This window comes from Oncorhynchus kisutch, linkage group LG14 (assembly GCF_002021735.2).
Source record: "Oncorhynchus kisutch isolate 150728-3 linkage group LG14, Okis_V2, whole genome shotgun sequence".
Lineage (NCBI taxonomy): Eukaryota > Metazoa > Chordata > Actinopteri > Salmoniformes > Salmonidae > Oncorhynchus > Oncorhynchus kisutch.
Window position 1 is genome coordinate 41,822,644 of NC_034187.2, and position 60,948 is coordinate 41,883,591.

Here is a 60,948-nt window from a genome sequence, read left to right on the forward strand (position 1 = left end):
CTGACTCAGTTACACCAGCTCTGTCAGGAGGAATGGGCCAAAATTCACACAGCTTATTTTGGGAAGCTTGCAGAAGGCTACCTGAAACATTTGACCCAAGTTAAACAATTTAAAGCTACAAAATACTAATTGAGTCTATGTAAACTTCTGTGATGAAAGAAATAAAAGCTGTTATTCTGACATTTCACATTCTTAAAATAAAGTGGTGATCGTAACTGACCTAAGACAGGGAATTTTTTACTAGGATTAAATGGCAGGAATTGTGAAACTGAGTTTAATGTATTTGGCTACGGTGTAATTTTAGTGTAATTTAAATGTAATGTATTCGACTTCAACTGTAATATCTTTGTTGCTTCCAGTCCCTGTTTAAATCTCTGGTACATTGATTCTTTCTCATCTGTAAGAACTCACATCCCAATCCCAGCCTTTCTCCTACTTACCAGCGAGACAACATTCTAGAGTCAGTCACACACCCCCCTTTCTTCTCCACACACACACACACACACACACACACACACGTGGCATGTGTGGGCTAGTCTGCCACTGTAATCAGGTACTGTAGGGCTCTGTAGTCGGAGCAAGACGTGCCATAGCTTTATCAAATGCTCTTAAGAACTTCTGGGACTGCAAAGAGCTTTTCCCCCCCAGCTGCATTAGCAAAGGGAAAAACCTAGTGACACACTTTCTTTATCTGAATTATATTTCCGTGACCTACTCTCAGCAAAAATGGAAAGGACTTAGATTATTTTTTTGTAACGCTTCCTAATTCTACCTAGAAGTTATGGCGGCCCAGTCTTTCCTCCCCGTCGTTATGAAGTGATAGCCTCATGGTAGTTCTTTATTTTACAGCCCAATTTCAGCTGGTACTTACCTGATATTTACATAGAAACTGTGTGAATAATGTCTAGTGCTTACCTCAAAGAATTCAACACAATTGGTAACTACCAGTCCCAAATGGTACATAGAATAGAAAATAATAAAATAGAGAATAGAATACATTAAGTAAGCAGTGAACTGTAAAACAAAGCTCTACCCAACTCGTTTATTTAGTTTGTATTTTATATTAATTGCCCTCGATTTGCTGCACTTGTTATTACACCGATTATAAATGTCTGTCGAAGGAAGGTCACGCATGATGAGGCTATGCTGATGAGGGGTGTGTGAGGGATTTTTTGGGTTAGTAATGAGAGACAAGAATGGGAGGGGTGGTGGTGGAGGGGAGGAGGTAAAGGTCAGTGAGGCTATTAAGACTTCTCATTTCTTATACAGTCCATGCCAGCAGCCTAATCAGCCTACCGCAAGGTTTTCAGAGGCTCTCAGTGCGGCTGACAGGAACGATACTAGTAGGTCACTTTCACTACCTATCATTTCACCTTTATTTAACCAGGTAAGCTAGTTGAGAACAAGTTCTCATTTGCAACAGCGACCTGGCCAAGATAAAGCATAGCAGTTCGACACATACAACAACACAGAGTTACACATGGAATGAACAAAACATACAGTCAATAATACAGTAGAACAAAAAGAAAACAAAGTCTATATACAGTGAGTGCAAATAAGGGAGTTAAGGCAATAAATAGGCCATGGTGGCGAAGTAAAGACAATATGGCAATTAAACACTTGAATGGTAGATGTGCAAAAGATGGATGTGCAAGTAGAGATACTGTGGTGTAAAATGAATAAATACAGTATGGGAATGAGGTAGATAGATGGGCTGTATAAAGATGGGCTATGAACAGGTGCAGTGATCTGTGAGCTGCTCTGACAGCTGGTTCTTAAAGCTAGTGAGGGAGATGGAAATCTCCAGCTTCAGTGATTTTTGCAGTTCGTTCCAGTCAATGGCAGTAGAGAACTGGAAGGAAAGGCGACCAAAGGAGGAATTGGCTTTGGGGGTGACCAGTGAGATATACAGTGCCTTGCGAAAGTATTCGGCCCCCTTGAACTTTGCGACCTTTTGCCACATTTCAGGCTTCAAACATAAAGATATAAAACAGTTTTTTTTTTGTGAAGAATCAACAACAAGTGGGACACAATCATGAAGTGGAACGACATTTATTGGATATTTCAAACTTTTTTAACAAATCAAAAACTGAAAAATTGGGCGTGCAAAATTATTCAGCCCCCTTAAATTAATACTTTGTAGCGCCACCTTTTGGAATTTAATGACTGCGCTTACAAAAAAAAAACTTAAATTGCAGTTTCACATGGGAAATTTCAATAAATGCTACCTTGTTGAAGTTCGATAACCAAAGTTTTATGTAGGTTGTTGTTTTTGAAGGAGGGGATGACATTTAAAGTATACTGTTATTGTGTCCTTTGGAAAGGACATCGTCTTGTTCTTTGCTTATGCATTTTGCCACTGCAATTTGCCTGGCAGGGAGGCTTGCTGGAGGATGAAAAATCTATGTATTACACTCTCTGTTCCTCTCTTTTTCTATCTCCCCCAATGTCTCTTTCTCTCTACTTATCCCTGTCTTTATCCACCTCTCTTGCCCTTAATTACTCTCCATCACTCTTTTATCCCTTCTCTCTCAAGTTCTATTTATTCCTCTCCTGTCATTTATATCTCTCTCTAAAGGTACAGTCTATTTTTATTTCCCTGGCATGTTAGCTACAGTTGAAGTCGGAAGTTTACATAAACTAAGGTTGGAGTCATTAAAACTAGTTTTTCAAACACTCCACAAATTTCTTGTTAACAAACTATAGTTTTGGCAAGTCTGTTAGAACATCTACTTTGTGCAGGACACAAGTCATTTTTTTCAACAATTGTTTACAGACAGATTATTTCACTTATGATTTGCTGTATCAACAATTCCACTAAATTGACTGTGCCTTTAAACAGCCTGGAAAATTCCAGAACATGATGTCATGGCTTTAGAAGCTTCTGATAGGCTAATTGACATCATTTGAGTCAATTGGAGGTGTACCTGTGGATGTACAGTGTAGCGAAAAAGTATTTAGTCAGCCACCAATTGTGCAAGTTCTCCCACTTAAAAAGATGAGGCCTGTAATTTTCATCATAGGTACACTTCAACTATGACAGACAAAATGAGAAAAAAAATCCTGAAAATCACATTGTAGGATTTTTAATGAATTTATTTGCAAATTATGGTGGAAAATAAGTATTTGGTCAATAACAAAAGTTTCTCAATACTTTGTTATATATCCTTTGTTGGCAATGACAGAGGTCAAACGTTTTCTGTAAGTCTTCACAAGGTTTTCACACACACTTGCTGGTATTTTGGCCCATTCCTCCATGCAGATCTCCTCTAGAGCAGTGATGTTTTGGGGCTGTTGCTGGGCAACACAGACTTTCAACTCCCTCCAAAGATATTCTATTTGGTTTAGATCTGGAGACTGGCTAGGCCACTCCAGGACCTTGAAATGCTTCTTACGAAGCCACTCCTTCGTTGCCCGGGCGGTGTGTTTGGGATCATTGTCATGCTGAAAGACACCAGCCATGTTTCATCTTCAATGCCCTTGCTGATGGAAGGAGGTTTTCACTCAAAATCTCACGATACATGGCCCCATTCATTCTTTCCTTTACACGGATCAGTCGTCCTTGTCCCTTTGCAGAAAAACAGCCCTAAAGCATGATGTTTCCACCCCATGCTTCACAGTAGGTATGGTGTTCAATGCCCTTGCTGATGGAAGGAGGTTTTCACTCAAAATCTCGGTTGGATGCAACTCAGCATTCTTTGTCCTCCAAACATGACGAGTTGAGTTTTTACCAAAAAGTTATATTTTGGTTTCATCTGACCATAAGACATTCTCCCAATCTTCTTCTGGATCATCCAAATGCTCTCTAGCAAACTTCCGACGGGCCTGGACATGTACTGGCTTAAGCAGGTGGACACGTCTAGCACTGCAGGATTTGAGTCCCTGTCGGCGTAGTGTGTTACTGATGGTAGGCTTTGTTACTTTGGTCCCAGCTCTCTGCAGGTCATTCACTAGGTCCCCCCGTGTGGTTCTGGGATTTTTTCTCACCGTTCTTGTGATCATTTTGACCCCACGGGGTGAGATCTTGTGTGGAGCCCCAGATCGAGGGAGATTATCAGTGGTCTTGTATGTCTTCCATTTCCTAATAATTGCTCCCACAGTTGATTTCTTCAAACCAAGCTGCTTACCTATTGCAGATTCAGTCTTCCCAGCCTGGTGCAGGTCTACAATTTTGTTTCTGGTGTCCTTTGACAGCTCTTTGGTCTTGGCCATAGTGGAGTTTGGAGTGTGATTGTTTGAGGTTGTGGACAGGTGTCTTTTATACTGATAACAAGTTCAAACAGGTGCCATTAATACAGGTAACGAGTAGAGGACAGAGGAACCTCTGAGAGCCAGAAATCTTGCTTGCTTGTAGGTGACCAAATACTTTTCCACCATAATTTGCAAATAAATTCATAAACAATCCTACAATGTGATTTTCTGGATTTTTTTCTTCTCATTTTGTCTGTCATAGTTGAAGTGTACCTATGATGAAAATTACAGGCCTCTCATCTTTTTAAGTGGGAGAACTTGCAAAATTGGTGGCTGACTAAATACTTTTTTGCCCCACTGTATGTCAAGGCCGACCTTCAAACTTTGTGTCTCTTTGCTTGACATCATGGGAAAATCCCAAAAAATCAAGAAAAGACCTCAGAAGAAAATGGTAGACCTCCACAAGTCTGGTTCATCCTTAAGACTAATTTCCAAACACCTGTAGGTACCTCGTTCATCTGTACAAACAATAGAACGAAGTATAAACACCATGGGACTGGGCAGCCTTCATACCGCTCAGGAAGGAGACGCGTTCTGTCTCCTAGACATGAACGTACTTGTGCAAATCAATCCTAGGACAATAGCAAAGGACCTTATGAAGATGCTGGAGGAAACAGGTAAAAAAGTTTCTATATCCACAGTAAAACGAGTCCTATATCGACATAACCTGAAAGGCCGCTCAGCAAGGAAGAAGCCACTGCTCCAACACCACCATTAAAAAAGCCATACTACGGTTTGCAACTGCATATGGGGACAAAGATCCTGCTTTATGGAGAAATGTCCTCTGGTCTGATGAAACAAAAATAGAACTGTTTGGCCATAATGACCATTGTTATGTTTGGAGGAAAAAGGTGGATGCTTGCAAGCCGAAGAACACCATACCAACCATGAAGCACGGGGGTGGCAGCATAATGTTGTGGGGGTGCTTTGCTATAGGAGGGACTGGTGCACTTCATAGAAAAGATGGCATCATGAGGTAAGAAAATTATGTGGATATATTGAAGCAACATCTCAAGACATCAGTATGTTAAAGCTTGGTCGCAAATTGGTCTTCCAAATGGACAATGACCCTAAGCATACTTCCAGAGTTGTGACAAAATGGCTTAGGGACAACAAAGTCAAGGTATTGGAATGACCATCACAAAGCCCTGACTTCAATCCTATAGAAAATTAGTGGGCAGAACTGAAAAAGCGTGTGCGAGCACGGAGGCCTACGGACCTGACACCAGCTCTGTCAGGAGGAATGGGCCAAAATTCACACAACTTATTGTGGGAAGCTTGTGGAAGGCTACCTGAAACGTTTGACCCAAGTTTAACCATTTAAAGGCAATACACTCAATTGATTTTTGATAGCATGTAAACTTCTGACCCACTGGGAATGTGATGGAAGAAATTAAAGCTGAAGTATATGATTCTCTCTACTATTATTCTATTATTTCACATTCTTAAAATAAAGTGGTGATCCTAACTGACCTAAAACAGGGATTTCTTTCCTCTGATTAAATGTCAGGATTGATGAAAAACTGAGTTTAAAAGTATTTGGCTAAGGTATATGTAAACTTCCGACTTCAACTGTAGATCTCGTAACGGCATTGTAAAAACAGGAGAGAGACTCAAAAGGAATGGGAACACATTCTATCCTTAAGCAAAGTTCCATCCCTTGCATTTATGAGCCTGTGGGTTTCGTAAATAACAATGCTACTTCTCTCTGTCTGCTTGCCTCGTGGAAATGACACACTTAAGTCTTGGAACACTGTGCTGTCTTCAACATTTGTTTATCCTCTTGTCTTTCCAGCTGCTGGCTATTCAGGCTGACATACAGCGCATTTGGAAAGTATACAGACGCCTTACAGACGTTACAGCCTTATTCTAAAATGGATTAAATAAATAAAAAATGTTTATCAATCTACACACAATACCCCATAATCACTAAGTAAAAACAGATTTTTAGACATTTCTGCAGATTTAGTCAAATAAACAGAAATGCCTTATTTACGTAACTATTCAGACCCTTTGCTATGAGACTCAAAATTGAGCTCGGGTGCATCCCGTTTCCAATGATCATCCTTGAGATGTTTCTACAACTTGAATGGAGTCCACCTGTGGTACATTCAATTGATTGAACATGATTTGGAAAGGTACACCTGTCTATATAAGGTCACACAGTTGACAGTGCATGTCAGAGAAAAAACCAAGCTACAGTATGAGGTCGAAGGAATTGTCCGCAGAGCTCCGAGACAGGATTGTGACGAGGCACAAATCTGGGGAAGGGTGCCAAGAATTTCTGCAGCATTGAAGGTCCCCAAGAACACAGTGGCCTCCATCATTCTTAAATGGAAGAAGTTTGGAAAAACCAAGACTCTTCCTAGAGCTGGCCGCCCGGCCAAACTGAGCAATCGGGGGAGAAGATGACCAAGAACTCCAGAGTTCCCCTGTGGAGATGGGAGAACCTTCCAGAAGGACAACCATCTCTACAGCACTCCACCAATCAGGCCTTTATGATAGAGCAGCTAGACAGAAGCCACTCCTCAGTAAAAGGCACTTGACAGCCCGCTTGGAGTTTGCCAAAAGGCACACAAGATTCTCTGGTCTGATGAAACCGAGATTGAACACTTTGGCCTGAATCCAAAGCGTCACGTCTGCAGGAAACCTGGTACCATCCCTACAGGATGTCCTTGAGAGGCACAGCCAGAGCCCGGACTTGAACCCGATCAAACATCTCTGGAGAGACCTGGAATAGCTGTGCATCGACGCTCCCCATCCAACCTGACAGCGCTTGAGAGGATCTGCAGAGAAGAATGGGAGAAACTCCAAGTACAGTTGTGCCAAGCTTGTAGCGTCATACCCAAGAAGACTCAAGGCTGTAATCGCTGCCAAAGGTGCTTCAACAATGTTCTGAATACTTATGTAAATGTGATTTTTTTCTTCTTTTTCTTCTTCTTCTTCTTATATATAGATATGCAAAAAATTCTAAACCTGTTTTGCTTTGTCATTATGGGGTATTCTGTGTGGATTGATGAGGGAGGGGGGGAACAATTGAATCCATTGTAGAATAAGGCTGTAACATAACAAAATGTGAAAGGGTTCTACATGGAACCCAAAAGGGTTTTTACCTGCAACCAAAAAGGGTACTTAAAAGGGTTCTCCTATGGGGACAACCGAATAGCACTTTAAGGTTCTAGATAGCACCTTTCTTTCTAATAGTGTACATCACACATTATAATGCATTTAAGGAATACTCTTCCTATCATTTGTTCAGTACTTTGTCCTCTGCACCTGGCTTCTCGCTATCTCTTTCTCGTTCTTGCTTTTTCCCTGTTCCCCATGACTCTTTCTCTCTTCCCCCTCCTTTCTCTGTTTCTCTCCCTTTCTCTCTCTTGTTCACTCTCCTCTCTTTAACGCTCTGTTCTTTCTCTCTCTGCTCTCTCCATTCACTCTTTCTTATTCCCTTACCCTCTCTCCCCACATGCTCCCTTTCTCTCTCGCTGTCTCCCCCTGGCTCCCTATGCCTGTACTTGGCTGCTTTGTTTTATTATTAGCTCGGCCTAAATTACGGCAGCTGCAGTGGCGCCAGGGGGTGGCTGAGCAGGGCCGAGTGAGGAAGTGTGGCACTGGCAGCCTCCATCGCTGCGAGGGCACAGTGATGGTATGTGTGTGTGTGGGGGGTACAGTGCTGTTTTTAGGCATTAGCGACATACGGGAGCCCCCAACCAAAAAAGGAAGTCAGTGGCACTGGCAGCCTCTCAACTTACTGTTAGTTAGGATAGTAGAATACACAACATTCAATTTTGAAATTTGGTAGCACATCCACAGTTTTCCTCTTGTTATGTCAGTCTCTGACTGTCATTCAATTAGCCCATGTCCGCAAACAATTTATAGATTGCTAGGTAAGCTATCCTAACCAGCTATCTAAACCTTGTAGTAATCATGTCCAAATTACTGACAGTGTTCCTGACCTCCAGGGGGCCCCCAAGTCACTCTCACTCAGATAACATATGAACATGGCAAAATGTGTAGAATTGCAGGAAATTAGCTTTAAAACTGACAATATTTTTCTCCATCCTATGGCGAAATGCAGGAAATTTGCTTTGAAACTGTGAAATGTTCTCGCCATCACATGGCCAAATGTGTAGAATTGCAAGACCAAAGAAACACCTCTGGGGGTCGTGTGTGTGTGTGTGACTCTGTACAGACAGACTTTACGATACGTTGCCGGTAAAAAATAAATAATCTGGCAACGTTTTTAGGAGCCCAGTTCATACAGTCTCATTTACCACGTTATTGCCAGGATAAGCCTATTATATCTCCAGTGCACATGCCTGCAAGTTTAGGAGTGGGAGTAAATATGGGCCGTTGTGGGTGGACATCTATTTGAATAAATCCATTGAATATACACCATAACAAAGAAAGCCATTATTAATTTGTTGTAGGCAGGTCATAGGAAATATTATAAGACTAATCAAATATATTTTCAAAAGAATAGAATGGCATATTTTGAGTTGAATGATGTTTCTGGTCTGTGCAGCCTATATTCTAAATGCACCATGCATATGAAATCAATAGTTAAACTATTCCGTTTATTAAACAGACAGGAATATAATGGAAAATAACAGAATAAAATACAAATAATATATTTTTCCCATGGAACCGCAGTCATACATTAATAAAGAAAAGGTGATATTTTGAAACGGAGCCCAAGCTTTTTTGATCCATGTTTCATCTCTTTCCTACCCTCACTCTGTTTTGTTAAGGAGCAGGCATAGGGTCTTACGTTGAGAGTAGGCTTATCTTCATCATGATACCAATAGAAAATAATAAGAATCTACACTACCGTTCAAAAGTTTGGGGTTAGTTAGAAATGTCCTTGTTTTTGAAAGAAAAGCACTTTTTTTTTGTCCATTAAAATAACTTAAAATTGATCAGAAATACAATGTAGGCATTATAAAATCCTTTTGCAATTACGTTAGCACAGCTGAAAATGTTGTTATGAATAAATAAGCAATAAAACTGGCCTTCTTTAGACTAGTTGAGTATCTGGAGCATCAGCATTTGTGGGTTGGATTCAGTGTAGACATTGTAAATGTCTTCCAGAGGACATCCTCCAACCTATCAGAGCTCTTGCAGCATGAACTGACATGTTGTCCATCCAATCAAAGAATCAGAGAATGAATCTAGTACTGAAAGCATAGGCCACAGCTAGCTAGCACTGCAGTGCATAAACTATGGTCAGTAGTTGACTCAGAGAGACCATACTTGGAACAGTTTAACAAATGTATTCAAAAATGAGAGATATTTTGTTCACTTTGACTTGACCTACTTAACTAGCGAATGCAGCTAGCTAGTTTATCCTACACCCTACACAAACACCCAGCTCAAACAGAGAGGGATGCAATGTTAGCTAGCTGGCTATGGCTATCCAACACTAGAAGTCTTCCAAGTCAAGGAAAAATTTGGTTTTATTCACTTATTGCCACTGTGGTGGCAACTGCTAAACTACTTGCTGCTGACCGTACACTGTATTGCATGATTGTAGCGGGTTTACTAACGAGTTAGTTCTAGTAGCTATGTTTAAAAAAAAAATGTTTATTGTTTTTTGAGGGAGTTCTTAAAATTGTAATGTCTTTATAATAATGATGGACTGTCATTTCTCTTTGCTTATTCGAGCTGTTCTTGCCATAATATGGACTTGGTCTTTGAACACAGAGCTATCTTCTGTATACCACCCCTACCTTGTCACATCACAACTGATTGGCTCAAACGCATTAAGAAGGAAAGAAATTCCACAAATGAACTTTTAACAAGGCACACCTATTTTGCAATCCATACGGCACAGCTGTAAATATTTTGGACCTTTTAAATTAAACTGGTATACTTTTTTATTTATCACAATTTTCTTCAACCAATGTTGGTCTATAACGCAGGGCCGACAGAAGCTCCTTACTATTTCCCCCTTGCATCTTCCATTTTTGGTAATGTTGCAATTAGTTGGTTACACTTTTGAGTAGAGCAGACATTTCCATATATTTTTGTTAGCTGCATGTGTGGCATAACTCCACCAGTCCTATTTAGGATATCATTTACAAAGATTATACCGTCCTAAAAAATGTAATTCCCATTAAAAATATATATATGTTCAATGAGTTTCTTTGAGTTTAACCATCATTTTTGTTGTATTATTCAAAGTATTTAGACCCCTTGACTTTTTGTTACGTTACAGCCTTATTCTAAAATGGTTTAAATTGTTTCCCCCCTCATCTACACACAATACCCCATAATGATGGAGCAAAAAGTTTTTTTAGAGATTTTTGCAAATGTATATAAAAAAACTGAAATTACATTTACATAAGTATTCATGACCCTTTACTTTGTTGAAGCAGTTGGTGGAGTGCTGTAGAGATGGTTGTCCTTCTGGAAGGTTCTCCCATCTCCACAGGGGAACTCTGGAGTTCTGTCAGAGTGACTATCAGATTCTTGGTCATCTTCTCCCCTGATTGCTCAGTTTGGCCGGGCGGCCAGCTCTAGTAAGAGTCTTGGTTTTTCCAAACTTCTTCCATTTAAGAATGATGGAGGCCACTGTGTTCTTGGGGACCTTCAACGCTGCAAAAAGATCTTGATACCCTTCCCCAGTACTTTGTTGAAGCACCAATCCTGTCTCGGAGCTCTACGGACAATTCCTTTGACCTCAAACTGTAGCTTCATTTTTGCTCTGACATGCACTGTCAACTGTGGGACCTTATATAGACAGCTGTGTGCCTTTCAAAATCATGTCCATTTGAATTTACCACAGGTGGACTCCAATCAAGTTGTAGAAACATCTCAAGGATGATCATTGGAAACAGGATGCACCTGAGCACAATTTCGAGTCTGCAAAGGGTCTGAACACTTATGTTAAGGCATTTTTGTTTTTTAATGCATTTGCCAAAATAAAAAAAATACTTTTTGCATTGTCATTATGGCTATTGTGTGTAGATTGATGAGGAACAATATTATTTAATACATTTTAGAATAAGGCTTTAAAGTAACAAAATGTGGAAAAAGTCAAGGGGTCTGAATACTTTCCAAATGCACTGTAGGTAAACTGGGTTATGACTAAAGAGTTAATCAGGGTGATTTTTCCAGACAGGTATTTTCCTTTCGGTGGTAGCAAGATCTTATCAATTCTTGCTCAATTTCTAATAAAATGTATTGCAGTGAGAATTTCTTTCCTACGGGATATGAAAACTGAGTATGTCCACATCACCACCAGACCATTTTTTTGGTAAACTACACAGTAATGTCAAAGTTGTATTTTTTTTGTGATCCAATACATAATATAGTACACGTATCATCATTTGGTTGTAATCCAAAGAGGTTACAAAAAGTATCTAGATCAACCTCAGGTCATGAACTGATCAACCTCAATTCATCTCTCAATCACCCACGTGGGTATAACCAATGAGGAGATGGCCCGTAGGTATCTGGTTCTATAAACCAATGAGGGGATGGGAGAGGCAAGACTTGCACTGCGTTCAGAGTCACAAATAGAACTAACTTCTATTTTAGCGGATGGCAACGCAGACGCTCAGTGGCGCTCGCGGGCAGTGTAGGTGCAATGATTGAATAACATGCATCTGTACATTTATTTTGCAACGCTCGAAAATGCGACACGAGCGGTGTGGTTAGCATGTCAGCCAAATACATAATCAATATTTCTATATTTTATTTGGACGGGCAAGGATGATAACCCTGGTACAGTCAACTTTAGGGACAGTTCTTTGTGTACTTCTGTGGTCTGAAGTAACCTTTTATGAGTGGATCATCTATTAGTGTGTGTAACGGCTTTCTTCCACTGAAGGAGAGGAGGACCAAAATGCAGCGTGGTTAGAGTTCAACATGTTTAATAAAGACCATACGAGAACACTACAAAATACAAAACAACAAATGTGACAACCGAAACAGTCCTATCTGGAGCAATGACACAAAGACAGAAGACAATCACCCACAAAATACCCAAAGAACATGGCTGCCTAAATATGGTTCCCAATCAGAGACAACGATAAACACCTGCCTCTAATTGAGAACCAATCTAGGCAATCATAGACTTCCATAAACACCTAGACTAGTGAACACCCCATAAACATACAAAACCCCTAGACCAGGGGTTTTAGGTCCCCTATTAATCAAGGATCTGGTGAGGGGAATGACGGTTGAATATCCAGGACACTCTCAAAATATATATAATTGCAATTCATAGAGTAAAAATATTCATTTGACAGATATATTTGCAAGGAGGATAAACCCCTCTGAGAACACTGGATTAATGAGGGTAGATGATGGTTTTATTCCAAATAGATTTTAAGATGAGTTTAGAAAATGCTGACTGAGATCATTTGAAATTAGTTAGAAAACTCTAAAGGGGAGCACATCCTCAATCTACTCATATTTTATAAGAATTGCATGATATTACTAATAGAAAGTAGTACTATGATAATGAATCAAAAAGTGTAACACCATCCCATTCGATTCTATTCCATTCTACTCTAGCAACATAGTGCTTCTTAGTCAATTCACACTAACAGCGGGGCCATAGCCTCAGGCCGGTCAGAACCAGATTGAGCCACCCCAGTTAACAGTGGATAATATCTGGTTCGCATGGTTGTCTGTCTCTGGACAATGTGCCCTGTGGTAAATTACATGACACACAGACAGACAGCCCACTCCCTCCAGCCTATTGCCTACTCATCATGGCTTATGACAACTTTTATTTTCTTAGCTAGTGAATGATGAAACTGAGAGCTGGTGCTGGAGTTGAGGAGTGTGAGGTAATGCAATACTGAAGTTTGGGTCAATCAGATGAAGTTGAGTGAGAATGCACATGTCACATGGCATCATTATAATGAGTAAGGGAGATATGACAATTGTGGTAAGTTATTGTACTACAAGGCTGCCTCTGCAAGGTCCACAACATATTAGCAGACTATACTGGATTTGTCTGGATTGTTCTGTATTTGCACCAGGCACTTTACGATCAAATGCATTGGGAACATTATAATGACAAAAGACTACTGAAGCATACAGACAGCCTACCCCATAAATACATATTCAATAGGGTCACTACACATGTTGTGGGAAAGGATGGGTATATAACATGAGCATGCATATCACTTTGAACTTGAGTAAACACAAACTGACTTATTTCATTTGATTGAGCATGGTGCGTCCCATGTCAGAGAGAAAGTAGCCTAGGCCTATTCTATGGAACCAAGACATTATCAAATTCAATTCCAGGCTATTTTTTGTGGACTGTGCTTATAGGCAGTCCTGATTATTATTGTTGGGAGAAGTAGGCCTAGGATACATCATTTCAGAGTTATTTTCGCAGTTAGGTTCATTGGCTAAACGAGAAGGAGAAATAAATAAAGGGAGGCAGTTAGAAACGCTCCGTGGGCTACAAGCTGCAGTGCCTCCTCCCTACAGCATCGCTAAACGAACAAATGAGGCATGACGTCAATGTTGTGCCTGAGCGCGCGCTGGTTGGTGCGCTCGCGAGCGCTTCTGACGGTCGTTCTGTATTGAAGCGGTGTAGGAGAGTGAGAGTTTACAGCTGCAGCATCACTTCCTATAGCGCACCCAAACTGCGAGGACACCACTTCATCCGAAGCAAACCCATTGGAGTGTACAATCACCTGCGAGGCTGTGACTGCACTTTCTCTGAAGCAGACAAGAACCCAACGAAATATTTTATTTATTTATTTATTAGCTACGAAAGGGAATGCCATCTATAAATATGAAACTGGAGATGGTGACCATTATCGCCTGCGAGGTAGATACCGACGTGTTTACGTCCGACAAAATGCAGGTAGGCCAACAGTTTCATAAAACCGTACGTTCAATATTTTGATTATATTTTTCGTTTTGTGCTCCGAATTACGCATGACCGGATTTTCTGCATGGCCCAAAGTGCCTGTCTTGATGACGTTTTACGGAGTAACCTTTTCACCATGGATATTTATCAATGAAACCGCAGTTCGTCAAGATGCACGTCTTGAATGCGCATAGTTGTCCTCGATGTCATAATTGATTGACGTTTGTGAGGTTGCAGAAGTGGGGACGGGAGGGCGGACCTCATGCAGTAGCCTATACTTTTTTCACTGTATGCGCTTCAGACCACATCTCACCACAGGTCAGTTTTGGTACGCAAGTTACATGGTTAAATGCGAAGGGGGGGGGGGGGGGGGTTATCGAATTGAACTTGAGGAGGAGCGCTGAACGAAATTCAGATTTCTTTTAGACGCAGTGTCGGAGTCGGACCCCCCTCAACCCTCCCTTTTTCAGCATTGCAGGGGCGCCAGATAGCTAGACTGCTACTTTAGGGAGCGCATCGATCGAATCCAACCGTCACGGGGCAGACGATGTCGGTACTTATATGCCCAAACGTTGTAGACTTGGAATAAGAAAGTGCTAATAATTAATTGAAATGCCGCACATATGTTGTTCAAATGGTTCATTGTGGATCAAGGCTGGCAATTGTATTGTCCATTGCAGAGAACACCGCGTGCCGTGAAAGAACAACAAGGTATTAGGCGACTAAGTCTTTCCTAAATACAGTTATGTAGTCTGAACAGAGGTCTTATGCTATGAAAAAGTAAACAGTAGCTCTGCCATGGCCTCAATAAACACAGACATTATGCATGTGTGCTCGTGCACACACTCACACACACACATCTCCGACTCCAAAAACAAAGCACCTTTATTTTTTTGACATTCAAACCTAAGCTCTACATATCCTAACTCTTCACCTCACTGACTCCCAAAACCCTACTACCACCTTTTGCCTGGGGATGCTCGTGAAATCATGCAATGCAGGGGAGCGCGCGCAGGCTCATGTTGGAATAGGATGGCACAAAGAACAGGACTAATCCGTGTTTCTGGCAGTCTGGGCACGAGAGGACAGGGGTTTGGGGGAAAAGATTAGCGGGGCATGCACGTGGTTGGGGAACACTGATTGAGATCATCTCTCCCAGGCAGCTTGCGGTTTGGTTCATTGTTTTCAAATATCATTCAAGGAGGCCTCATCTGTTGTCTGTGTGTTCTTTCTCTCTACCTTTATTCATCCAAAGCAGTGGTCAACAACCTTTCTGAGTCAAGATAATTTTCGCAGTCAAAAAGCAAGCTGAGATCTACTGCTCAGATTCGTACTTTTTACATTAACCTCACACAAACAGTTTTGTAGAAATGAGGTTTGGGCAGTAGGCCTAGTACATTATCACAGCATATTGGCTATATGATTGGCCTGCCAATATTGTTAATCAGACCATATTATATTTCAAAACTCGAGCTTTGATAACAAAATAGATCACAGTGAGTCACTGTGGAGCATGAATTGAAATGGCTTGCGAAAGTTTTCATCCCCTTTGGCATTTTTCCTATTTTGTTGCCTTACAACCTGGAATTAAAATGGATTTTGGGGGGGTTTGTATCATTTGATTTACACAACATGCCTACCACTTTGAAGACACAAAATATTTCTTTATTGTGAAACAAACAAGAAATAAGACAAAAAAACAAAACTTGAGCGTGAAATAACTATTCACCCCCCCAAAGTCAATACTTTGTAGAGCCACCTTTTGCAGAAATTACAGCTGCAAGTGTCTTGGGGTATGTCTCTATAAACTTGGCACATCTAGCCACTGGGATTTTTGCCCAAACTTCTCCAGCTCCAGCTCCTTCAAGTTGGATGGGTTCCGCAGGTGTACAGCAATCTTTAAATCATACCACAGATTCTCAATTGGATTGAGGTCTGGGCTTTGACTAGGCCATTCCAATACATTTAAATGTTTCCCCTTAAAGCACTCGAGTGTTGCTTTAGCAGTATTCTTAGGGTCATTGTCCTGCTGGAAGGTGAACCTCCGTCCCAGTGTCAAATCTCTGGAAGACCAAATACAGGTTTCCCTCAAGGATTTCCCTGTATTTAGCACCATCCATCATTCCTTCAATTCTGACCAGTTTCCCAGGCCCTACAGCATGATGATGCTGCCACCACCATTCTTCACTGTGGGGATGGTGTTCTCGGGGTGATGAGAGGTGTTGGGTTTGCGCCAGATATAGCATTGATGGCCAAAAAGCTACATTTGCCTAGAGTACCTCCTTCCATATGTATGTGGAGTCTTCCACATGCCTTTTGGAAAACAAATGCGTTTGCTTATTTTTTTCGTCCATTACATGAAATACAAATAAAAATAAATTAAAATGACAGGTTGTAATGCAACAAAATAGTAAAAACGCCAAGGGGGATGAATACTTTTCAAGGCACTGCACCTGCATCTGAATGTCAACAAGGTCAAATCACGACGTCGGTGATCTTCAGGTCGAAAAATCGGAGCTCTAGAAAGATGCCAGAGTTTCCGACTTGGAATTCCGAGTTGGATGACCGTTCAAAACTATTTTTCCCAACCGCCTCTCACGGTCCCTGCTCTCTCATTCCTTTCCTCTGGTGAGACTGATCAGAGAGGGGGGACGCCGTCTTCCACCTGATGGCGAAGCTCGAGTCTCACCGCATCTGCCTCATGCACGAAATCATGTTGTTCCTATGACCAGAGAAAGTGAAATATTCCTTAATATTAAAATCGTCATGACGAGCTGCAAATAATAACAATACAACGCAGGGCTGTCGATACTTGGCTACTCTTTCATTGCAGCTTCAGCCCGAGCGGAAGTACGGAGAAGCGTGTTTTGAATAAAACAGTGACAGTGCTGAATATAAACTTAAACATGAACTCACACATAAAAACAGCAGCTCTTTGCTGTATTCGTTGAGTCTCTCTGTGGTCATAGTTTTAAAAGTTATTAAATTACGTAGACTAGTAGCCTAAACTTGGCTATGGCCAGGGTCATGGAAGCTCTGTAGCCACGGTGATTTGAGCTATCCGATTGGGCAGCGCAGTAGGTGCACTCGATTTAGTCACAGATTTGCTGTTCCGCCGGGTAGGCAGAGTTTGTCTCATGGGAACACTTTACTTACTCGGTTGGAGACCACTGATTTAAAGTAACATAAATATTATAGCATGGAGTTTGAAGCTATAGCTGAGATATAAATGTTACCCAGCTAGCACAATCTAGAGGCGAAAGAAACGCACACCTATTTAGGCGAGGTGCTGGCTAGCGGAGTGGAACACTTAAAAAATAAATAAAGGCGAGTCGCACACTCTAGGAGCTCAGATGCAAAATGATTTATGTCCAACATTTCGACAGACAAGCTGTCTTCATCAACTCATTTAAATATATGTCAAAAAACACACACAGGTGTCTGTAATCATGGCCGGGTGTGGCCTGATATCGTTGGTTAATTCTCATATATTAAAATAGCATACAAAAAATATAAATGAGTAGAGTACGATCATAGATACAATTTGGCTACATGAGCCTACAAACATTTACAATAGCAAAATCACAATCATCAGAAGAATGGCTTCAGATCCAAGTTTATGTTGAGACGGCTAGCACAAAACATTCCTGTAACGTTTCCTAAAGGTTCTCCTTTGGTAATTCGAAAAACAACTTTCCCGTTACGTTCTGGGAACGAAAATGTGTTAGCCGGGTAGGCCATCTTGTTGAGGTGCTGGCTAGAGCCAAGGAGCCCGTGTAGGAATTCAGGGACAGTGTGTGATGATATTGTTGCTGGTTAATACTGATACAGTGTCTGGTTGTGTCTGGTTGTGTATGATACTATGCTGTCCATCTGGAAGTGTGGAAGTCTGGAAGTGTGGTTCATAGCCAACCTAGAACTGAGACTGTTCTGATTCTACCATGCAGACTATGAAATATTAAGGAATTGCTACCTACAATATCCTACTAAGAGTATATCTAGCTCTGGTCCAGGCAGGCGTTAATGTACATTCCTTTACTAACAGTGTTTGTAGAGGAATATGCAATAATGCCCCTGGATCATAGCTAGCTTTTAGCTTGCAGTCTGTTTTGAGATGATTATACTATGTTTTTCCGATTGCCACTGGTCTAGGATTAGTCAGTCAGAAGGACCGGTTGGGTCTTTTCTCAATAGTATAGGCTGAACCTGTGGCTTTAGGTTAGTAATGCCAATTGATAACCTGGTCCCTGATCTGTTTGTGCTGTATTGCCAACTCCTATGGTTATTGTCATGCCATCGCAAACAGATCTGGGACCACGCTAGTTAATTTAGTGCTGTGCCCGGTGTTTTTATGCGAGTGATGCTAACGGGTGCTTACAGGGTTAGTTTAAGTATATGGCTGGCCTTAGCAGTTGCTATAGGACTTGCGATAGCTGATGCATTAGTCTGTGTGGTGGTTTGTAACACTGTTACCTGGAGAATATAGAGCAACATCAGCAGATTAAATGTGAAGATCACAGGAATGAGCTACATGAACAGGCTCTCTCACATGTTAGACAGCATATACACTTACAAACATGCACACACGTGCGCACACAAATGAACATAGAAAGTACAAACACACAGACACATGCAGATGGGCAGTAATTCTGTTACAATGTATTTAAATGACTTCTGTGTATTTTGTAACTTGAATTACATTGGGCTGAAATACACTCCACGGTATTTTGTAACAAGATACCTTCGAGAGCTGTAATTTCTATACCATTTTCTTTTTTATAGCAGTTCACATTTTGTGGCTCACTTTCATGGTATCAAAGGTCTGATGACACTATGGTGTGATAAAAGGGTCTGCTAAATAAACTAAATATAAATGTACACTACCGTTCAAACGTTTGGGGTCACTTAAAAATGTCCTTGTTTTTTGAAAGAAAAGCAGATTTTTTTTGTCCATTAAAATAACATAAAATTGATCAGAAATACAGTGAAGACATTGTTAATGAAAAAAGGATTGTTGTCTATCAACAATGACAAGCCACCGGGGTATGACAATCTGGGTGGAAAATTACTGAGGATAATAGCGGACGATATTGACACTCTTATTTGCTTATTTTTCAATTTAAGTCTATTAGAAAGTGTGTGCACTCATGCCTGGATGGAAGCAAAAGTCATTCTGCTACCCAGGTATAGTAAAGCCCCCTTTACTGGCTCAAATAGCCGACCAATCAGCCTGTTACCAACCCTTAGTAAACTTCTGGAAAAAATAGGGTTTGACCAGATACAATGCTATTTTATAGTAAACAAAATTACAACAACACTCTCATTGAGAAGGACATTCAACAAGCACAGCACTTAAACAAATGCTTTGTTAGACTTCAGTGCAGCTTTTGACATTATCGATCATAGTCTGCTGCTGGAAAAAGTTGTGTTATGGCTTTACACCCCCTGCTATATTGTGGATAAAGATTTACTTGTCTTAACAGAACACAGAGGGTGTTCTTTAATGGAAGCCTCTCCAACATAATCCAAGTAGAATCATGAATTCCCCAGAGTAGCTGTTTAGGGTCCTTACTGTTTAGGCCCCTTACTAACAACTTTGAGTAAAGCCAGTGTGTATGCCAGTGTGGATGACTCAACACGATACACGTCAGTTACTACAGCAACTGAAATGACTGCAACACTTAACAAAGAGCTGCAGTTAGTTTCCGAATGGGTGGCAAGGTATAAGTTAGTCCTAAATATTTCCAAAACTAAAAGCATTGTATTTGGGACAAATCATTCACTAAACCCTAAACCTCAACTACATCTCGTAATAAATAATGTGGTAATGAGCATGTTGAGGTGACTAAACTGTTTGGAGTAACCCTGGATTGTAAACTGTCATGGTCAAAACATATTGATACAACAGTATCAATGGGGAGAAGTATGTCCATGATGAGGTGTTGCTCTAACTTCTTGACAGCACTGTCAACAGGGCAGGTCCTACAGGCCCTAGTTTTGTCGCCCCTGGACTACTGTTCAGTAGTGTGGTCAGGTGCCACAAAGAGGGACTTAGGAAAATTGCAGTTGGCCTCAGAACAGGGCAGCACGGCTGGCCCTTAAAAGTACACGGAGATCTAACACTAATGATATGCTTGTCAATCTCTCATGGCTAAAGTGGAAGAGCGATTGACGTCATCACTATTTGTTTTTGTAAGAAGTGTTGACAAGCTGAATGTACCAAGCTGTCTGTTTAAACTACTAGCACACATCTCGGACACCCATATGCATACCCCACAAGACATGGCACTAGAGGTCTCTTCACAGTCCGCAGGTCCAGAACAGACTATGGGAGGCGCACAGTACTACATAGAGCCATTACTGCATGGAACTCTATATGGAACTCTTTTCCACATCAGGTATCTGATGCAAGCAGTAGTATCAGATTTTTTTTAAACAGGTAAAAATATACCTTGTGGAACAGCAGGGACTGTGAAGAGACGCACACAAATGTACAGACACACGCATACATTGTAATATTGTTGTATGGTGGTATTATACATGTTGTATATGGCAGCAGCTAATGGGGATCCCTAATAAATACAAATACAGGAGAAGCATTTGAACATCTTTTTTCTTAATCAAAATGCTTTTTTTTTGTTGCAGTAATGCATTCTGGAACATGTGCACTTTCATGTGCCTTAATAGCTAACTTGTATTCCATCTGTAAATACAAATAACATTGTTACATTACGAGCCTAGTTGGTTTAGCCACGGAAAAAGTCAGGAACCTTTCCGCTAGTCGTGATTTACTGACACAATGGATGGGCTGGACATGCCAAGAGATGAGTGTGGATTAGTCTGCCATGTAGCATGCTTCTGTCTATAACCTGAGCTCCTCAGTATGTGTTGATAGTCCTTTCTACCGCAGCGTTTTTGAAAGATATAACGTTAGCCATCGTGAACTACAAAAGTTTTACTACTTTCTCAACAACATTGATGCCCTGTATTTAGCAGGCGCTATCGACCGATCAGTTGGAAAAAGTAGTGATGGGCTACTTTCTGCACACGCCACGGTCAGTGTGACCCGGAGTGACTTGACACAACGCTGGCCAAACAAGATGTAGCTTGAAAAAAAACAGAGATCAATGGCCGTGAAGCCATTTACATGGGTAAGAGTCTAGCTACATTTTCCGATATTATACGTTTCAAATTCTGTCAGGAAGTGGTTTTCATTTCAAGTTAAAGCGTACTGTTAGCTAGCAAACGTTAGCTTGCTGGCTCGCTAGCTAACATTACATGTATGATCTGTGTAGTAATATTATTCAAATCAGAAACAGTTTGCATTGATAGTTATAGCCTAATGTTAGTTAGCTAACATTGAACCTAGTTGGTTAGCTTGATCTACCTGCCAATTCATACTACAGCTATGACAATGTTTGTATTGGTAGTAGTATGAGTTGAGATTATTCCGGTTCATTGTTTAGCTAGCTAGCTAGCTACATGTCTAAACAAAAGACTCCACTTTACCAGATTATTACATGACCATCAAGTTAGCCAGGTGTGTCTGGGAGTGATTATGGCCATCTATTGTATTTCATGAACATGTGTACATGTCTAGACAATAATGACCCATCCATTTAGCTAGCTGTCGCTGGGGGATGGTTATAGCATTTCTTTCACATGACTCATCAATTTAGATAAGTATGTCTGGGTAAGCATCATCTAATAATGATAAAATGTTTATCAAATATTTTTTTCTGGACATTTTCTGTTTTTGATATTGATTCCTATAAAAGTAACCATTTCAATGTACTGTTTACACCTTCTGTATCCTGTGAATGTGAATTTGATATTATGTGTGTTTACCAGAAACGGTAATGTGAAGAAGAACATGGCCTGCACCAAAGTCAGATTAGGATATATGCTAAGGACTAGATAAAGTGTATTTTTTTACCTTATTTATAGGCTACTACTTTTAGTCTTGTTAACTACACTACTTACTCTGTTTAGCATATGGCCTCACATGTGAATCCTTAAAGAGATGGGGGGGGATAAGATTTAAGAGGGTGTGAACGATGCTGAATGGGTGGAGACAATGAAGAGCTCTGCAGTAGGTGTACCGGACCATTCAAGGGCCATTTTCTCAAAAGTGGGGTTATAGTTTATCAACTTTCAAAGCAGAATTATTTTCACATTGTTCCTCAACTGCAGTGCATGATATACTATTTTCTAGTCTTTACTTTTATCCAATGTAAAAAAATACCATAAAAAATGTTGCTACATAGGACTGAATCCAGGCAGAGGGTCACAAATAACTTCCCCTTATAGTGTGGCTCAGTTGGTAGAACATGGTGCTTGCAACTCCAGGGTTGTGGGTTTGATTCCCACGAGGGACCACTATAAAAATGTATGAACTCACTACTGTAGATTGCTCTGGACAAGAGTGTCTGCTAAATGACTAAAATATAAAACAAGTGAAAAAAAGAAACAACACATTATGTGACCTTCACACACATGCACAAACACACTCCACATATATTACAGTGCCTTGCGAAAGTATTCGGCCCCCTTGAACTTTGCGACCTTTTGCCACATTTCAGGCTTCAAACATACAGTTATATCTTTATTTTTTTGTGAAGAATCAACAACAAGTGGGACACAATCATGAAGTGGAACGACATTTATTGGATATTTCAAACTTTTTTAACAAATCAAAAACTGACAAATTGGGCGTGCAAAATTATTCAGCCCCTTTACTTTCAGTGCAGCAAACTCTCTCCAGAAGTTCAGTGAGGATCTCTGAATGATCCAATGTTGACCTAAATGACTAATGATGATAAATACAATCCACCTGTGTGTAATCAAGTCTCCGTATAAATGCACCTGCACTGTGATAGTCTCAGAGGTCCGTTAAAAGCGCAGAGAGCATCATGAAGAACAAGGAACACACCAGGCAGGTCCGAGATACTGGTCCGATATAGTTTGAAGCCGGATTTGGATACAAAAAGATTTCCCAAGCTTTAAACATCCCAAGGAACACTGTGCAGCGATAATATTGAAATGGAAGGAGTATCAGACCCCTGCAAATCTACCAAGACCTGGCCGTCCCTCTAAACTTTCAGCTCATACAAGGAGAAGACTGATCAGAGATGCAGCCAAGAGGCCCATGATCACTCTGGATGAACTGCAGAGATCTACAGCTGAGGTGGGAGACTCTGTCCATAGGACAACAATCAGTTGTATATTGCACAAATCTGGCCTTTATGGAAGAGTGGCAAGAAGAAAGCCATTTCTTAAAGATATCCATATAAAGTGTTGTTTAAAGTTTGCCACAAGCCACCTGGGAGACACACCAAACATGTGGAAGAAGGTGCTCTGGTCAGATGAAACCAAAATTGAACTTTTTGGCAACAATGCAAAACGTTATGTTTGGCGTAAAAGCAACACAGCTCATCACCCTGAACACACCATCCCCACTGTCAAACATGGTGGTGGCAGCATCATGGTTTGGGCCTGCTTTTCTTCAGCAGGGACAGGGAAGATGGTTAAAATTGATGGGAAGATGGATGGAGCCAAATACAGGACCATTCTGGAAGAAAACCTGATGGAGTCTGCAAAAGACCTGAGACTGGGACGGAGATTTGTCTTCCAACAAGACAATGATCCAAAACATAAAGCAAAATCTGCAATGGAATGGTTCAAAAATAAACATATCCAGGTGTTAGAATGGCCAAGTCAAAGTCCAGACCTGAATCCAATCGAGAATCTGTGGAAAGAACTGAAAACTGCTGTTCACAAATGCTCTCCATCCAACCTCACTGAGCTCGAGCTGTTTTGCAAGGAGGAATGGGAAAGAATTTCAGTCTCTCAATGTGCAAAACTGATAGAGACATACCCCAAGCGACTTACAGCTGTAATCGCAGCAAAAGGTGGCGCTACAAAGTATTAACTTAAGGGGGCTTAATAATTTTGCACGCCCAATTTTTCAGTTTTTGATTTGTTAAAAAAGTTTGAAATATCCAATAAATGTCGTTCCACTTCATGATTGTGTCCCACTTGTTGTTGATTCTTCACAAAAAAATACAGTTTTATATCTTTATGTTTGAAGCCTGCAATGTGGCAAAAGGTCGCAAAGTTCAAGGGGGCCGAATACTTTCGCAAGGCACTGTATATAAAATCACGTGCACATGCTCTCTCTCTTTCACCGTAGTGACGGGATGGAAAAAGGTAATTGTTGTATATTCCCTCTGTCAGCAAACCTCCATCCTTCCAGACTAAATCCCAGGCCTGTAGAACCCTACTTTCTTTCCATCAGCATTTGTGGTCTGCCTGTCTGTTCCCAAGCCTATCATCATAACAATGGCAGCCGTCTGTGTCACTTGTACCTCTGCCTACCGCCCTGGAAACTCAGGGGAGAGCTTTGAGGAGCCACATCTTTTTTTGATGCCTGTTTTGGTCTCTTGCCTATTTATCAAGCACGTACCAATGGTATATTCAATGTGGATGTGTCAAAACGTCACGTATGAAATTATATTTGATTGAAAACATGGAACATTTGGATTGCTGTTTGGCTTGCTTTAGTACGGTCATCGTATCATCTTCAAAAACCTGCATTGATAAAAAAAAATCTATCCATATTTCAAACAATCAGCAACCTATCTACAAGGTTGCACTCAGCAAGCCCTCACAAAGCGCAGGCACTTGCTCGATGATATAACTATTTTGATACAGCTCTGTAGAGGTTTGCATTGCTACAGTAGAGATATAACAAACGGCGTGTGTCAGTCAAACAGGTATAGCAGAAGGGGAAAGAGTGGAGGATGAAGCGGCTGGCCATATTATGTTCTGTCCAGGTGGGAAACCAGATCTGGCCCTGGCAGGTGGACAAGGCCTAGGCCCCTGGTCCACCTGTGTATAACTCTGATAGCCTAGTCCAGAGTAGGGGGCTCAGGTGTTCACCGCTCTCAGTCTGTGGATATGTCGATCTGGGCCACGGTCGTCTCACATTCCCCCGAAACCTTAGAGAGTCTCTGGGTCTCAGGTGTCACGTAAAAGTTTAGGACGATGTCCGCTGGAATGACGTAGAAGGAAAAAAAAACACAAAGAATAAGTCTTGTCTCCAACTCCGACTTCTATCGTTGGCGTTGCGTCGGGATACAAGAGCTTGTTGTGAGATGTTAAGGTGAAGGCTAAAGGAAAAAGCTTTTTATCCATTGAAGTGGAGATTTTTGGGGATCAATGGCAGGATGACATGAAGTCTAGTCACTTGATGTTTTATTCATGGCTACCACTTTGTTGCCATGTAAAAGCATCATCTGAAATGAACGTTTCAGAGCTTTCATTTGGATAAGGCATCAGTGCCTTTACATCACACAGTATGCCAATAGAACCAGCCCCATTTTTTAAAATGTAATTCAAGGAGCAAATTCTATTTATATTTATGAAAATTGTCATTTTTGAGTCTCTCCGCTAGCAAGGGCCATTGTAAGCTCAACGGAGTCATTCAATTTGTGTAGTTGGAGTCCTACCATCATGATTGGTGCAATACTTAATAAATAATATCACGTGAACGATGGCTTACAGTAGGCGTTAATGATGTGGCCGAGGATATGGATACTGGATATAGTCGTCTGTCAATCTGTCAGTCGGTCAGTCTGTCAGTTAAATAACCTCTACAGCGCTCCATAGTCCTGAATTTCCACGTTAATAAGAGACAGCACAAATCTTCAGACCAGGCCATTACTAGATCACAACCAAGGTGACACAAAGCGACACGCGAGGGAGAGAGCTTCATTACATTTGCTGCTGAGGCGTAAGGTGAGAGTGACCCACCATCACAGCATCTTCTGGAGGATGTTGTCAGGGTTATGTCAACCATTGGAAGTTTGGGAAGGATATTAATGATGAAGATTATGAAAGAAATTGTCTTCCAGAGTGAAATAACTAAATGACAGATTGGTAAAAGGATTCATTTCTCCCCACAGCTATAAACTGATTTCAATCTATGAAGTACAGAGCGAGTCATCAGAGGCCATTACGTCTCACCCGTCAATACCATCAGCGTTTCCAATTTAACAACTTTGTTTCTATATTTAGGGAGTTTTCATACCCCTCCAATTACTTTTATTGGTAAAGGATTCTATCGACAAAATGTAGCTACTTTTCAGGCTGCCTTTGGGGAGTTTTGACAGAGGCTTTCTACGGTTTTGATAGCATTTAGTGAATTTTCCCACTAAATTCTGCCTCAAACCAGAGTGGGAGAAGCTGTTTGTGCAACAGAAGTCACAGCAACGGCACACACAGGCAGAGAAGCACAAGGGGAGGGGGTGTGCAGCGGGAGAGGGGGGCGAAAACGGACTGCAGCAGCAAGGCAAATTGGTGCAGTGACGTTGTCGCGGCAACAGCTAAACGTAATCTAGCAATTTCTAGCGACAAAAATCAAGGGGCCAATAGCGGATCTCACTGAAAAAAATGGTTGGCAATACTGGATACTGTTCCCACTCCCATATTGATCCCATAGCAATTACATGGCCGGTTTTGGCTGCTTTTTAGTTGCCCGCTTTGCAGCGCTGAAGGCTAAGAGCATAGTGCAGCTAGGTCTGAAGCATTAGCATATGAGGCTCTAGTTAGCCTTACTGTCATTTGTCAAGAGTTGTTTTGCTGCATTGTTGTTTTGTAGCACTGAAGACTAGACTAACATGCTGACTACACTGGCCACACGCACCAGACGCGATCATGACACTCGGGTTAAAATACAAAAAACAACTGAACCAACTATATTAATTAGCTAGATTACTTGTTGGTTATTACTGCATTGTCGGAACTAGCATTTCGCTACACTCGCACTAACATCTGCTAACCATGTGTATGTGACAAATAAAATTTGATTTGATTTGATTTTTATTTTAGCGGCAGGTCGAAAAAAACACATGAAACATTCATGGACATTTAAGTAGCTAGCTATCTGTTGCTAGCTAGTTTGGCCTGGGAGATTCATATTGGTTTGTTATTTTTACCTGACATGCATATGGTCCTCTTTTTAGCTGGTTCTTTGTAGAATTTTGACTTGGAGTCATACAAAATCGTGGGGTTCTCTATGCCGACAATTAATACACACATATAAAAAAGAAAATCGAGTTCGTTTTTAGTTATTAATTAATCTTTCAAGAATCCACGTGGTTTGTATCTTCCTGATCCGTGTTCTATTTTAGCGCTTAGCTACACAGACGCTCTTTCACGTGTGTGGGTGAAATTATGGAATAACATGTATGTGCACATTTATTTTGCAACAGTCCAGACCAAATCTGAACCAATCATAGATGTCTATGTATCACAGGTTTGGACAGCACATTAGAGCACTGCAGAGTGCAGTACAGTTCAATACATTATAGTCATGTAGAGTATAGTACAGTACGTTACAGAGGACAGTAAAGTATAGTTCAGTACAGTACATTAGAGTAAAGTACAGCATATATTGTACTGTACTGTACCCTACTTTACTGTTCTGTTCTCTAATGTACTCTACTGAACTAAACTCTACTGTGCTGTACTGTAATGTGTTGCCCAAACTTGTGAAACAAATACTTCCGGTCTGGACTGACCAAATTTGGTCTTGTTTGGGGGCGGAGCTCATTCAAATAATAACCAGCTTGCTTTGCAAGTGTTGTTTTTTTACATGTATTTTTCTACATTTAATTTGACATTTTGTGCTTTTAGCAGATGTTATTTTTCAGAGTGACTTACAGTCAGTGGATAAACAACCACATATCACAGTCAGAGCAACAAAAGCCTTTCTGTAACTGTTACTGAGAATGTTACTGTAGTTGTGTGTTCTTTTTTATTTAAAAAATGTTGGTCTGAAAACTTAAATGATCATTGCTAGTTTTAAAGCTTTAAAAAAAGTTACATAAGTGCATGTGACAGATGGGAGGCAACTTTTCCTTTAAGCTGCGCGGGTGCGCCCACCTCCTCCTGGACTGCTGCACAGAATAAATGCCATGTTGCGCAGAGACGCAAGAGTTCGAACTTTACTGAGTTCACCCCATTAGCTTGCACTACATAGATCAACGTTTTTTTCTGTGATCGAATCAACATGATATCTGCCCCTTTTCAATGCAACAAACCAAGACAAAATCTAACTTTGCAAGATTGAGGATGTGATTTTGCTGTAGACAGAGCCAGAGCAACGGAGTAGAATTCTATTGACAGGGGTGGCCCCATGAGCTGTCTTTCAGTCACCCACGATTCAATGCGATTGAATTGTGCGTTTGCACATTTGTTGATATTATTTGCTCGTTAGTGAGTTATTAGCCCAGTTATAGATAAGTATTGGTCAGCAATGGGGAGTTACTGCTTCCTACAAGTGCAAGAGGTAAAAGGAGCAGTGTTGTGTTTTGAGAGAGAATATGCAAATAAGCTAATAGGTAGAGGGGTAGCCTACATGGTCTAATTCTCTGTATGGTAATAATAATTAATTGTCTTTTGTAAAGTGGTTTCTTTGCATCATGCAACACAATGCAATGTACAGTCACCTATTTGGCACATGGTGTTACAGACCAAGTAAAAAAATCATGAATTAATGTCAAGCCCTACATAATGTAAGAACGTTTTTAAAAGTCTCATGCAATCAGTGGCGACCAGTCATTCATGGCCCCACATTTTTTTGCCCCCCTCCCCCCGAAAAAAAAAAAAAAAAGAATTGGGGGGAGATTGCCTGTTTTGCATGTTATTTTGGTATTAATACGTGTCGCATATCAGTTTGCAAACAATGTAAAACTGATATATCTTGAGTTAATAAAGCCTCATACAAACATGGTCTCTTTTTTGTTTTCTTGAGTAAAGCAGCTCCAAAATGCAGGTGTTTCAGCCTAGCTCAGTGTGGTGGGGCAAGCCAGCAGAAAATACGGAGCGTTGCGACGTGATTGGCTCAGTGTTCTGTCGCTCATGGGGACACTACGTCACTGCCAAGTCTAAGGGTAGACCTCGAAAATTCTAGCCGCCTGGGGTGCTGCCATAGACTTATATTAGAAGTGTCCATCCAAGAAGGCTCAAGGTCATTGGCCACAGATAAAATGATGTCAAATCACGTTATATCTACAGTAGCTTTGATTGGACTGATCTTAGCTAGCAGTCATCATCATGAATCAGGTCAACAATCTACTGGCAAATCCTTTTTAATCCTTGTCATATGATGAGAAATAATTAAGAGAAATTATAGATAAAATGTATCGGTGCTCATCGGCCATTGGACATAAACATTATACAACAAGTTGGAAATCGTAAATTTAACAATGAGTGGCTTGGAAGGAGTTAGTGGCTAACTGATTTACATGCTAAAATCGCCACTCCATGCAATGTAGGCAGTGAACACCACATATAGGCTACTGTAGCCTGTATAGTAGAAATCAAAGCTGTTTCCATGTGAAAATGTTATTGGATTTGTTCCATTGGTTTAGTTGGTACGCCTATTATGCTTAAATAGCCACAATAGCCTATTGGCTACTGTCTAAAACTGTAAGGGTAAAGCCTCAGTGTTAACTGTAAACACGTGCCGGAAGTTGAAAAAAATTCTCACAACGTTCAAGTTTCCGCTCCCAAGACCAAACATTTGCTCGGTGCCCCAAAACATTACAGGGGAGGAATATAATGTTTTCTGCATTGACATGTAGAAATAAATGATTGTATGTACTGTTGAAATTTGGCCAAAGAAACAATGACCCAAAAAATACGTACTGTATTTTCAACGTCCGTAAAATACGTTCTTTAAAAGTCGGGAAGAGATGTATTTTCAACTTTCAATCAGAACCAAAAAATAAACGTGATTTTAACGTTTGGAAAAGACGTAAAAAAAAGTTTTTTTAACTTAATTTTGCTCACTGGGTAAAGCTTAAGTGCTGCTAGGCTAAGGTGTGTTTTTGGTTTGTTATAGTCTGTTACATTAGCATATGAGGGAAAAGCTATCCACTCTGAGGTAAATGCTCATTATAGCGTCTGTTGGAGTTATCCAGACTAGTCTGTGGTTAGTGGTTCCCAGAGGCGCCAACCTCAGGCCTCACCCAGTGTGTCAATCTTCCCACTGGAAGACTCAGACAGTAAACAAGCATTAGTCTGGGCACTAACACCCTCCTCCCTGCTCTACAAGCCAGTACCAGGGGATAACATTGTGCTAACACCAAACAAACACTCCCATCATTCATTATGACATGCATTATTTTCCAACTGTGAAATTCTAATCTAGACTCTTTCAAAGCTACCCTTTCCTACCAACTGCCACCTTATTGTCTGGTAGGTGAGATTAGAGATGTCTCCTCTGACTTGAGGAAGTGTAGTTTGTATGCGTGCGTGAGAGTGTGTGTGTGTGTGTGTGTGTGTGTGTGTCCACACACAAAAAGATAACAGGTGAATCACTCAACTGCTCCCATCACATCCCCTGACCTGCTTTGATTGGCTCCAGCTCAGCCGACAGGGGGACTGTAATTAAAAAAGATTGTTGGCACACTTAAGAGATAGATTTCCTTAATTATTTCAGCACACTCTATTTTTAGTTTAAAGTCCTTCCTGAATCCCTCCGGGCGGCATGGCCTAGATTGTTGGTTTTCACCCAAATCTCCCGCAGTGGATGAGAGTCTCTTCAGTTTGTCCTTAAATAAAGCCCTGCCTCAAGGGAACGCTCTGATTACCAGCTGACTTGGCGGATATCGGTGTTTGGCTAGCCATCCAGGGTCATATTAGGGCACACTGTAGAAAAATGTTTTGCAACTGAAAACTAAAAACGAGTGTTTCTTATTGGACATGTTCAGGTAGGCCCTCACTGTTTCAGTCCGCTTTCTTCCATTTGGTGCTTAATGAAAACAACCCGGGCTATAAACAAGTTCCAAACTGGTAGACTACAACCAGCGACTGCTCTCTCCACTCTCTTGCTATTGAACGCTCCCCTGCCTGCTGATTTAACTCCATTATGTAACGTGTCAGCCGATGGAGTGTGCAGCCGCGGAAGGGTTTTACGATGTCTCACATTGTGTGATCTATAAAATGACAGTAGGCCCATTAGTCGAGAGGGCTTTTCTTTGGATGAGTGTCGCTCATGCATTTATCAGACATGGAGGATCAAGGCAATGTTATGGTGAGATGACAACCATCAGTTTATTTCCACCGATAAAGCATGTTCAAGGCTTATGTCATCAGAAAACATTTCGTCAACATTATGTTGACCTTGCAAATATTAAATGTCTGAGGCTTTAATACAGATGATATTTTATATATTTTTTATATATATATTCAAGCAGTAGGGATAATTACTGCTTGAACTTTGCTATATACTTCTATGTTTACAGAATCCAGTGCAGCCCTGCAGTTTCTGTATTATCCTGGTTTGGCTGCTGCATCTGTGTGTGTGTGTGTGTGTGTGTGTGTGTGTGTGTGTGTGTGTGTGTGTGTGTGTGTGTGTGTGTGTGTGTGTGTGTGTGTGTGTGTGTGTGTGTGTGTGTGTGTGTGTGTGTGTGTTTCACTATCCTTGTGGGGATCAGAAGTCCTCACAAGGATATTAAAACAAAGAAAATTCAGACAAGTGGGAACATTTCGCCTGTCCCCACAAGAAAAAAAAGGCTATTTTAGGTTTAGGGCTTAGGGTTACAAATATGGTTAGGGTTAGAGTTAGGAGTTAAGAGTTAGGGGTTAAGGTTAGGTTTAGGGTTAGGGTTAGGGTTAGAGAAAATAGGATTTTGAATGGGAATCAATTGTTTGGTCCACACAAGGATAGTAAAACAAACGTGTGTGTGTGTGTGTGTTTACTCGGCTAGCAAAGCAGTATGGGCCCGGCTAATCGTCACTGAGCCATATGCTAATCTAAACAAACTCACTCATACTTTTACATAACACAACATACAGCCACATAGTGAGTGTATGTGTGTTCCTCTCTCATCCACACTAACCGTAGAGACCGCTAATTTAAATTCAATTTCTAACTAATTTCCTGTCTTCCTATCTGTGTCATCTTGGTGCTGATGAATGTGAGTCAAGGCAGTGTCCCGTTGTTACAGCCGTGACAGCTTTTCCATTACCATCAGGAAAATGACCGTCTCATTACCCACAGGGCAATCTGCTAAAAGATGGGATTGTGTCACTCGCCTCTGTCTGTCTCTCGCTCTCTCTCTTGGCTAATTTGGACCAGCTCATTGGCCAGCCAAAGTAACCTGGAGTGTTTCATAAAGGTGACATGGGGAGGTAGTGGAGGAGCATGGGTAATGCGGTAATGGCCATCTTTTCTCTTGGAGCTCTTGAGGAGCTAGACTTTGGCCACGTTTCAATGTCCAATGTCCATACTACCATAGGCTACTACTTAGAATGGATGCCAAATGGATTGCTTCATTCTAAGTGTTATATTCTAGTGTGGCTATTGGCTATTGGCTATTGTAACAGAGCCTTTTGTCTGTCTCTGACTTGGCTTTTTCTGGGGCTATTCCCCCTCCATTATAGAGTAGGAGACCCAACTCATTACTCATTGACCTTGTGGTCTGAGTGTCCACGCTGAGACTGGAAGGTTGGGAGTTTGATCCTCATCCGAGTCATACCAATGACTTGTAAAAATGGGGACCTGGTGAGTTTCTGCTTGGCACTCAGCAGTAAAGATCTAGATTGGGGGTAAGGCCCTGCGATAGACTAGCGTCCTGTACTTGTACATCAAACTGGCCGCACTCTACAGCACATGTCGAACTCATTCGACGGAGGGTGGAGTGTCTGAGGGTTTTCGCTCATCCCGTGTAATTGATTGATGAAATAAGGTCACTAATTAGTAAGGAACTCGGCTCACCTGCTGTCAGAAATCAGCAGACACTAGGCCCTCCATGGAACGGGTTTGACACCCCTGCCCTACAGAAACAGGCTCCTACTCCTAAAAGACGTTTCGGCTCGCTTAAGCCAAGCCTTGTACAGGACTACTTACTTATTTATGTACAGTACAGACATATGACCTGAACAGTCATTCAGCCTTACTTGTTTTGTCCCGTTACTTCATCTAGTGACAAAAAAATGTACCCCAATTTCCTGCACAAACATTACCTCCCTGAATTTAGAGGAACAGGGTCCACAGCGGCCATCTCTGATAAAAAGTCACCTTTGAGAGAGTCAAAAACAAGAACAGCTTGTTCTGGTTTCCTCATACTCATCCTTTGTCCACCATGTCTTCATGCTTCTCTCTTACTGTGGATAGCAGGTTCAGTGCGATGTGTGTGCGTGTGCGTGCATGCTTGAGCGAGTGAGTGAGTGGTTTTGTGTGTACCTATGTGTTAGCGTGTGTGTGTGTTTTACACCTTGGATTAAAAAAGCCCGGGTCAGTCTTCCTTTACAGGCCCCACGGTCGTCCGTCAGCTCCAATTGGGTTTGAGGTGCATTAGCTGTCACATTATTTTGCCCGTGCCCACATGCGGACATGACCCCTTATTTACGAGAGAACAAATCCTCAGGTTACATCGGAGCCCAGATGAGAAACGAAGTTATCAGTACAGGCACCACCGCTGCTCTGGAGCATCAAAATGACACTTGTCAAATAATCACAGCATGAGCCTGGTCTAATATGCAAGTCCTCTTTAGCTCAGTTGGTAGAGCATGGCCCTTCGGTTCAATTCCCGGGACCACCCGTACGTAAAATGTATGCTTGCATGCCGGTAAGTCGCTTTTGATAAAAGTGTCTGCTATATGGCATATTGCCCTTCGTAACGCAAGGATAGTGGGTTCAATTCCCGTCACCACACTTATGTAAAATGGATGCCCACATGACTGTAAGTCTGCTAAATGGCATACATATATTATTATATTTTAAGTTGCTCTGGATAAGATTGCCTTTGACTGTAATAAGGCGCTCTGAAGAAGAGAGTCTGCTAAATGACTAAGACGCAAATGTAAAATGTATGTTTGAGTACCAGTCTGATCATGCCAACTCCTTGTCACTCGTTTTCATGCCAAACTATTTTGTCTTGACAATGACAGCCTACAGCAATGGAGTTGGCAAGAGCACAGACATATCTGGGACCAGGCTACTCAGACTTAACACAGAGCCATTGATTCCATAAGTGTGTTGTAATACATCACTAAGATATTAAGCTTGATGAACCCTGTGACATTGGCGAATAGGTGGCTCGTAGTACTATTACAGTGCACATGCACAGTACAGCCCTGGGTCTCGTCCACAGTTACAAAGGGGTTTAGACTGCAGTTTGCTATGAAGCCACCCATTTTCAACGGAATTCTGGATTCAGTAGCAAGTGATGACTTGGCTCGCACATTTGTTTTTACCTGTCACCCCCTGACCATAGAGAACCTTTTTATTCTCTATTTTGGTTAGGTCGGGTGTGACTAGGGTGGGTAATCTAGGTTGTTTTATTTCTATGTTGGCCTGGTATGGTTCCCAATCAGAGGCAGCTGTTTATCGTTGTCTCTGATTGGGGATCATATTTAGGCAGCCATTTCCCCACTGTTTTGTGGGATCTTGTTTATGTGTAGTTGCCTGTGAGCACTCCATAGCTTGACGTATCGGTTGCCTTTTTTTTCTTAAATGTTTTGTGCGTTTCACTAATAAAAAGATGTGGAACCCATATCACGCTGCGCCTTGGTCCGACTGTTATTTTGACAATCGTGACAGAAGATCCCACCACACCAGGACCAAGCAGCGTGCCCAGGAGGAGAAGGTATCCTGGGCTTGGGAGGAATTCAAGGAGGAGAAGATATCCTGGACTTAGGAGGAAATAATGGGAGGACACGAAAGCCTTCCTTGGAAGCAGACGCAAGGAGAGAAGGGAAGACAGCGACGACGCCGGGGTTCGTGGCCACAACGAAAGCCCAAAGAACAGCCCCATTTTCTTGGGGGGGGGGCATGGGGGGGCATGGGGTGGTCGGCGGAGCCGAGGAGTGAACCAGAGCCAATCTGGGGGGGATGGAGAAATTGGAGGAGAGTGAACGGAGAGAGTCAGAGACCGTCAGTGAGTTGAGTTGATGGAGAAATTGGAGGAGAGAGAAATGATGCACGACATTCGCCCTAAAGAGCATGTCATCAGTTTGATGCCACCATACTCGTCCTGAGGAGAGTGCTAGCATGCGGCTCCATGCACCAGGTCTCCAGTACGCCTTCACAGCCCAGTACGTCCTGTGCCAGCTCCCCGCACTCGCCGTGCGAAGTGTGTCATCGTTCCGGTACAATTTGTGCCGGCTCTACCCACTAGGTCTCCAGTACGCCTACACAGCCCAGTACATCCTGTATAAGCTCCTCGCACTTGCCCTGAAGTGTGTGTCACCAGTCCGGTACCACCTGTGCCGGCTCCACGCACCAGGCCTCCAGTGTGCTTTCCCAGCCCGGTACGTCCTGTGTCTCCTCCTCGCACTCTCCCTGAAGTGCGTGTTCCCAGTCCGGTACATCCTGTGCCTGCTCCTCGCACTCGCCCCGAAGTATGTGTCACCAGTCCGGTACCACCTGTGCCGGCTCCACGCACCAGGCCTCCAGTGTGCTTTCCCAGCCCGGTACGTCCTGTGTCTCCTCCTCGCACCCGCCCTGAAGTGCGTGTCACCAGTCCGGTGCCACCTGTGCCGGCTCCAAGCACCAGGCTTCTGGCGACGGTCCCCAGTCCGGAGCTTCCGGCGACGGTCCCCAGTCCGGAGCTTCCGGCGACGGTCCCCAGTCCGGAATCTCCTGCGACGGTCCACAGTCCGGGACCTCCTGCGACGGTCCACAGTCCGGGACCTCCTGCGACGGTCCACAGTCCGGGACCTCCTGCGATGGTCCACAGTCCGGAACCTCCTACGACGGTCAACGGTCCGAAACCGGTCCCCAGTCCGGAGCTTCCGGCGACGTTTCACAGTCCGGAGCTTCCGGCGACGGTTCACATTCCGGAGATTCCGACGACGGTCCACAGTCCGGAGATTCCGACGACGGTCCACAGTCCGGAGATTCCGACGGCGGTCCACAGTCCAGAACCTCCTGCGACAGTCCACAGTCCGGGACCTCCTACGACGGTCCACAGTCCGGGACCTCCTACGACGGTCCACAGTCCGGGACCTCCTACGACGGTCCACAGTCCGGAACCTCCTACGACGGTCAACGGTCCGAAACCTCCTGCGACGAATCCCACATTGAGACATGGGAACGGGTATTTGAAAGAGAACCCAAGGTGACTTGTGTAACCCCAATTCTCTGAGAATATGAGTGAGATGCTCGCAAGAGCGCAAGGAAAAGAGAGACATGCTTGAGAATGACCAGAGGGTATATTGAGTGGCGCCTTATAAAGAGGGAGGGGATCACCTCATTCGACACTCAACCTGTCCGTCTCCGACAGAAGTTGTGTGATTGGTTCTTCTGTAGTGATCCGCCTATCCAGCGATACCATAGTGAGATACCACATCTCAATCATATTCTCAGAGAACCGGGGTAACTTTGAGTTTCGTCTCAAACAGTGCCAAGGAATCAGGTTTAGTGGATTCAAGTCCCACATTGAGTGGCAGTTTTGTCGAGTCGCCTGCCAAGTGACTATCCTCTTGCCAACATCACATATATTTTGTAGGAGATGTGTTTTGTTACTGGAAGGATGTATCAAAATCTGTGTGGTCCAGGATGTAGAATTGAAATGAGTGTTGTCATTGGCTGGAAGGATGTATAAAATTTGCGTGGTCCAGGAAGTGTAATTGAAATTAGCATTGTCATTGGTTAAAGTGCTGCCCACGCAAACACACAATTCCTGGCCCACTCTACCATGACAGCTTTTGAGTGGCACTGCATTATGCAATATTTAGCTTGAGTTTCATCTATTTATATTTGACTACCACTGGGAGAGATTGACTCACAGGCACAGCCATAACAATATTATGTGATCACCAGTCTTACAGTGAGGTAAGATGGAACTGTGAACTGAGGAGTTGAACACCGTTGTTGGGTCGTAGATGGGGTAATGTGTGTCACTGTTTTCTGTCAGGGTAGTGGTTGCCTATGCTAGTTATCAAGTGTGGCTGACAGTCTGCGATTTATATTTATTGAAATTGAAAGTGGATTAAGCTGGTAAAGTCAAACACCACAACACTTTCTAAACCACTCGGGCGACAAAAAAGTTTTTCTTTGTCGCCATTCGTCCACATGGCTGCTGGCTTTGCTATCACCAGAAATATTGTGAAGATTGCCAATTAGGACCCCAAAAACAGAGATAGTAGGGGAACCTATTCAAGTAAGTAAATCCATTTGTTCTATGTAAAACAAACCCTTTATTATTAGCTAGCTAGCAGGCTACAGTAGGCCACTTTGTAGACTGACTCAACTGAGCTGCTAACTTAAAACACACTGTTCAGCTAAATTAATTAAATATAATTAGCTAGCTATCTAGCTGTCTTGATGTAATCATTGTAAATTAAAAACACCATCTTCAAATGCATTTGTAGATAACAGCCATGGAAGAGGCTGAAATTGCACCTCCAGCTGTCAGTAAAGCGAGAGTGTAGGCTACTGGATAGTGCAGGTAATTTTGTGGGAGGACATTATGAAAAGATACCCATGATTTTGGAATGAGATGTTTGACGAGCAGGTATCCACGTACTTTTGGTCTTGTAGTGTAGCTAGTAGCTAGCTAGTTATACCTAGGTAGCTTACAAGGTTAGCTGACTTCTCAAAACGAACCTCGTTGTGGCTAGCTACTTCTTGTCCCTCATGCTAGCCTTTACAGGCAAATATCACTTCAGAAACATCAACATGTTAAAATATTGATATGGCCAGCATTGAAGACCATTTCTCCCCTTTTCCTTGAGCTTTAGCTAATCTCGAAATGACAGAGAAATATTGTGAAAACTAGTGTGCTGCAAACATTCTAAAATGGTTTGTCACCAGGGCTTGTTATGTTGACATTTTCTGTCCTCACACACTGGTGCTCCTACGGCACTCTTCTGGTGAGAACCTTTGGAGCTCCGCCCAAGCAAGGCATTAGATTTTTTTTGACGTATTGTTTGGCGCAGTGGTGGAAAAAGTACCCAATTTTCATACTTGAGTAAAAGTAAAGATACCTTAAAGGAAAAGGACTCGAGTTCAAGTGAAAGTCACCCAGTAAAATACTACATGAGTAAAAGTCTAAAAGTATTTGGTTTTAAATGTACTTAAGTATCAAAAGTAGAAGTATATATCATTAAAAAAAATCTTATATTAAGCAAACCAGACTGATTTCTTGTTTTTAAAATTTACGGATAGCCATGGGCACACTCCAACAACTGAGACATAATTTACAAACGAAGCATTGGTGTTTAGTGAGTCTGCCAGATCAGAGGCAGTAGGGATGACCAGGGATGTTCTCTTGATAAGTGTGTGAATTAGACATTTTTCCTGTCCTGCTAAGTATTAAACATGTAATGAGGGAATCCTGTTTTCCCGTTTTAGGGAATCCTGGTTCGCGACGAGGCTAACCACAGCATAACAGCATATCAGGTGATTGGTGACAGAACTGAAACTGACAGGGGTCACAAAACAGCCATAACTCAAGTACTGGATGAATGTAGCCTACTGTAATAGGGTTTGATATGCAACCCACTTCCTGGCAGCTCAACATCAGGAGGACTTTGGTATATCCATGATGTTTTTGTGTGTGTGTGTGTGTTTTCCACATGTTAGTCATGGGTGTTGATGATAGTAGTCTAGAATTAACTGCAGGGGGTTCATCACTACTCGTTCAGTACAGAGGCTCTGAGTGGAAAAGTAGTCCCTATGTCAGGGGGTTGGCACGGCTACAGACTGAAGGGCGGAGTCAAGACACAGAAACAAAAATTGAACCATTTTCTTGGCTTATGAATGGAAAGGCCCTTGTATGGTGAGTTAAACACCAATCAGATGTGCCGCCGATAGTGAATCTAGCTCTGGCTGGAAAGCAGATAAGGAAATTCACATGGGGATTGAGGAGTGCTCATCTTTTTCAAACAGCTTATTCACTTTTCCACAGTTTACGCTCTTTATCAACCTGTTACTGTCAGTGTCTCATACCTTCACACCTCCGTATCCCCATAGCAACGTGGTACAAACGTGTATGTGTTTGACGATACCTTTGGAACAAGAGGTGAATTACGTCTTATGCTCTTGTACCAATAGTAAAGTCTGACACATACGCGTACCAGTACCAATATTATTGTTATTTTAGCATTTCCATTTGAAGGAGTAATTATTATTTAGTGTGATAGTAAATGCTTCCTTCAATCAATTGTGTCCTTTCAGGAAAACTATGATATGTATGTGATTGAGAGCCTTTCTGTTAAGCTGAATTCAACTACAGTTGCTCTAACCCAAAATGGCATCGCCGAGCCGACCAAAAGGAAGTCAGCACCAGTTCCTTTTAAACGATGCCTATAGTTTCATGGCTACCTTTCTCCCCTCTCTCAAAAACAGGTTTGATGAGAGAGAAAGAATAGTCTCCTTGAATGCTCTGTCTGTGGAGCGTGCTGTGAGAAAGCCCCCTGTATCAACTAGCCAGCCTCCACCTTCCCTGGTCTCTTCCCAGTTACTGGCTCCCGACAGAGTCCATCGATTGAATTCACAGCTAAAATGTCACTCTGTCCAAGCAGAGAGAGAGAGAGAGAGAGAGAGAGAGAGAGAGAGAGAGAGAGAGAGAGAGAGAGAGAGAGAGAGAGAGAGAGAGAGAGAGAGAGAGAGAGAGAGAGAGAGAGAGAGAGAGAGAGAGAGAGAGAGAGAGAGAGAGAGAGAGAGAGAGAGAGAGAGAGAGAGAGAGAGAGAGAGAGAGAGAGAGAGAGAGAGAGAGAGAGAGAGAGAGAGAGAGAGAGAGAGAGAGAGAGAGAGAGAGAGAGAGAGAGAGAGAGAGAGAGAGAGAGAGAGAGAGAGAGAGGAGAGAGAGAGAGAGAGAGAGAGAGAGAGAGAACATTGAGAAAAAGAGGGCGTTAGAGGGAGAAAAGAGAGAGGTTGGGAGATAGGGAGAGGAGAGAGACGATAGCATCTGGAGGGCCAGAAGGATTCAGATGGGAAATCTAATTTCCTTACCAAACACAGCAGTGGATGGGCAGAGGAACACCATGGTTACCCCTGATACATATATATATATATATATATTAGGCATAAACTAATACCACCATTCTGAATGTTGACACTGAATGAAAGTGGTACTCCCTCAACAAGCTTTTTGTTTTGCTAAATATGACAGACAAAAGCCTACAAAAGCCTATTCCTGCTCTTTTCGCGCGATACACCAAATGTGTTTGATGTGTCATCATAGTGGTCTCTGACTTGTGGTCAGACTCGCTCAGGTGGAACAAACTTTAACTTTTTTCAATGCTGTCATTGACAGATTTTTTCCACAAGCATCCTTTCTGAATTTGAAAGTAATCTTCGAGGTAATCATCAAATTTTTCAAAATATCTACAATCTGGTTACACTATTTTAGCTGGTAATTGAGTAAAAGAAAAGCAGCCAACAAGTGCTAAGCATATGTGGGAACTCCATCAACACTGTTGGAAAACCATTCCAGGTGAAGCTGGTTGAGAGAATGCCAAAGCTATCATCAAGGCAAAAAAAAATGTTTGATTTGTTTAACACTTTTTTGGTTACTACATGATTCCATATGTGTTATTTAATAGTTTTGATGTCTTCACTATTATTCTACAATGTAGAAAATAGTAAAAAATAAAGAAAAATACTTGAATGAGTAGGTAGGTGTGTGCAAGTCAAGAAACAGCTTATTTTCTTAAAGTTCATAATGTCACGATTTCGAAGCTACAGTGCATTCAGAAAGTAATCAGACCCCTTGACTTCTTCCAAATTTTGTTACGTTACAGCCTTATTCTAAAATGGATGAAATATATTTTTCCCTCATCAATCTACACACAATACCCCATAGTGACGAAGCGAAAACATGTTTTTGACATTTTTGCAAATGTATTAAAAATAAAAAACAGAAATACCTTATTTACGTAAGTATTCAGACCCTTTGCTATGAGACTCGAAATTGAGCTCAGGTGAATCCTGTTTCCATTGATTATCCTTGATTGGAGTCCGCATGTGGTAAATTCAAATGATTGGACATGATTTGGAAAGGCACACACCTGTCTATATAAGGTCTCATAGTTGACAATGCATGTCAGAGCAAAAACCAAGCCTTGAGGTCGAAGGAATTGCCCCATAGAGCTCCGAGACAGGATTGCGTCGAGGCACAGATCTGCTGCATTGAAGGTCAGCAAGATCACAGTGGCTTCCTTCATTCTTAAATGGAAGAAGTTTGGAACCACTAAGACTCTTCCTAGAGCTGGCTGCCCGACCAAACTGAGAAATTGGGGAAGAAGTTCCTTGGTCAAGGAGGTGACCAAGAACCCGATGGTCACTATGACAGAGCTCCAGAGTTCCTCTTTGGAGATGGGAGAACCTTTCAGAAGGATATCCATCTCTGCAGCACTCCACCAATCAGACCTTTATGGTAGAGTGGCCAGACGGAAGTCACTTCTCAGTAAAAGGCACTTGACAGCCTGCTTGGAGTTTGCCAAAAGGCACCTGAAAGACCATCCCTAAGGTGAAGCATGGTGGTGGCAGCATCATGCTCTGGGGATGTTATTCAGTGGCAGGGACTGGGAGAGAGAGATCCTTGATGAAAACCTCAGGACCTCAGACTGTGGCGAAGGTTCACCAACGACCCTAAGTACACAGCGAAGACAACGCAGGATTGGCTTCGGGACAAGTCTCTGAATGTCCTTGAGTGGTCCAGCCAGAGTCCGGACTTGAACCCGATCGAACATCTCTGGAGAGACCTGAAAATATCTGTGCAGCACTGCTCCCCATCCAACCTGACAGAGCTTGAGAGGATCTGTAGAGAAGAATGGGAGAAGAAACTCCCCAAATACAGGTGTGCCAGGCTTGTAGCATCATACCCAAGAAGACTCGATACTGTAATCGCTGCCAAAGGTGCTTCAACAAAGTACTAAGTAAAGGGTCTGAATATGATCTACACTATTATTTTTCAAAAAGTCTGCCTTTTCCAGTCTGCTTAGTGAACAACAGGGGAGGGTGACCTGGAAAGTTGAAAACCTCAAATTTCACAATCCAACATGTCCGCCAGTCCAGAAAATCCAATACGCGTAGCAGATGCCGCTAGAGTGCTACCACAACAGAGGATGGGCCACAAGAGAGGAACTATGACACAGGACACCCCTATGTCCCCTATTGCTCAAATGACAAGATCATATTCTGTTTCAAATGGCTGAATGATTGATTCACCCACCCTTTTCACTACTCCCCTCTCTCCCACTGTTTGTCTGCTTCCTTTCATTAATTAATAGAATATATACTTTATTGTCCCTTTTTTGATTTCAGCCTAATCTTAACCCTCCCCAAAATGCACACATTCACGTGTATCACACACACACACAAGGTACAGGGTCAGCCATGGAGCAGCATCTATGGATGTAGATGTATATATGTAGGTTTATAATAATTACATTAATTGATTGCATATATATAACACCTTTCCAGATGCTCAAGTCCTTGTAAGGGGGGGAACACACCTCTAGAGCTATGCTGCAGTTTAGGGATATGCTACCTTACAAAAAATGCCTGAAATGCTTAATGGTGACATTTCAGGACAGGTGCAGGATCAACTCCAGTCTAAAATGGCCAATTGTTCTTTCTTTCTCTCCCAGGAGCGGTTTGAGGCCTTATTCAGGATCTATGACGAGCAGACGTCCTTCCAGATGTTCAAGAGCTTCAGGCGAGTCCGCATCAGCTTCAGCACTCCGGAGGCGGCCGCCCGCGCTCGTGTCGAGCTCCACGAGACCGAGTTCAACGGGAAGCAGCTCGAGCTTTACTTTGCCCAGGTGAGTGAACTCTTCCTGGTTTAAGGTTTGTTTTGCAATGGAAAACTAAAATGAATGTCTAGATTGGATAGTCCCTCCATTTTTCAGTGTTTCTTATTCAATTTGGTACCTAGTAAACACGACCCCAGGTGTTACAGAAGCCCCGTTTATACATGGTTCTAGTTTATACATGGTTCTAACATGCATCCTTTGTCCTGATCATTTCCACATTCTGATTGTGCCCACATTTTCAGACAGGTGAAGACGATTAAAAGACGCATTGTGAACTGTTTGAGATCAGATCTTCCTGACCACTTCCGGAGGTAGTCAGGCACGCATTGTGTTTCTGGATATCATGTGTAGATGGATCAGGACAGTTAAACCATTTAAATCATCATTATCCCACCTTATAAAAATCATTGACAGGTGGCACCATTGACTTATGCATCTTAAAATAAATAAATAAATATTATTTTTGAAATAATAGCTGTAAAATCATTTGCATACAGGGAGGGACCAGGAAATCTGGTCACAATCCAGACACTATTCCGCAACAAAGCCTCCTTCACTCACGCCGCCAAACTTACCCTAGTAATACGGACTATCCTACAGATCCTCGACTTCGCAAATTTGATGTAGTCTATCACAGTGCCATCCGTTTTGTTACCAAAGCGCCTTATACCACCCACCACTGCGACCTGTATGCTCTAGTCGGCTGGCCCTCGCTACATATTCATCGCCAGACCCACTGGCTCCAGGTCATTTATAAGTCTATGCTAGGTAAAGCTCCGCCTTATCTCAGCTCACTGGTCATGGTAACAACACCCACCCGTAGCACGCGCTCCAGCAGGTATACAGTGCCTTGCGAAAGTATTCGGCCCCCTTGAACTTTGCGACCTTTTCCACATTTCAGGCTTCAAACATAAAGATATAAAACTGTATTTTTTTGTGAAGAATCAACAACAAGTGGGACACAATCATGAAGTGGAACGACATTTATTGGATATTTCAAACTTTTTTAACAAATCAAAAACGGAATAATTGGGCGTGCTAAATTATTCAGCCCCTTTACTTTCAGTGCAGCAAACTCTCTCCAGAAGTTCAGTGAGGATCTCTGAATGATCCAATGTTGACCTAAATAACTAATGATGATAAATACAATCCACCTGTGTGTAATCAAGTCTCCGTATAAATGCACCTGCACTGTGATAGTCTCAGAGGTCCGTTAAAAGCGCAGAGAGCATCATGAAGAACAAGGAACACACCAGGCAGGTCCGAGATACTGTTGTGAAGAAGTTTAAAGCCGGATTTGGATACAAAAAGATTTCCCAAGCTTTAAACATCCCAAGGAGCACTGTGCAAGCGATAATATTGAAATGGAAGGAGTATCAGACCACTGCAAATCTACCGAATACTTTCGCAAGGCACTGTATCTCACTGGTCGTCCCCAAAGCCAACACCTCCATTGGCCGTCTTTCCTTCCAGTTCTCTGCTGCCAGTGACTGGAACGAATTGCAAAAATCGCGGAAGCTGGAGACTTACATTTCCCTCACTACCTTTAAACATCAGCTATCTGAGCAGCTAACCGATCGCTGCAGCTGTACATAGTCCATTTGTAAATAGCCCACCCAATCTACCTACCTCAGCCCCATATTGTTTTTATTTACTTTGCTGCTCTTTTGCACACCAGTATCACTACTTACACATCATCATCTGCTCATCATCATCTGCACATCTATCACCCCAGTGTTAATCTGCTGAATTTGAATTACTTTGCTACTATGGCCTATTTATTGCCTTACCACCTCATGCCATTTGCACACACTGTATATAGACCTGCTTTTTTTTCTATTGTGTTATTGACTGTAAGCTTGTTTATTCCATGTGTAACTCTGTGTTGTTGTTTCTGTCGCACTGCTTTGCTTTATCTTGGCCAGGTCGCATTTGTAAATGAGAACTATTTCTCAACTAGCTTACCTGGTTAAATAAAGGTGAAATACATGAAAAATAATTTTTAAAAAGACAGATATGAAACACATTTTAAAGTGTAGACATGTTTCAGAAAATGTGGGCACAATATCAGAATGAGGACAAGATCAGGACAGAAGGACACTTGTTAGCACCAGGTATAAATTATGCTAAAGCATAGACATTAAGACCAGTAGATAGTGATGTCATCCACGTATTCCTATGGAAAACTCCAGATGGCATGTGAAGCTGGAAATATGTGAATTTGAAGCTCGCCATATTGTGGAATGGAATGGCACCCCAAAATCACTAAGCATCATGGTGTAAGTGGCCGTAAGAATCAACCTATGGCATGAGGGGGTGAGCTTCCTCGTAGCCTGCTGGCCCTCGATTGGTCTATGTCAGCACGGGGTACTGTGTGACAACAAAATAGTAGTCAGAAAGGATCACTATTTAACCCATATGAGTCGAAGCCCTGTCTAAGCCGAGGTAGGGGAGGGGGGGTTCTACTATGATATAAGGAATTGTTTTAAGAAGGTCATACCAAGGATAATTTTGCTATTTGATTTTGTATAAAAAAGTATACTTTTTTATATAATTGGCTGACTGCTATTAGCCAATACAAACACATTGAATAACATATTCACTACATGGACTAACAGAATCTAAAGGAAATTTGTTCTGAAGTGTTTGTCCTCGATCTGAGAGATATAAGATTTTTTTTTTTTTTTTACATGTACAGTTGAAGTCTGAAGTTTACATACACTTAGGTTGGAGTCATTAAAACTCGTTTTTCAACCACTCCACACATTTCTTGTTAACAAACAATAGTTTTGGCAAGTCGGTTAGGACATCTACTTTGTGCATGACACAAGTAATTTTTCCAACAATTGTTTACAGGCAGATTATTTCACTTATAATTCACTGTATCCCAATTCCAGTGGGTCAGAAGTTTACATACACTAAGTTGACTGTGCATTTAAACAGCTTGGAAAATTCCAGAAAATGATTTCATGGCTTTAAAAGCTTCTGATAGGCTAATTGACATAATTTGAGTCAATTGGAGGTGTACCTGTGGATGTATTTCAAGGCCTGCCTTCAAACTCAGTGCTGCTTTGCTTCACATTATGGGAAAATCAAAAGAAATCAGCCAAGACCTCAGAAAATAAATTGTAGACCTCCACAAGTCTGGTTCATCCTTGGGAGCAATTTCCAAACGCCTGAAGGTACCACATTTATCTGTACAAACAATAGTACGCAAGTATAAACACCATGGGGTCACGCAGCCGTCATACCACTCAGGAAGGAGACGCGTTCTGGAGACGCATTTCTAGAGATGAACGAACTTTGGTGCGAGAAGTGCAAATCAATCCCAGAACAACAGCAAAGGACCTTGTGAAGATGCTGGAAGAAATAGGTTCAAAAGTATCTATAACCACAGTAAAACGAGTCCTATATCGACATAACCTGAAAGGCCACTCAGCAAGGAAGAAGCCACGGTTTGCAACTGCACATGTGGACAAATATCGTACTTTTTGGAGAAATGTCCTCTGGTCTGATGAAACCAAAATAGAACTGTTTGCTCATAATGACCATCGTTATGTTTGGAGGAAAAAGGGGGAGGCTTGCATGCCGAAGAAGACCATCCCAACCGTGAAGCACGGGGGTGGCAGCATCATGTTGTGAGGGTTCTTTGCTGCAGGAGGACTGGTGCACTTCACACAATAGGTGGCATCATGAGGCAGGACAATTATGTGGATATCTTGAAGCAACATCAGTCAGGAAGTTAAAGCTTGGTTGCAAATGGGTCTTCCAAATGGATAAATACCCTAAGCATACTTCCAAAGTTGTGGCAAAATGGATTAAGGACAACAAAGTCAAGGTATTGGAGTGGCCATCACAGTGCCCTGACCTAAATCCTATAGAAAATGTGTGTGCAGAACTGAAAAAGCGTGCTCTGTCAGGAGGAATGGGCCAAAATTCACCCAACTTATTGTGGGAAGCTTATGGAAGGCTACCCGAAATGTTTGACCCAAGTTAAACAATTTAAAGGCAATGCTACCAAATACTAATTGAGTGTATGTAAACTTCTGACCCACTGGGAATGTAATGAAAGAAATGAAAGCTGAAGTAAATCATTCTCTCTACTCTTATTCTGACATTTCACATTCTTAAAATAAAGTGGTGATCCTAACTGACCTAAGACAGGGAATTTTTTACTCTGATTAAATGTCAGGAATTGTGAAAAACTGAGTTTAAATCTATTTGGCTAAGGTGTATGTAAACTTCTGACTTCAACTGTATTTATCCCCATATTTCTGGCACTAAACAGTCTCCATACAGTGGGGCAAAAAAGTATTTAGTCAGCCACCAATTGTGCAAGTTCTCCCATTTAAAAAGATGAGAGAGGCCTGTAATTTTCATCATAGGTACACTTCAACTATGACTGACAAAATGAGAAGGAAAAAAATCCAGAAAATCACATTGCAGGATTTTTGATGAGTTTATTTGCAAATTATGGTGGAAAATAAGAATTTGGTCACCTACAAACAAGCAAGATTTCTGGCTCTCACAGACCTCACAGACTTCTTCTTTACGAGGCTCCTCTGTCCTCCACTCGTTACCTGTATTAATGGCACCTGTTTGAACTTGTTATCAGTATAAAAGACACCTGTCCACAACCTCAAACAGTCACACTCCAAACTACTATGGCCAAGACCAAAGAGCTGTCAAAGGACACCAGAAAGAAAGTTGTAGACCTGCACCAGGCTGGGAAGACTGAATCTGCAATAGGTAAGCAGCTTGGTTTGAAGAAATCAACTGTGGGAGCAATTATTAGGAAATGGAAGACAAACATGACCACTGATAATCTCCCTCGATCTGGGGCTCCACGCAAGATCTCACCCTGTGGTGTCAAAATGATCACAAGAACGGTGAGCAAAAATCCCAGAACCACACGGGGGGACCTAGTGAATGACCTGCAGAGAGCTGGGACCAAAGTAACAAAGCCTACCATCAGTAAAACACTACGCCGCCAGGGAATCAAATCCTGCAGTGCCAGACGTACAATATATATACAAAAGTATGTGGACACCCCTTCAAATGAGTGGATTTGGCTATTTCAGCCACAGCAGTTGCTGACAGGTGTATAAAATTGAGCACACAGCCATGCAATCTCCATGGCTCCAGACAAACATTATCAGTAGAATGGCCTCACTGAAGAGCTCAGTGACTCTGGAAGCAACGTAAGCACAAGAACTGTTCGTTGGTAACTTAATGTAATGGGTTTCCATGGCCGAGCGTCCGCACACAAGCCTAAGATCACCATGCGCAATGCCAAGCGTAGGCTGGAGTGGTGTAATGCTCGCCACCATTGAACTCTGGAGCAGTGGAAATGCGTCTGGAGTGATGAATCATGCTTCACCATCTGGCAGTCCGATGGACGAATCTGGGTTTGGCGGATGCCAGGAACATGCTACCTGCCTGAATGCATAGTGCCAACTGTAAATTTTGGTGGAGGAGGAATAATGGTCTGCGGCTGTTTTTCATGGTTCGGGCTAGGCCCCTTGGTTCCAGTGATGGGAAATCTTAATGCTTCAGCATACAATGACATTCTAGACGATTCTGTGCTTCCAACTTTGTGGCAGCAGTTTGGGGAAGGCACTTTCCTGTTTCAGTATGACGATGTCCCTGTGCACAAAGCAAGGTCCATACAGAAATGGTTTGTCGAGATCGGTGTGGAAGAACTTGACTGGCCTGCACAGAGCCCTGACCTCAACCCTATCGAATACCTTTGGGATGAATTGAAACGCTGAATTGAAACAGCAAAATCAGTGCCTGACCTCACGAATGCTCTTGTTGCTGAATGGAAGCAAGTCCCCACAGCAATGTTCCAACATCTAGTGGAAAGCCTTCCCAGAAGAGTAGAGGCTGTTATAGCAGTACTGGGGGGACCAACTCCATATTAATTCCCATGATTTTGGAATAAGATGTTTGACGAGCAGGTATCCACATACTTTTGGTTATGTAGTGTACTTCCATTAATCTTTTCAACTTGTACCGGGGACCTTCAGACAACTTTTTTTAGGACAACAACTGACATGTATTCGAGAGAGTGTCACCTTTCCACAGAGGGATCATGTTGGTGTGTAGCCCAAACTGTTTGACTGTTCGATTGTAGTCATAGAGCAAAACGGAGCACACCATCATGTTTCGTGAGAGTCTTCCCTTTCCATAGAGTAGTCATAATAGTTTGTAGGCCAAACAGTTCCGGATGCTATAAATGATTTTGTGATAAGACCTATATTCAGGATAACTCATGGTCTGACAAAGACCGCTCTCTGTCAAATTTCACCGCAGATGCGGAAGTGTGACTCATCCAATGCAAAGAAACAGATATCTCTAGCTTAAACTGACAGATTTTTATGGGGATTTATGTATTATACTAATTATACTGAACAAAAATATAAACGCAAAATGTAAAGTGTTGGTCCCCTGTTTCATGAGCTGAAATAAAAGATCCCAGAAATGTTTCCATACGCACACAAAGCTTATTTCTCTCATATTTTGTGGACACATTTGTTTACATTCCTGTTAGTGAGCATTTTGCTTTGCCAAGATAATCCATCCACCAGGTGTGGCATATCAAGAAGCTGATTAAACAGCATGATCATTACACAGGTGCTCCTTGTGCTGGTGACAATAAAAGATCACTCTAAAATGTGCAGTTTTGTCACACAACATTTTGCCACAGATGTCTCAAGATTTGAGGGAGCATGCAATTGGCATGCTGACTGCAAGAATGTCCACCAGAGCTGTTGCCAGACAATTCGTTGTTCATTTCTCTACCATAAGCCGCCTCGAATGTAGTTTTAGAGAATTTGGCAGTACATCCAACCGGCCTCACAACCGCAGACCACGTGTAACCACGCCAGCCCAGGACCTCCACATCTGGCTTATTCACCTGCGGGATAGTCTGAGACCAACCACCAGGACAGCTGATAAAACTGAGGAGTATTTTGTGACTTCACACTCAAGACCAGACACCGGGGGCCTGCACTTACATTTTACACTTTAGTAATTAAGTAGACTCTCTCATCCAGAAGACTTATAGGACTAATTAGGGTTGAGATTTTTCACCTAGTCGGCTCTGGGATTCTTACCAGCGACCTTTTGGTTACTGGCCCAACGCTCTTAACCGCTAGGCTACCTGCCACACGTCAGTACACTGTATCCTCCGGTACATACCTTACTTTACTGTACTCTCCAACGCTGTGTGAGGAAGTGATTTGCTCATCCCAAATGTTCACACCGTCCATGGCCCCGACAACAAAAAACATACACTCTGCTATCGTGAATGCACTTTCTGTAATTGTTGTAATCAACTGCTTAGAGTGATCAAATCGTCCAGAACAAATGTGATCACTGTATGTGGAGTGCAATGTACTACGAAGATGGAGCCGGCACATGCCATTGGCAGCTGCTCCCATTAAGTACTTTCCCAAGTACTTTATTTGCACTGGTTCCACGAGAGAGATGTTTCAAATGCAATATACAAGACACATAGCCTTGTGGTGCAGGTTGAATCAAAGCACTCTGGAGCAGCATATTTGTGTGCAGCCTTTCTTTCTCTATTTCTATACTGTACTCTCCCCATTGAGAATGTAGTGGCCTCTGAGCTAGACCTGACCTCGTCCTCCACTCACAATGGGTTCAGGTCCCTCAGTCTGAGGTTTTTCTGAAGGGGTGTCATTAATTCCACATTTTTTCCCTTTTGTGTCATTGCAAGTGTGTGTGTCTTTGTATGTCTCTCTACAGGCATTGTGTATGTGTGCGTGAGTGTGTTCTGTGTTTGTGCGTGAGTGTGTGTAGTCGGGCATGCGTCCTTGTGTGTATTGTGGGTGTGTGTGTTTGTGTGAGTGAGTGAGTGAGTGAGTGGGTTCTGCTAATGACTATGCTCCTTGGTTGTGCTCAGCATGTGTTTGTTCGGAGTGTGTTTTCTACGTAGGTGGGCAGCTAAGGGGACTAACCATGTCACAACTTCCGCCGATGTCGGTTCCTCTCCTTGTTCGGGCGGCGTTCAGCGGTCGACGTCACCGGTTTTCTAGCCATCGCTGATCCACCTTTCATTTTCCATTTGTTTTGTCTTGTTTTCCCACACACCTGGTTTACATTCCCTCATTTCGTGACATGTATATAACCCTCTGTTCCCCCCATGTCTGTGTGTGGAATTGTTTGTTGTAAAGTGTTTTGTGCACTTCAGACTGGTTTGCGACGGGTTATTTCAACCCATATTTTGTTGTCCTGGGTGCCGTTGGTTTTGCATCATTAAACTGCTCCAGTTATTACCCAGTTCTGCTCTCCTGTGCCTGACTTCCCTGCAGCCAGTTTACACACCTCTTACAAACCAAGGTGTTAGGGATGGGCATTTGACATTTTTACTCACTTTTTTTGTGTGCAACAATGCCTCATATATCATAAACATTACAGGGAACAAATCATAATTGCTAAATTGCCCCATATATATTCAGCCAATCAAAAAAGCAAGTGCCATTTAAGATGAATTTATTGAAACCGTAATATCAACTGGTTATATTGTATAGTGAAACACAATCTTCAAAAAGGCAGTAACCTCAGTGGATTGTAGAAGCCTATGGCTGTGCAATGGCATAACCTTGTTTTGTTAATTGAGCAGACAAGAAGCTCTTATTTTCCAAGGCCTTATCACAGTCAAGACAAACCTATTTCATATTTTTTTAAAACCATGATGTAATATAACAGAATAAAATAGAACATACTTTTTTCCCCTCCAAATTAAACAAGTTGCCAGTGCGATGTGAAATGCATCTCGCGCATCTGGGACGTTCTTTCTCACAGGGTGATCATTTGAAGCAGGGCTCAGTTTGGTGAGTTGAAAGACACATTTTTTTTCAGGGTTACAAACCAAAATGTGTCTACAGTTCGATATAGTTTATTCTGTCTGTTCGTTGGAATTTTCAAAAAGGATGAACAATTCCACATTGAACGCTGCATGATGATGAATTACCTATGTAGGCCTATGCTTAATGATTCTGATTTTAAAAAATACACTCTGTCTTTATCCAACTAGAGTTTTTGCTTATTTTCAGTGTGGAATCTGTCTATGGGTTATAGCCGAGGCTAACCAATCGGGAAATGGCACTAGCAGTGGGCAAAGTAGCCTAAGAGGAAAATAGACGGGAAGCATTTATTCCAAAACTGCAGCTCATTGTTGGAACACATATTTTCCTACTTCAATCAACCAGTCCATTTTCAATTTGTAATGAAACTGTCGTCATTTGGCAAGGAATGTAGCTTGTGTAGTATCCCATCAGTTAGATGCATTTATCTCTGTATGCGTAACAGGAGCTTGTGTGCGCACTCAGCACACGTGTGTAGAGGGAGCGGTCGGAACGCAATTGAGTGAATGAGACATGGAGGAGAAAGGAAATGTAGGGAGAAGAACTGTCTAATGCTTGGCTTGGTTTCTTTTTTTTGTTGTTGTGCCCTGCAAATGCACATGTACAAATGGAACACTAGAGTCAAAGCAAATTAACATCGTCATCAAGACAAAATGTATTTTTTTCAGACAGGCACTAAGCACATTCCACCAAATAATTATACAGTATTTGAAAAAAAAAAGGGATCTCTGGTTAAAAAAATCGAACTTTGACGTCCGTTTGAGTACTCGATTACTCTTGTCCATCTCTACATCGAGTGTGTGTATTATATAGATATGATCCAGTACATAGTGTTCCAACAGGAAGAGCCAACAAGAAGAGAACACAGTGTGCTTCCTATACAACAGCAGCCGGGGTGTATTCATTAATGCACAACGTATCTTTAATGTTTTCTACTTTAATGTTTCCAGCATTGCAATGTTTTAAAATTTTTCCATGGTGTGTCCAAATGAACATGATCCGTTCTGTCATGCCCCCCTGTCTCCTCTCCTCCTCTCTCCCCCTCTATAGGTTCAGAACTCTGGGGAGGACATAGACAAGTCGTACCTGGCCCCTCCCGCGCCCGTCAAACAGTTCCTCATCTCGCCCCCCGCCTCGCCGGCCGTGGGCTGGAGCCAGAGCGAAGACGCAACGCCCGTCATCAACTACGACCTGCTGTGTGCTGTGGCCAAGCTAGGCCCAGGTCAGTACACACACACTTTACACACACACTCTTGTGCACACACACACACACATATAAATACATATATAGACACATACACAAATGCACGCACACATACGTACACATAAATACACAACATTTAGCAAGCACACACACACTCTACCCTTTTATAAACATTTACTCAAATTGTTAACTGAACTGAGTTCACCAGCTTTATCTGCTGTGGTATCGTGAGAATTATAGGACAACAGTAAGGTCACAAAAAGGGCACCAATAAACATTCAAGCATACAATTGCTTTGTGCGGCATGCTGGGTGGTTGACGAAGTATGAATGTCCATCAGAAAAAGAGATGAATCCTCAGACGATATATTATGTTCCCTCATGCCTCTCTCTTATGGCATCCGTTTGCAGGCAGAAGGTGACCTTTGAGAGATGCCAGCCATATCAAACAGGGAGTAATGACACCTGTGTTTGGCGTAATGACACCTGTGTTCTTTCATACTGGGGTCAGGAGGGTCACATTGTTTACTAGGTCACCAAGCTCCCAGGATTCTTCACTGTGTGCGTCCCAGTAACATGTCCTTTCTTCTCATGTGTGCGCCCATACACAACTCCCCACAAATGTTAAAGCATTGGGCTCGAGGGAGTTTCCACTGTTATTCTTACGCAAGTTATTTCCTTCCATGAAGGGAAGGGAACCAACAATTTGCACACTTCAGGAGGAAGGACAGATTCATTGTTTATGATGCTAAAGACCCTTGTCATCTGTAAAAAGGAGACCCTTCTAAGATATGGTCGTCAGTTACACCATAATATGTTTTTAATAGGCCCACGTGACCTGATCCAAGAAAAACTCCTGGCCTGTTGTCAGGAAAAGGTCTGGTCCCTAGTTATATTATAGGTGTGTGTTCTTCACTCTACATGTGTGTCAATAAGTTTGTGTGTGAAGTGTCTTTTCATCCAGACATCAGGACATGCAGTACCATTTTGAGTGCTTCTCTTATAGTCTACCAGGGAACATTAAGGGCTGTTAAACGAGATATAGCCTATGCCATTTAGCCTCTGACATGGCTTAATTTCAAATGCACCACCACAACCCCCTCTAAATGCATTACAAGAACAATCATGATTCCTACATTACAAGATTTACCATGTTGAAGCCCAGACCACTGCTGCACTCACTGTTACTATGGTAACAGGAGGAGGCATCAGGAAATAGAGCTGATTGGGCTTCTTTAGCCTGCCTCGGGTTCAGATTAGTGCTTTGCTGCAGCGTGGCGCCCTACCACTCTCTGCTGGCCGCCTATGGTAGTGACCCTCCCGGGACAAAATAGGGCCTTGTTTTTCCTGTCAGACAGTGGTGTGGGAAACCTCTTATCACGTTTCCCTCTGCCCTGTCTGGTCTTCATGGCAACCGTGATACAATCTGCATGCGTATTTGAGGGCAGTTGTGATGTGAGCATTGGTGTTGCCTAGTCGGTATTAAATAGAACATTGAGGCCCTGCCCACCTATGGGAAAACAACATGTGGTTACCTTGGTTACCCAATTGGCTCACAGCAAAAACAAACAACCTTTTTCAGACACAATTTTATTGTTTTATGCTTGTTTTAGTCAATATCAAAACTACATTTAAGAAATGTACAAAATGTCTAGATTACTTTTCAACATTGCCTGCTCCCAAGCATTTTCACTACTTAGAAAAATGTAATATTGTGGGGCTTTCTTCATGCTTTTTTCATGACGGTGCCAACTTTAAGCCACGTGGGGGCTTCCTTCATGCCCCTTTTCATGACGGTGCTTACATTAAGCCACGTGAGTGCTAGCTATCTACCAAGCAGAGCTTTAAGCTGTTGAAGAGGATGGGCAGGCCCCCTGGTCATGGCATTCTGCCAGGGTATGGAGTCCCTACATAAGACATTGCAGTAACTCCTTGTATCTTCCAAAGGTGGCTCCTTACAGGGAGACAGCATTGTGGAGCTGGTCTGAGTCTGCTGGGTCAGTCATGGCCAGTTCGTACTACCAGAACTGAGGATAAGACCCAGATGCAGACAGCTAGAGTCACAGATGTTTACTGACCCAAATAGGGGGCAGGCAAAAGACAGGTCAAAGGCAGGCAGAGGTCCGTAATCCAGGTCAGTGTCAATAAGGTACAGAACAGCAGGCAGGGTCAGGACAGGCAGAATGGTCAGAACCGACGAACTGGCAACAGACAAACAGAGAACACAGGTATAAATGCACTGGAGATAATGAGGAAGATGGGCAACACCTGGAGGGGGGTGGAGACAAGCACAAAGACAGGTGAAACAGATCAGGGTGTGAAAGTACCCTACAATTACATCTGCAACCATGTGCATGTGAGTAATAAACTAATCTAAAAACGAATATATTCTAATCTAGCCAAGACCAACAACACAAACATAAAGACTATAAAGCTACAAATAGTAAGTGGAGATACAAACAGACGATACTAAACAAGCTATGATTAAATGTTTTCCACACACATAGCTATGTGTAGCTTACTTGGACACTGTGTCCCCACTTTCCCACTCTTCCACACCGAATAGCTTGAAGCCAGAAGGCTATTCTCGTAGGCTCTATTTCCTTACGTGGACGCATTGCGAACCAATGGTCAGGATTTTTTACCTGTTTACACTCACATTGAACAACCCAGCAGCTTTTCTGGAAGGTTTGACAATTCTGTATAGCAAAAGATCGACGACGAAGTTGGCTCTTTTACAATGGGGGTCAATGGGAAAGAATGTTTGTTTTTCCAAATTTGTGGGTGTGGTTGAGGAGAATTCCTTCTTATGACACGAATACCGAAGTATATAAAATCTTGATATCTGTATTATTCCACCTCTATTTGATATATTATACTGGCTGTATATTTGAAGAATCATGTAACGTTAGTAACATTTGTTCCATGCCATCTAACATTTATAACGTGTTATATATTCTCTAGTAGCCAATTCACTAGTTGTTTGGCACATGATAGCAACAGACAGTTTGATCCTATCCTATCTTGCAGTACATTTCATTTGGCTGCAGCCAGCCAGTGTTGCAACAGCTGATAACTTTGGCCATTGGGAACCACCGGTCATTGCAGGGGAGTTCCGTCTGTCAGGAAGGGTTCTACATGGACCCCTGAAGAGTTCTACCTGGAACCAAAAGGGGTTCTTCAAAGAGTTATCTTATGGGTACAGCTGAAGAACCCTTTTAGGTTCTAGAGAGAACCATTTTTTCCTGGCTTTTGCATCTGTTCCTGGAGTGGGTTGACTCGCTTCAATCTGCTTCAGTGGGAGATCCGACATTCAGGGGCTCATCTAATCAAAATATTTAAACTGGAATGCTGATGTAGGCCTGTTGATGCATGTGTAGCACTGTAAAGGCAAATAAAGTCTGGTATATTAGTCTCTCTTTTTTTTCTCTCCCTCACTCTCTTTCTCTCCCTTTCTCTCCCTCCCTGTCTCTCTCCTCCCCCCCTCCATCCTTCCCTCCCCACTCCCTCTCTAGGGGAGAATTATGAGCTGCACGCGGGCACGGAGTCGACCCCCAGTGTGGTCGTGCAGGTGTGCGACAGCGACGCCGAAGACGACAACAACGCCGAAGCGCGCCCCAAGCAGAAACAGCAGATTGTCCAAACCCGGCGCCCCGACGGACCACCGCAAGTCCTCAACTAGGACCCTCCACTTCGGACCCCACTCCTACGACCCCCCCAAAACACACACCTAGACCTGTCTTCTCTGTCTCTGCACTCGCAGAGACACAACGAGACAACGCCCCTCATTTCAATTCAACCAAAAACAAACAAACGACAAACATTTGGTGGTGTTTGTGGACGGAGCGTGGCTATTGGATGGAATGAGGCGGCCTGGCCTGTATGGATGATGGAGGATGGATGAGATTCACACGCACACTCATCACACTCAAAGGAAAGAGCGGGAGGGATAACGGAACCCTTGACCCTAACTCAGCCAGGGGCGGTAATGTAACACCGTGTCCCCCCTAAAGCAGGCACACTGTCATAGAATCATACACTCAGCTCTCATATGTGCTAGTACTGTAGTAGTTCCGCTAGTCTGACCTCTCCTTCTTCTTTCCTTCATTTCCGTCATCGGTTAGTTGTGTGCAATGGACTTCGGGGACATGCAATACCTCCGAAGAGAGATTTTGGTTGTTTACATCGGTTCTTCTTCTGCTCTTTTATCATATCAGCCGATTGGTTGTCTCTGCTATCACAGGAATCAGGAGTGATTGCCTGGTATTCCTCTCGTCTGCATGTATATATGAGTTCTTATGAGAAAAATACTTACTACAGAGACTCAAACACTAAACTACTGTACGAAGCAAAGGAACCTATCGAGGTCACACACGACATAACAAAAGGTCGCCATGTGGTAACAACAAACTTGCGGTGGTGTTTGCACTTTCTTTTTTTGGTTCTGCTTCTGTCGTTCTTTTTTAAATTTTTATCAGAGATGTGTATGTTGGTTTTTGCTGAACTAGATGTGTGTTCTTCCTCTTAACATGTATTTTATACCACAAACGATCGTTTATTTTTGCATGCTTACTTACTATAGTCAGCAGCTGAGGCGTTCTATACTGGTCCAGACGACAGGGAAATGGAATGACGCTTTTGACGACACGCATATCTATAATTTTATAGTGTCAAGTGAGAGGGGAAAAGGCTGGCTGAGCAAGATATAAGACTGAGAGTGAAACGAAACCTTTACAGTGTGAGTAAAGGCCTAAGAGTAGGTCTCTCTTAAAGCCTAATAGTTGGGATTTAGGATAGGAGTAAAGCGTTAATCTTCAAGAGTGTCAATGTTTTTTCAGGGGGCATTTTTATGATTCCCATCTTTCCGGTAATGGTTTTTGGTTCTTGTTATGATATCAACCCAGTTTATATATATATATATATATATGTCTTTTCTTCTTCTGAGACCTATATTGCTCGTTTTGCACTGAAAATCTCGAGATCTCTGGAGCTACACTGAAGGAAGGTCCTGAATTTCCTCTGTCAGCTCTTGAGCGTTTAAGGCCGCTTCTTCGTTCTCGCTGTAAATAGCTGAATAGTCAGTAGGTTGAAATAGTCCATTAGGTTTTAATGATTGACATTAAGCGTTGCTGAGAAAGTGAAAATTGTTAATTGGCCTCCTTGCCTCTGGAGATATCAACCAACGCCTTCGTCTCACCTTGCAGTCACAACGCAAATCATTAGAAACTCAAGAATCTTAAGAGAAAGCATTGATTTGATTCACTCCAATTTGGAATACTGCTGCATTCACAGTTGTTACTTTCCTCCTCCAAAAAAAAAGCTATTACCAACTCCTAAATAAATAAAGTGTGCTTTTAGCCATTTAGCCAATTATTTTCAGAGTAACTATTTCCAGAATGTTTGATTTTTCTCCCCACTATGCACCTTGAATAAAAGAATATGTTATGCCAAGTGTCTGTCATTACAATGATTTCATGCCATAAAAAGTCCTTATGTTTTTGTTTTGTCACAGAAACATACTCCATATAGTGAGAATAGTCGAATACAGACTATTCCATGTCGAGTCCTTGATTTTATTCCCATCCTGAAAAGGTGTTTTGAATCTAGTCAGGTTTTTTTTCTTCTAAATTAAAGCCCAACCATTGAGGTGGAGTGTTCCAAGTGTTCAATACAGTACATTTGGCCTCAGTGGTGAACGTAAACCTTATCCGTGTTAGAAAGCATTAAAAATGCATTATGGTCTCTGCATGCGAGCACTTTTTCTGCATTTTCTTTTTATCCTTGTAAGATGCAGTCTTGCTAGAGAGAACGCTCCTCATCGACATTCTTTTTGTCTGTTATTTTTTTTATCTTCTGTTTTTCAAGATGAACACCTGGGAAGCCTTCTCACCAACAGAGCAGTGTGAGTCCCGACTCTCAAATGATCTGAATTCCACCTCTCGCTAATGGGGTTTTGAAGGCTCGGGAGTCCTTTGGATATAAGTGTACCACTGAATAGGTGTGGAAGGAAGAACAGGGAAACTTGTCTTTTGACAGGATAGATTGGTTGCAACCACAGAACGAATGTGTGTTTTTGTTTCAGGACTTGTCTTCTGGAACATACTTCCATGTGCAAAGCGTTGTCCTTTCAGAGGTGACTTCTAAAAACGAAGCCGGCAGCAAGTGTTGAAACGCACCATAATGGCATAAGCAGTTTTTAGTTGTGCTGACTGGTGAAAATATTGATGATTGATGACAATGGCGATGATTATGTTGATGATGCTTATCTGATGTTTTTTACAGTCTTTGAAACTGGGTGCATTTTTGGTCACTGTTGAAAAGAGAAAACGTATATTTATGTATATATGCCAAGTGTTTTTGTTGCCGAGACCAGTTCCAGCGTGCATCAAAAAAATTGTGGCTTCTACTTTTATGTTGATGTGAAGATTTTTAAAAAACGAAGTCCTGAAATGCTCGATCAAATCAATTCTCATTGCGTCGTGTTGAAAATTGACTCTGTTTGAATGTTTTTTTTGGAAAGTCTACAATACAAAAAGGTCAATACCGTCCGTTATTGTTGTATACTGTTCTGTTGAAATCTGAATATTGTGTATTGTACTGTAGTTATCCAAAAAAACTAAGTAGCAATCAAGCAATAATTTACAGTTATATACTGGTATCTGTATTTCATGTTATGTACTAATTTCCAGAGTGGTTTTCTCTGACTGTTACAACAGTACTTGCTTATTTGTGTAGTATGATTGTCATTTGTTTCACATAGAGAAATATATAAAGAACTATTCTTAAAGAAGTTTGGAGTTTGTGTGTTTTTTAAGTTCCGGTATGATGTATTTTTTCCTTCTGCTCTGAATGTATCTTCAAATATTTCACATATAGTATAGTACTTGTACTATATACTACCAGTGGTGGGAAAAGTACCCAATTATCATACTTGAGTAAAAGTAAAGATACCTTAAAAGAAAATGATTCAAGTAAAAGTGAAAGTCACCCAGTAAAATGCTAGTTCAGAAAAAGTAAAAAAGTATTTGTTTTTAAGTATACTTAAGTTTTAAAAGTAAATGTAATTGCTAGAATATACTTAAGTATCAAAAGTAAAAGCATAAATCATTCCAAATTCCTTATATTAAGCAAACCAGACAGCATCATTTTCTTTCTTTTTTTAATTTACTGATAGCCACTCCAACATCCTTTACAAACAAAACATTTGTGTTTAGTGAGTCCGCCAGATCAGAGGCAGTAGGGATTACCAGGGATGTTCTCTTGATAACTGAATTGGACCATTTTCCTGTCCTACTAAGCATTCAAAGTGTAACAATTATTTTAGGGTGTCAGGGAAAATGTATGGAGTAAAAAGTACATTAGGACTGTAGTGAAGTAAAAGTTGTCAAAAATATAAATAGTAAAGTACAGATACCCCAGGAAACGATTTAAGTTAAGTAGTACTTTAAAGTAAATATACTTAAGTACTTTACACCGCTGTACAGTATACTACTAAACTATAGTACTACTGCAAATATACTGCTACAAGTATAACGTGAAAGATGGATCACATTTCATGTTTTGAACCAGTAGCTGCTGCACAGACAGTCAACAGTGCCAACTGTTCTCTTGTTTGAAGGTCAATATTGTCATGGTTAACCTTTTCAATCGCTTTCATACTTAACAGTTAGTTAGCCCACTACCTGAATGTCTTTTCTAAAGTGACTGAATTCTCAATGGATTGATTACTCTTAAGCTGAACATCAAAAAGTCTTTAGCACTGCAGTGCAGTGTCTGGTAGAACTATCCGGATGACTCAGTCTTTTTAAACCTTGTTGTATCAACACTGTCATGAATGAAACAAGAACTTTTTTTTTAGATTCAATTCATATTCAGATACATTTCCCAACACATTTTTTCACAGAAGGATTTTTCACAGATGCTCAATTCACAGGAAGAAATATGTATGTAAACAAATCTGTCCTACTTGTTACA

At 42.0% G+C, this 60,948-nt stretch overlaps 1 protein-coding gene across 1 annotated transcript; it reads left to right on the forward strand.

The window, feature by feature from the left end:
* The first annotated feature begins 13,733 nt into the window (after window positions 1-13,733).
* LOC109878155 (calcipressin-2) lies at window positions 13,734-59,764 on the forward strand. Its single transcript, XM_031788424.1, has 4 exons — window positions 13,734-14,089; window positions 42,713-42,886; window positions 52,822-52,993; window positions 56,490-59,764. The coding sequence occupies exons 1-4, from the start codon at window positions 14,003-14,005 to the stop codon at window positions 56,654-56,656; spliced, it is 600 nt and encodes a 199-aa protein (XP_031644284.1). The 5' UTR covers window positions 13,734-14,002; the 3' UTR covers window positions 56,657-59,764.
* The last annotated feature ends 1,184 nt before the right edge of the window (window positions 59,765-60,948 follow it).

Bases quoted from the DNA above. Each gene is read 5' to 3' on its own strand.
- LOC109878155 (XM_031788424.1), top strand. From the start codon at position 14,003: ATGCCATCTATAAATATGAAACTGGAGATGGTGACCATTATCGCCTGC. The intron at 14,090-42,712 runs GTAGGCCAACAG...TTTCTCTCCCAG, and splicing joins TTACGTCCGACAAAATGCAG to GAGCGGTTTGAGGCCTTATT. The intron at 42,887-52,821 runs GTGAGTGAACTC...CCCCCTCTATAG, and splicing joins TCGAGCTTTACTTTGCCCAG to GTTCAGAACTCTGGGGAGGA.